At 50.4% G+C, this 60,948-nt stretch overlaps 5 protein-coding genes across 5 annotated transcripts in view; 3 read left to right on the top strand and 2 right to left on the bottom strand.

Annotated features, from left to right (window-relative positions):
* Positions 1-2,779: 2,779 nt before the first annotated feature.
* On the bottom strand, positions 2,780-22,155 carry GOLGA2 (golgin A2). Its single transcript, XM_082008991.1, has 28 exons — positions 22,093-22,155; positions 20,637-20,759; positions 20,168-20,248; positions 16,631-16,765; positions 15,979-16,022; positions 15,767-15,830; positions 15,235-15,294; positions 14,679-14,759; positions 12,848-12,886; positions 12,274-12,336; positions 11,934-12,027; positions 11,159-11,265; positions 10,530-10,588; positions 10,140-10,281; positions 9,015-9,104; positions 8,726-8,833; positions 8,540-8,627; positions 7,678-8,024; positions 6,734-6,847; positions 6,221-6,445; positions 5,841-5,940; positions 5,665-5,753; positions 4,928-5,081; positions 4,722-4,789; positions 4,046-4,148; positions 3,677-3,783; positions 3,302-3,470; positions 2,780-3,196 (listed from the first exon to the last, which is right to left on the bottom strand). Exons 1-28 carry the CDS (start codon positions 22,138-22,140, stop codon positions 2,946-2,948), a joined length of 3,153 nt encoding a protein of 1,050 aa, XP_081865117.1. The 5' UTR covers positions 22,141-22,155; the 3' UTR covers positions 2,780-2,945.
* A 6,507-nt stretch (positions 22,156-28,662) lies between these two features.
* On the bottom strand, positions 28,663-32,924 carry TRUB2 (TruB pseudouridine synthase family member 2; the record flags this gene model as incomplete). Its single annotated transcript, XM_082008948.1, has 8 exons — positions 28,663-29,474; positions 30,227-30,363; positions 30,816-30,888; positions 31,477-31,558; positions 31,870-31,931; positions 32,430-32,504; positions 32,607-32,735; positions 32,828-32,924. 8 exons carry the CDS (start codon positions 32,922-32,924, stop codon positions 29,200-29,202), a joined length of 930 nt encoding a protein of 309 aa, XP_081865074.1. The 3' UTR covers positions 28,663-29,199.
* On the top strand, positions 32,923-38,001 carry COQ4 (coenzyme Q4; the record flags this gene model as incomplete). Its single annotated transcript, XM_082009135.1, has 7 exons — positions 32,923-33,053; positions 33,172-33,350; positions 33,841-33,937; positions 35,645-35,747; positions 36,087-36,216; positions 37,092-37,185; positions 37,787-38,001. The coding sequence occupies 7 exons, from the start codon at positions 32,923-32,925 to the stop codon at positions 37,947-37,949; spliced, it is 897 nt and encodes a 298-aa protein (XP_081865261.1). The 3' UTR covers positions 37,950-38,001.
* Positions 38,002-43,446: 5,445 nt separating this feature from the next.
* On the top strand, positions 43,447-49,467 carry SLC27A4 (solute carrier family 27 member 4; the record flags this gene model as incomplete). The annotated part of the gene is made up of 12 exons (XM_082008868.1): positions 43,447-43,607; positions 44,262-44,656; positions 45,357-45,515; positions 45,884-45,953; positions 46,063-46,154; positions 46,682-46,791; positions 47,219-47,428; positions 47,682-47,808; positions 47,989-48,126; positions 48,289-48,453; positions 48,905-49,051; positions 49,310-49,467. 12 exons carry the CDS (start codon positions 43,447-43,449, stop codon positions 49,465-49,467), a joined length of 1,932 nt encoding a protein of 643 aa, XP_081864994.1.
* An 8,948-nt stretch (positions 49,468-58,415) lies between these two features.
* URM1 (ubiquitin related modifier 1) overlaps positions 58,416-60,948 on the top strand; it is a gene marked incomplete at its 5' end in the record, with an annotated part of 17,345 nt that continues 14,812 nt past the window's right edge. The window contains one exon of the mRNA XM_082008975.1: positions 58,416-58,450. Coding sequence (XP_081865101.1) covers positions 58,416-58,450 — 35 coding nt within the window. The remainder of the gene's footprint in view (positions 58,451-60,948) is intronic.

The raw sequence follows: 60,948 nt of genomic DNA, 5'->3' as shown, positions 1-60,948 counted from the left end.
CAGCCTCGTTTCTCCCCAATTCCTGAACTTAGCCCTGCCACCTCAATGATTGCAATGGATTCCTTAAGCCCCTGTGCAGTGGGGCTCCGGCACTATTTCTGCAGGAAGAAACCAGGAGCATGGGGGTTGCTGACTTACATCACTGTAGTACTGGTGCCTGATTTGGCTCCCAGTGCTCTTGGCTACATCTGGCTATGGTGCTTGTGGAATCTCCCTAGTACCCTAGTAAGGCTTTGATAAGCTAAGTCTTGATCTTCATATAGTGTGGGTTGACTGAATAGACTAGATCTCTAGTGCTCCCTTCCTATGTGTGTTCTAGCTTTGTCTGTCTTGTGTGTTTTAGTGCTGTAACTTCAGCTTTTACATAATCTGAGGCAGTAACTATTGCGTGCCCTGTCCTCTTTTCCCCTCCCTGGAACTGTTCCCTCTATGCCTGGTATATATGAGGTTGTTCTTGAATATTATATTTTTGAAGGCAAAACTATGTGTTTATTAAAGCCTTATTTTGCAAAACTAGAACCCTCTAACCTGCTGGTTGTAAAGTAAGTACCAGCTAGCCTGCCCAGGCAAAATCAACTCCTATCCACTGATGTACAGCCTTGTCCCACAAAGTGTCATCTGTCTAGCGTAACAGCCCTTTCCTGTTGTTTGGTGGTTGTGTTTAAGAAGCATTTTTCTACTTTTCCTCAAATCAGAGCTGGTTCAGTTGCTCCAGCTGAACAGTAGCTCCTGCTTGCGTGTCTGCTCTTAGTTCATCCCAAATGAAGGTGGGGTCAGGGAAACACTCCTAAAGGGAACAGGGGCAATAAAAAAACCCTGACCTAGGGTCTAGATGTGAAGTGCAAGCCAAGAGCAATGTCTCAGGCTTGGCGGCAGACTGTCTACAGGAAAACATTCATGCAAGCACAGTGAAAAGGGCATTGATGCCAAGGCAGGTGTTTCTAGAGCTGGGCCAGCTTTTTTATTATAAAGAATTCATTCTTTTTTTTTTCTGGCCAAATTTCAAGGTGATCTGAACAGAAGAAATACATCTAGTTGGTGCCCATCTGAATAAGTTTATTCAGAAAGCAAATTTGTAACAGGATTAAGTCACCTCTGCAACACACTGCAGACCTTCTTCACTGGTCTTGTCGCCTTTACAGTACTAGAGTAGAACACCCAATAAATATTTGTTCTGTTTATAATAATGCTCTGTATTAAATCACAGCCCTGTTCCCATTAGTTATGGTACAGATTTATGAATAGCCTGAGCAGGCATCAACACTGCAAAAAGCTTAGTCTCTCTTCAAGACACATACAGCATTTTACAGAGATACACTATGTACACAAACCCATGCAGCCAGGAGCTTGGAGCCCCTGTCCCTTGTGCTGTGCTAAGAACAGACAAGCACTACTCGTGCCATTCAAATGGATGGAGTTCAAAAAACAGCTTCCATCTTCCCCTGGTGCATTCAGAGGCAAGCACTAATTGCTCTGTGTTTGATTTTTCCATTTACAACTGAAAGAAGTAAAGTGAACCATTTGGAAAAAAAAAAAGCCACACCACCAACTTAATCGGCTTCTGGTGTCAGAAGAAAAACTCTTATCATGCTGGTTAAAGCTTGACTAGCTTGGACACAGAAGACATGTTGTTTACAACCCAAAAATTGATACTCTGTTCCTGTTCTCACATGTCTCTCACCAGGTTAACGGGGAGGTGGTGTGTGCTGCTGGAGGCACTGGCCCAGGTTCATGTGCTGTGATGGTCAGGTCCCTTAAACCTCCCCTCCAGTTTTCCTTAAAGCTCCATTGCTGAAACCAACCATCTTAAGAACAGGCACTTCTTGCCTGAAAGGCAAATTCAGCTGTAGGATATCTACATGCAGTTCACTTCAATGCTTGCACACACCCAAGGGATTTGCTTTGCTGCTGCTTCAGGGGACACTCTCTTCCCACCATGTTTTGTTTTTTCCTTAAAATTATGGCTACAGTTTCAAGGCAGTGCCAGGTGATACCTCTGTTGCTGATGTGTGCCCCAGGAACTCAAACAGGGCCCACAGCATCTTGGATTCCACCCATCTACTGCACTCCTTACCAAAATGGGAGAAGAGAAAATTTAAGTGATGGAGAACTAGAACCCCTAGAGTCCAGAAATTCAAAACAAAGCATGTTTATTAAGTGGTTTCCTTTTACTTATCTCTCCCATTTTTTTTTTAAATAAATAAAACCTTCAGACACATACAAGTGAAACACACCATCCTTCAAAGTGCAGTTACATTTCCACCCCACTCCCAAGAATCACATAAAGCTTTGTCAAGTAACCAAAAAGCCTCAAAAGGCAACCCTCTGTCCCCTCCCCTAGCGCTGAGAGTAAGTGGGGCCGTAGTGCTGCCCAGCTGGCCAGGAGCCTGTCTCTTTTGGGCTGGTCAAGGCTGGACAGCTGCAAGAGGCAGGCTGCAGAAGAAAGGGGGAAGTTTAAGATACATAGTATGAAATAAAAACAACCTCTTTAAGAGTCCAAAGAGTTTGTTACCGGAATAAGTTAGTTACTTTGGGAGCCCTGCAAGGAAGTAGGCCGATTACAGGCACGAGCGATGGATCAGAACCGCTGCTCAGTCACTGCTGTGAAGCTGGCAGCAATCTGGGATAAGGGATTAAATCATTTTGCCAGAAGTCACAGAATCCCCTTCCCCCCGGCCTGTACCTGGCCCAGGTGAAGTGCCAGCACCAGCTGCCTCCCAGGATTAGTTTGAGTCTGCCTGTACTCCAAGCACACCAAGTAACAGAAAAGAAAGGGAGGATGAGGTCTGATGCTCGAGTTCGTCTGCTGCCATCCCTCTTTCCTGATGTCTTTAAAGTAGGTATCTGTTCGGACCAAGGGCACTGAGCAGAGGTATGGGCACATACAAGTCAGTTAAGTCCTTTCAGGCTCATAGAAAATTGCTGTAAATAAGATTTAGCGCCACTTAAACTACCATGATTTTGACCTCATCGTTCTCATCAGCACGGTAGAAGAAGGGAATGCAGGGGTTTTCCAGCAGGGAGCCCAGCCTCTCCTGGGGGTTCTGGATTTCTCTGAGAAGCTGCATTATTTGCTTTGCTGTGGGGTCCTCTTGGCTTGGCTGAGCAGCTTTACTGTCAGTAGTAGGGGAGAAACCAGACTGATGAACAACAGCCTCTTGTTCCGCTTCATCTGATAAATTCACTTCTCGTAACCCTGTAAGGAACACAGACAAGGCAGGCAGGTGATTCCTCCTGTCATGCACAGCACTGAGACCTCAGGTTACTCCATTTTACAGAACTCGTCCTGGCTGCAGCTTACCTTCTCCATCAGTAGCGTTCAGCTCAATGCGCCTCTCCACTGGAAGTACACTTTCATTCTGCCTTGCTAACAGCTCCGGGTTTTGAGCAGCTGCTACGTACTTGCTGTACCATTCATTTCTTTCCCTGACCAGACGCATCACTAAATCCTGCAGTTCCAGTAGTTTCATCTGCATCAAAGTAAAGGAAAGCCTATGAAACGTGCACATCCCTGTGGCCACAAACACTGCACTACAGTTTGCAGTCCTGCCTCAGTCACAAAATTAGTAACTTTAACTTTAAAGCTAGCTGAAGAACAACAAGTGAAGGCTTGGACTGTGCAAGTATTCCCCATGCCTGCCCTGCTTGGAGTAGTACTATGGAAAAGACTCCTTGCCTTCATCTCTTCCTTATCCTGAGCCAATCTGCTGATGTACTCCTCTTTCTCCTGGTGTCGCTGTTTAAGGATAGCCCTTTGACTCTGGTATAATGCAATATACTCCCCTGGAATAGAAAAAAAGCGTAAGGAGTAAGTGTCGGCACGATTGGGGTACGAGCCTTATGGTAAGCACAGAACTATGTGGCATGAGGATCCAGCAAATCCAACCCTGGACTGGAGATCAAGCCTAGTTAGGCAGCAGTGGGAGACCTGAACTGCTTGGTAGTTGGAGGGCTCCAGCTCCAAAAGCTGCTGGGGACCTTCTGTTCCCCAAATAAATGATGCATTGAGCAGGCTTCAGCTTGTGCTGGTGTTGCCTAAACGTACCAATGGTGTCTGTTTCCCCAGACAGCTGTATGCAGCGATGTTCTAACTCTTCTAGCCGTTCCTTCAGATCAGCTTTCTCACGCATCAGGTCTGTGAAACGGGACTGAACACAAAAATCGTTATCAATCATCTGAACTGCTTCCCGTACAGAGGATACCTATGTTAAAGACAACACCCTCCGTTCACATTGCTCTGAGCCTAGGGAACAAATCTTGCTGCCTTTACAACTTGTCTCCTACTTGATGCTAAAAAGGAACAGAGAGGAGAGAGCTAGAGAAGGTGTAAAAAATCATCTCTGCATTTTGGGGAGCAGAAGTGCCTTTAAACTTCTCATTGCTGGGACAGCACAACTGTGGTCGTGCTTGGCTCCAAGACTGCAGACCACCTGCTTCATCCCAGCACGGTGAAGATACTCAGTCTGGTTTTCAGTTACTTCCTTAGAAAAAGACCACAGATGAGTGTTAGGCCCTTAAACTCACAGTCTTTGGCAGGGGTGGGAGAGGAGTTACTGTTGCAAGCTCTTCTGTGCTGAGACAAGCAGTAATAAGCTTTTTAGGAAGTAGCTTATTATTATGCAATACCTGCTACTTACTCCCCATACAATTTGTCTGTGTGTGCTGGATCAAAGTGTAGCTGAGCAGGGTAGTGGGGCTGAAAGATGAGATCCTTTGCTTACCTGTAGTTTCTCCATGGCTGTTTTCAAAGCCTCGTGAACCTCCACTGGAACAGTATCCATAGTGGAATCTGAAAGGGACAGGTATAATTTACAGTGCCTCCTTGGAGAGGAGGCACTCACAAAACCTGTAGATCTGTTCCACAGAGCCAGCTGGCCAAGGCATGCCTCTGTATTCCCACTGTCCCCAAACTGCACAAAATTTTTACCTCCACCCAGCGTGATGTTATGTTGGTGCTCCTGCCTAAGAGCTGCTATTTGCTGCAAGAGGCTTCTGCACTGCTGCTTCTGAGCAGCCAGCTGCTGCCTCATGTCTTCTCGCTCCTTCTCCACTTGGGACATGGCAGATGTCAAGAAAGCGACCTAAGAATTCCAGGTATATGCATTAGTGCTTCTCCTGCGTGAAGCATGATCAGTTTTGCATCTTGGCACAAAGAGAGTAACAGTTCACTCCATTTTATTTGCGGGTGTGAAACCAAAGTACTAAGTGACTACCCTGGAACTAAACCAGGCAGCAACTACTGCATCATATGCAAGTTAAATACTAGCACTCATGATAGCTGTTTGATCGCAGTATTTTTCAATTATGACTGTACTTACAGAAAAATCTAGTAGATATTTGACACCATTTCCAAACTGCCTTCCAAACTACAGAGAACATCATCACCATAATTAGAGAGCTATTCTGCCAGCTGAGTTGTTTTCACAATTAAAGCCACTGCCAGCCTATCTTGCAAGGATGCTGCAGAAGTCTGGTTTTTTCGCTACTATGCACAAGGAACTGTTACACTTCCCTCATTACTGTGCCTCAGCTAGTAGGGATCACAGCTGATAAACAGCCTACTCCATGCACCCAGTGGAACCTCTCTGCAATTTAACCTGCCTCCTTTTCTAGATGTTTGTTTAGAACTAAACCCAAAGGCTTTTCTACCCGTTAACGACTCACCATTTCTTCATGGCTTTCAAACTTCTCTGGGATCACAAATGAAGATTTTGGGATTTCTTCAGTCATTGCTTCACTTTCAACTCCATCTCCTGTAAAAGGAGGAAGGTGATCAAAGAGGTAATACCCCAGAAAGCCCAGCTCTACCTCCTCCCCGGAGACTGGCTGCAGCTACTCACCATCTAGTCGGTGCAAAATCCTGCCATCCAGGTCTGCAGCTAACTGACTGATCTGGGCCTGCAGCTCTTTGTTTTCCTTAGCTACAGCTTCCAGACTTTCCTGCAAGAGAGAAGCAGAAGATCACTGACACCTGCGCAAGCCTGCAAACAGTCACTACATCTTCACGCAGTAGCACTGCGCGCACACACACACACACACAAAAAAAAGCAGCGCTTCTGCTCCAGACAAGTATCATTCACCTGTATTGCACAGGATGTAATCATAGAACAGCCCAGGTTGGAAGGGACTGCGAAAGATCATCTGGGCCAACCTTTCGCTTAATTAATACTTAAACTAGTTAATCACTTTTCCTCCTCTCTTTCCACTTGCCCCTTTTTACCTTGGTCTGCTGCAGCTCTTTCAGGTGCATTTCCACTGTCACCTTCCCCTGAACCTCCTCATGCTGTAGCCGATCCATAAGCTGTGTCTGAAGCAAGTACTGTTTCTGCAGTTCCTCCTTCTCAGCAGACAGCTGCTGGTATGCCACGGTGTACTGTTGCAGGTGGCTGTAGTACTGGTCCCGCTGCTCCTGCAGACCCTGAGCCTCCTGTGTTTTCAGTTCCAGCTAACATAACAAGATCGAACCATCACATCAAACCACTTCTGCCAGAAAAGCTGATCCCTGTGACATGATCCAAACTGTCAACATTGCCCCAAAGCCACCAACTAGGCAGGCAACCACCATCTGCCCCACATGCTGGTCCCCCACATCAGACAGCAGACGATGGGGGAAGGCTCCCAGCTTGACCATTACAATACCAATTTCCATCCTTCCATCAAAGCTGGGAAAGTTGCCAGCAGTTTGCATAAACTGCTACATACCTGCCCTGCCATCCCACCGGCTGTGGCTTACCGTCTCTTTGAGCTCCCCTATGTTCTCCTGCAGCTGCCCAAGCTTCTTGGCCAGCTCTTTCTTTACGTGTTGCTCTGACTGTAGGGCACTTGTAACCTCCATGTTTTCATTTGTCTGCAAGACAAATACCACCATATAAGGAAATTGCCCCAACCAACATAAATGTAAATTCTCCATAAACCATGTTCATTCCCAATACAAGAGTGCCATTGCTTGTGTTATTTTGGGATGTAACTAAGGGCCATAAATTGACTGTTCAGGACAGTAAATAACTTACAAAAAGGTTCAGAAGATGGGAGAAGAGCAAGGAAAGAGCCAGGCGAATCAGTGCTGGGACAGTGCCAAGAAGAGGCCTGGCACGTCACAGCCTGTCAGCTCCAAAGCAGATGGGTGGTATGAATATCCCAAACAGAGTCACAGACATTCAAAAACGAGGAGAGGAGTTCAGAAAGGACTAAAGAAAAAAATCTGTGGCTAGACCATGTGTCAGTTTGCCAGGGCCCCAAAGGGGAAGCTGTTACATTGAAAGAAGCAAGCAAGAGTAAGGATTCAGCTCCCAGATGGGTAAGAATGACAGCAGCAGGAAAGAAAACTGCTGAGAACTTCTTCCTCATGGGCAAATACAGGGAACAGAAAACAGGTATCTTCAAGGGTAAAAGGGCAGGAGGAATACTCAGGGAAAGAAACAGTCTGGCTGCCAGGGGATGAGAGGGAAAAGGAAACTGCTCTGCACAAAGATACTGGTTTGTCTGCCAGAGCACCTGAGGGAGTAAGGAATCACAGGGAACCTCCTGGCACGGTAATACGTATCACAGAAGATGGAGCATCCATAGCCTCAGAAGCCAAGAGATGGACAATGCTTCTGCCAATTTTTTACATCTGTGCTACAAAAGGATTGCACCAGTGAGAGAAGCAGTGGGAAAAGATGCAGGAACGAGACATACCAGTTTGACAAACCCGTTCTGCAGCTCAGCCAGCTGCTCCTTCAGCTCCCGATTTTGGCTCAGTGCCCTACTAATTGTGGCCTTGTCACTCTGCATGTCCTCCAGGATCTGCTGTCTGTCCACAGACTCCTCGTTGTAGCGCTGCACAGCCTTCTCGAGCTCCAGCAGCCGCTCCTCCTGCTCCCGGTTGAGGTGGCTCAGCTGCTCGTTGTCCCGGACCTGGGCCTGGTACTGCCCATGCAGCTCCTCCTTCTCTTGCTGCAGCCGCTGGATCTCCTCCTGCAAACTCAGCTCAGCTGCTGTGGGCCCTGCTGGTAAGGAAGGCTCAATATCCATGGGCTTAACTGCTGAGGACATGGAATCAAAAGCAGCTCAGTCAAAGGGCTAAATCGCTGTGTTATACACATCACTATCACATACACAAAGCATACCACAGCCCACAGAGCTCTATGACCCAAAAGGTATCACCAGCTGCAGTATCCAGTCCTCACCACAGGGCACTGAGAGGAAGGAAGGAGCAAAACTACCCCAAAAGCAAGCACAGCATCCTGCCGTGTGCTGCAAACTCCTTCACAGCCCTAGCAAGAGCATCCTGCCTTCCCAAACTCCTGGGTCAGAGAGGCTGACAGTACAGTCAGGCAGATACTAAAGAGGTAAACAGTCTGCTGGTCAATTATTTGAAGTAGTTCACTTGCTGTGTGCTAGGATGAAAGGTTTCTTAGGGTCATCAGGCTTTCAGCTGCCTTCGCAGCTTCAGAGCATCAGACCTACTTGCACCTCATGCGCAGAAGTTGCTGCACAGTGGGGACAGAGTTAACCAGCTGGTACTCTGCCGTGTGAAGCCCCACTTTGGAAGCCCTACCTGATTTGCTCAACAGCTCTGTAACACTGGCTTCCAGCTCCCGAATTTGGGCCATATGCTTCTCCTTCTCCTCTGCCATTGTGTGGACCTGTAGGACCACACATGTGAAAGTTAAAACAATGTTCATGGTGCATTTACTCCTACCTGTGTTTGTCAAAACAGCTGCGATACTGCCCCTGATGCTACCTGCTCAGAGAGCTGCTGTACCCGCTGCTGCCAAATGCTCTGCTCCTCCTTCAGTTTCTCTACATACTGATCTCTTTCTGCTTGGAGCTGATGAAGTGACTCTGAGAGCTGTTCAAAACAAAATGAAACACAAAGTAAGTCGTATTGGCTAAATAAATTTGGCAGTGACTGCTTAAGGGATAAAGCTTGACAAAACCAGCGTTAATGTAAAGCTCAGGCTGCATTCTTCTGCCACACAAGTTTCTGTACAGATGTCAAGATTTGGATCATATTTCATACAATCTTTTACCTGAGCAACCTGTGTTTCCAGGCTCGCCTTCTCCTCCAGTACCATCTGCAACTGCTGGTTTGCATCCAGACTCCCTGCCTGATTTGAGAACTGCCAACAAAAATCAAAAAGTTATGGCAAAATGTTAGTATTCAATTTCTCTGTAGCCTTCCCCCTGACAGTAACCTGCCACATGAGCCGTGCTGTAACCTTCTGTAGTTCTTCAAAGTGCTCCAACTCATGGTGAAGTTGAATGAAAAAGAAAGCTTAGATTTTAGCTCTGTAAAACAGGCTGAACTGGGCAGCTCCTCCTTACTAATTTAATATTTGCCTTTTTTTTTTTTTAATTAAGAAAATGTGCTTTGATCAAATCATTTGGCTCAGAAACTGTGCATTTCCAGAGTCTGTATTGTACAGCCAGATCACATGATATAAAAGCTCATGACCTTAAAAGTTGTCAAACATGTCAGGAATTTAAAGCCAATGCCTGGAACATGTCAGTGGACTAAGCAGCAAGGCTGGTTCAGTTGAGACACAGTACTTTTCCCAGAAGAGTAGCAGTTGGCTTTATTTCAAGGGTAACTAAAGCCACTGTCTGGGGCAGGGCGGGGAGAGCAGTTTCTTCTCTCACAGGCTCACCCTAACACCAAGCTTCCACTCTAACTGCTAACAGCTGGCTTCATGCACTCCCTTTCTAACGGGCTTCTCTTAACTTTCCCCAGCTGACCTTCAAGTTGCCATGGTCCAATTCACCACCTTCTGCTAGGGTGGGTACAAACACCACCCCTACTCAATTGGTTTCTCAGTGAGACTGCACAACAACTGAGTAACCAAAATGCTACACAGATACAAGCAGGAAAAGTCACCGTATTTTCACAGTTGGTATGTTCAGTCACCCTCTCATATCGTGTAACATTCTTTTAGCAGACCAGTGTCACAATGTCTTTCAATCTACTGCTCCAACTCCTTAGAATATAGAATTTCTGTTCCTCTCAGGCCTCACTGAAAGCCTTTTACTAAGAGGATATCTTGTGGGATTTTGCACCTGCCTTTAAAAACAAGACTTAAGTCTTGTCCCCACTGTCAGAAGCAGTCTTACAATGATTAGTGTGATCTACCCTCACGTCCCAGAAGTATTATGGTCACCTGTTGAATCATCAGTTCAGCCATTTCCAGTTTCTTATGCAAATCATCCATATCCAATTTCAGAGCTGAGTTCTTGGAAACCAAGGAATGAACCTTCTCTGACAGCTCCGAATTCTGCTGCTTTATTTCCTCACTACTTTTGCTGAAACAAACAAAAAATTAAAGTGTCATCACTATATGTACTATGGGGTTGCTGATGTCCATGTCATAAATTTACAATCCAGTTCTTCACAGCAGTTAGAATCAAGAAACATCTCATCTAGTGACTTTTTTTTTAATTGAATATCCAACCTCCCAAGTAACCTCCTGTGGTCCATGCCCCTCATTATGTTTTGTGGCTCTACTGAGAAGAGTAGTGTTACTCTGCAGTAACAAGCAGAATGGACTTACCTTTGTTTGTACAGTTCCAGTTTCAGGTTGTCTCGCTCCTTCACTAAGTCTTTATTATGCTGGAGAAAAAGGAAATTATTGATTTATCTACAGAATTTAGCCAAACAAGTAAGATGTTAAAAAAAACCTTCATTTCACCTTTAGCAGACCAGCTAAAGTGGAAAAGGTCATAACTTTGGCAAAATCCTCAGGGCAGGTTTGCTTAGAACCTCCTGAATTTGCCAGGAATAAGTCTGCACAGTCTTTTCAAATGTGATGCTACTAACTGAACATGAGGTTATTTCTGCAAACTTCTGGATTAATATCAATACTAACACGTCTCTCTGCTGGACACCCTCATGGGACGAGGTCTCAGCAAGGCTGCTGTTGTGTGGAGCTGGCAAGACTAATGAAGTAAGGTGCCAGATCTGAAGAGAGCATCAGGACTGTATGATTAGTGGTGACAGAAACTTGAATGAAGTTTGCCTTGATCATGGAGAATACAAAGCTTTACAAGGTTAATTAACAACTAACAAGGTTAATTCCTGCCTCTTCTCTAAGCAGGGACTACAGACTTTGCAGTAGTGTAGTGACAAGCAAATAGCTAAAGGCAGAGCTGCTGGTTAAGCATAAACAGAGGTGACTCTTACCTTCTCTGACTGTTTTTGCTGCATAGAGATGGAGGACAAAGTACGTTCTAGCTCTGATACCCTCTGGCGAGATGAATGTAAACGAGCAGCAAGGTTTTCAGCTTCTCCTGAACAAGTCAGAGCAGAGTCAGTTGAGGCTAGATAACAAAGAGCTTTTTGGAACTGGCTGAACAGCACTTTCTACTTTGTCAACAAGCTCTTAAGGCACCACAGAGCTTTGTAAATCAGTAGACCTGGTTCCACTCCTGTTTCTACAGGTGAATCACTAGCAACTCCGGGCAGTAAAGCTCTCTGTAACTACCTTCCTCACTTTTAGAGGGAGATGATGAAACTTCCTTTGTAGAACAATAGACAATATGGTTTTTGGTGGGGGGTTTTTTTCCCCCTAATAGAATAAATTGCTCAAATTTATTTCAGAATGAAAGGCTCGGGTAAAACCTACATTAACATGACAGCTGTGTGGGAGGGAGGAAGGGTGGAGAAAAGGGAACAAAGTTTTAAAAGAATCAGAAGAAAGTCAGAAAGGAACAGTCTGAGGTAGTCATCAGACCCAAACAGGGCTGACAAGGCTTTAGTGATGCACAAAAGAACCTCAACTGCCATGGGATCAACCTGCTCCCATTTGGGGGCAGCTATGATGACAGAAGCAGTGATGGTGCCAAGTATCGCTCATTAAGCAGTCAGGGAGTGCTGTGAGCTGGCTGCCAGCAACTATCATGCCTGTGGCTTGAAATCCACGCTTTAACCAACAGCTTGAGCTGGAGTGCTCAATTACCTGATTTCTGCCGTGCAGCTTGCTGAGTATGTCCAAGGGCTGTCTGCAACTCAGACTTCTCAGAAACCAGAATTCCAATAGTCTGGATATGAACCTTTGGGAAAGGAAAATCAGCTCAGCATGAAACTTCTTTGCTTGTAACTGCAACATCACTTTTGCCACAAAAGGATAATTCAGTAAAGGTAAAGCTCTCTTGCAGTTAAGTACGGCCTGGCTGACTGACTCCCAGATTTCCCGAAGGAATGGACTCGTGGCTTCCAGGATAAAGACTGTGAGTGGTCAGTAATCCAGAAAACAGCAGAAGCCAGGTGATATTACTATAATGGAGGCTCTGTCTTACCTGTAGCTGTTCCCTCAGTGCTGCTTGCTCTTTAGAAAATTTCTGTTCAAACTCCTTCTTTTCCTGTATAAACAAATGATGCCTATTCAGCACAAAAATATAAATAGTTAACTCTTGTTGTTTTATGTCAAACTAAAAAAGCAGTGATTCATTGGTAGTACTTCCAGCATCTAAACGATACCAGTATTTTTAAAGACATACTTCAGTCTTCCATTATTTGAACTACCTCATTATTTATCCATCCTAGAATGGCAATGACAGCACAATCACTCCTAGCATAAACGTGGCAGTGTTTGGAATGCAAGCTCCTGGCAAGGACTTAAACTGTAATCTCCTGCTTCCACTACACTCCTCCAATACTTGAGCATTTAAATACTAGCTTTTGTTAAAATAAGAATGCTACCTGCCAGGCCTAACTCATGAAGTCAAAATATTCAACTTTATGCTACAAAGGAAACTGAATCTAACATAAGACAAGATCACATATGCCTGTGCCACAATCGACTATCCTTTCTACTCCTCAGAGAGACAGATACCTATTTCTGTATCTATCCAAAAACAGGACACACTTTACCTTCTCCAGCTGATTCACTGCTTCTTGGTTCTGTTGTTTCTACGGAAGAAAATCAATGTGCCAGTATTAAGAGAAAATACTCTCATACTGCTGAAACACATTTTTACTTTAATCAAGTAGGACACATGCCCAATTAATGCAAACAGAATTTCCATTATCCTTTCCATAGAAGACTACAAGTTCATGTTAGCTATTAAAAATAGTCGATTTAGGGCTCCCTTCACCAATACGCTTTATATGCCAGAAATGTTTTTCATTGTTCAGTACAGTACCACAGTTCTTCCCAAATACCACTACTGAAACCCACGTATGTTTATATCTGAGCATCCACCAACTTCAGTTAAACTTACATCCCACATCTATGAAATGAATTGTAGTAATCCTGGTGAATCAGGATAATCACCAAAAAATGCTTTTAAAAAACAAAACAAACAAAAACCATAGCCTTTTCCTTTAACTGAGACTTTAGACCCTTATCCCACTTAACAACTGGCCTTTAAGTCATGCAGAGCCGCACTTCTGTTGGCAGGCTTCTGCAAAAGGTGGTACAAGAGAGTGCTGAAGCCAACTGCAAAGCAAAGGGATAATGCTGTCCTAGCCAATTTCAATCTTATGGGTGAAGTGTCCCTTCCAACTTGAGATATTCTATGATTGTAAGTATTTGGAGATTTGTTGACCGTACATAGAGCACCTTTAGAAATGGGGTGAAGGAGACAAAAGAGGCAGCCGTCTGCCCAGGCTCCCACGCAAACTGGGCTGCTGTGTTTGCCATTTGCTCTCGTTGCGCCCCCAGCAGTTTTCTCACAGATGCCTCGTAAGTAACTACATAATTGGTACTTTTTCCCCTTCCCAAAGAGTGGACATTGGCCAAGCTGTTTCTTTACTACTACTACTTCAATGCATTTTGAAACGTGACTACAGATGGAAGGGTGATGAGTTCGAGTTTTTGATTCTAGCAATGCCAGTGCACAACATAACCAGGAAAAGCAAAGGCAAGACCACAGATGTAGCACAGGCCCTACATAGTTCCAGGCAAACAGAAAAGCAGGCAAACAAGAAGAATCTTGGGTAAGCAGGTACCTCTGCAGCCCAGCTAAAAGGCAAAAAGAAACAGAATAGAACAAAAATAGCCCAAAACCAGAAATAAAACAACAAAAGGGGTCATGGGGTACACTGGGAAATGCTGAACTTTGGGAAAAGTGTAGTTTGAGAGAGGAACAAAATGGGGAAAAGTATTTTACACAAGAAAGGCTCTTTTCAGACTGAACCAAGTCCACTTAGCTGCATTTCTTGCAGTGTTAAAGCTGAAGGCTGAAAAGCAGCAGCGGGAATCCATGCAGGCCACAGGACAAAGCAGTTCATTCATCGTGCCAAGAGAAGCTGAGGATATGATCAGAAACCAGCCCCAGACCTATTGCTCCCACTCTGCTGATATATTTAGAACAGCGTCACCACCTGCAGAAAGGAGGTTTTCACACTGCTGCCAGCACCAGAATTCTGTATTTCAGGAACTCAGACCAGGACCAGAAATAGATGTTTTATCAGGATGCCTATCATCCAGGGAAAGCATGACGAGATCAACAGAGCACACTTAAATGGAAACAACAAAACTCTGTTTCTTGTTCCTCAGATGAGCCAATACATTCACAAGTAGCCTTAGACTTTGATCCCTTAACAGGTTTTCCATACAGCCCATTTTGTTCCTTACATAGTGCTGTGTAAGCAGCCTTCCTTGTGGGACTATGAGAGAACCTATAACCTTGCAGACACCCAGAGAGCATGGAGGAGCAGCAAAGACAATGTCAAATTGGTTGGTTGGATTGTTTCTTACCAATTCCTCTATCTTTGTAACGAGCTGTTTGTTAGTTAGATTGCTGGAATCCAGGGCTACTGCCAGCTCCTGGTAACGTGTCTGATGGGCACATGCAGATAGGAGAAAAAGGAAGGAGCAGAAGAGGAGGAGGGGAGGAAAAAAGCAATAATTAAAAAGGACAGAAAAATAAATCATTATCACAGTTTGATATAATCAGATTCTCCAAACAAAACAAAATCTACAGTTTCAACAAAAGCATCTGGGACTTAAACGTATTTTATCCATTTCTGCCAAAGCTTCATTTTGACATAAAAGTGAATCAGATAGTAAGAACTGCAGTTTCATGGAAGCCAGATTATCCCCTGTCCCAACTGGAAACACCTCCAATACCTGCCTCCTACTGTTGGTCACAACTACCCGATTACAGCACAAGACAACACTAGGCAGCAAGATATGTGAACTGTGCATTCAGGTAGGTCTCATTAACACTGCTGTAAGCACAGAGTCCCAGTAAGGGATCAACAGTAGCAAATAAGAAAAAAAAAAAAAAAAAAAAAGACTGAGAACAACTTACTTCCATTTCCTTAATATTTGTAGAAGAAACAGCACTTTCCCCATTCACATACGACGTAGACTAGAAGCAAACCAATCAAGTAAGTCAGTTTTATTCCCCAAGGCAACAAATCACTATTAAGTAAGAACTGACTATCATAATAATACTTCTTATAGCACCTTTCACTTCAAAGTACCACAGACAGGCACAGAAAACATACTTTTCTGGCTAAGGATAGATGCAGACTCCCCCTGTGACAAGCTGATGTGAATTATGCAGATTGCCTTCAGATTCTTTTCCACTAAATCAAGAATACATCTTCCCATGAATACATGCTGTTCATTCATCCCACTCTGCTTTTCTTTTTACTGCTGAAATTTTACATTCCTAAACCAGGAGGTTTTGCTTCTCAACGCTTAAATATCTTACTGTTTAGTAGGATAACTGCAGACACCTCTGAGGTTGAAGAGTGTTTTCTTGAGCTGACTGCTTAAAGCTCCACATCAAACATCAAGAGAATTAATAGGACAAATGGATCAAAATGAGGCCGTACCTGAGAAACCAGGCCATTGAGTTGTTCAGACAACTGGCGGAGACTTTCTGTTGATGAGAAAGACCTGGGAACAAAGAAAGACCTTGCTACAAAAAGTTATTCCAGAGGACTACCCCAACCAGAACAGCACTAGGGAAGAATAAAACCTTCATTTGTTGGACACTTTGGGATCATGTTGCAGAGCTGTTTGATAAACAAACACGGACACTCACCTGTTCTCATCCAAAGCATTTTTATGATCCTCAGCTTCATGAATCTGTGGATTGAAACACAAAAATTTACAAGCCTGTAAAAGAAGATGAGAGTTACATCTGTGAATGTGTCACTAAGACTTGATTACATCTGGGCTCAGGTTCCACAGCACCTGTAATTACTGCTTCCCAAAGATGAACTTAAAACCACTCAGTCCTGGCTTACACATCATTTCTGAGTGGTGTGAGCCCAAGTTTCTTGGAATGGAGAAATTTAAGTGTTACAGGCTTCATGTTTGCTGTTACTATTTATCAGTATAATCAACACTTTGCTTTGCTGGGAAAAACTTCAGCTGAATCTTTAAGTAGTGAAAGGAAATGCAGATTGACTGGAGACCTTCTGTCTTATTAAGGGCACTTTCTGCTAATGAAATAGGAGAGAAGGGGAAGGAAAACAGCAGCTTTGGGAGACGCAGGGGCATGTGCATGCTTGTACTTTCTCTGCTCTCACAGACGGATGATGACTTGATGGAGAGTGGAGAATGTAGTATTTTTAACAGGAGAAAATCTGCACTAGTCATGTCATATTTATGAAGATCATCTTTCTCAGAAAAAATGTAGTATCGCTATCCAATATTCAATGGCTCGATGGCAATATTAATGATTCACAAACCTGTGTCAGCTGCATGCTCCCAGGAGCAGGCAGAACAGAACCACAACTAGGTAGACTGTTGCTGTTAGATAGCACAGGGACATCGGTAGCAAGCGGTTCAGCGTTACGAGTGGCAACATCACTGTCAAAGTATGCCTGTCACAAAACACATCACAGGAATTACAGCCTTCATGCAAAATGAATGAAAACACGCATGAACACATCACCTTGTGATCTGCCTGTGAAAACTAGACAGATGTAAAAGATCATTTAGAAACATGTGGAAGGGAACCTGTGTTCTCCCCAGAGCGAACAGGTGACTGCATCAGCCCACAAACACTGTCCCAGACCTGTGCCGTCTCAGAGCCAGTCTGAAGAACTGGTGTCCCATCATCAAACTCTCTTCTTTAACATGGGGCAATAATGTCACCCAACTCGAAGTTCACACACTAGATTTACTGCGAAGGATTCACCAAAAAGCAAGCGAGGGCAAAGCCAGATGGTAGTCACTCTGCTTTGAAAAGCAGTACCTTCAAGATGTGTCTGGGGAAAACACGGATCACTGTATGCAAATTAAGATGGAAAACAATAGGTTAGTGACTACTTGAAAACTGGGTTAGCCAAACTCAAATGTTCTATCTAAAACTCAGTGAAGTTTGTGGCATGCCATGGACCACAAGTTTAGAAACAGGACAGTTATGAACAGGCCAAACTCAGTGGGACTGGGAGCAGGTGCCTGTGGCCCTGCTGGAGTTATGAATCCCATGACTAGAAGAATCTAAATAGAAAAGAGAAGGGCCAAAAAATTATTTCTGGACAGCAATGCATGTTCTCATCCAGCCTTCATGGGAGGATGAATAGCATCTGATGACCCCTCTACCAAGCCACAGTGAACTGGACAATTGCATCTATCTTGTACAGCATCAGAGAGCCATAAAGGCGAGAGCAGTGTTCTAGTGTTTTATGGCAATTTGTTTTATTTCATCATCCACCTGCAGTAAGTCATCGTTTAACAACCCTATGAAGCAAATGAGACCATCTTTCAACATTCAACCCCACCGATACATTTCAGCTCTCTGCTATTCCATCTGAAAGAGTTCCCCCTACTTCAGTCACTTCCTGCTTGGCACTTCACAGGAAACAAGAAATCTCTCTCCTGGCATTCTCTGTTTACCTGCTCAGCACTTCATTCATGAAGCAAGCAGCAAGAAGAATACAGGAACAGTGAAGACAGATTTAATGAAAGCAATAAGCTGGAAGACTGCAGGGGGAAACAAATAGAATTTTATCCATTTCTTTTTAGCAGGACAGATATTTGCAGTCTCAAGGAGCAATGTATGTTCAGTGCTTTTAGGAAGGTCAGGAATTCCCTTACTTCCTCCAGCTGCAGGTTACCTCCCCTTTAACAGTTCAGACATTCATCAATATAGAACATCAGATGGACAGGCAGGACGAATATCACCAGTACCTCTCAAAAATGTTTCCTTAATTGTTTCTGATCAGGACATTCTTTTTGCTTAATGCTTCAAGATGCAAAAACCAGTAACGTGCCTTAACCATAAGAACTCTTTCCTTCTTCCTCCACTATAAGCAGTTTTGAAATAAATAAAAAAACTCAAAAATTATTTGAACAGATGAATTTGTTGGAAACAGAGTTAGGAGCAAGACACTTCTCTGGAAGTTATGCATTGTGAGGTTCTAAGAACGTAGAATAAGAAGTTAGTCATTCTGCTCAGCTTAGCATATAGTGGGGTCCATTTGCTTTCACACAAAGGCTCCTGTTTTGTTGGGTTTTCTGTGTTTCACAGCCAAGAAAGCTGAAGTGGGTGAGATGGGAGGGGGCTGCCTCACAGGAACACACCAATGGCAGCAGTAGCTCAGACGCTAACGATCAGTTTTTCTGCCCTATTAGCACCAAGGGAGTTTGTGAACGGCATTTTCCTGACTCAGGATTTTTACAAGACAGCAACTGGAAAGAAAAGTCTTTCTTTCGTTACATATTGCAATTAGTTTTCAAATTATTCCTAAAACTCCAGATACAATCCACAAATTCTGTAACAACCAATCGGATAAAAATGTATCTCTCGATGCTAAGCAAGCAGAGAAACAAAAATTGGGAAAACAAGAATGAATAGAAGTAATAAATTCTCCATTTTCAGAACAGGATTAAAACTGTAGATACAGGCAGGTCTTCACTGCAAGACCAAATGCCACCTCAGCAACAGCCATGGACTACCCATCTTCATCCTACCCTCCAAAGTGAATCAAGTCTTCTCTGAGATCTAACTTACACTGAACTTACAAGTATTAAATTAATATAGTCCCCAGGACAAGAGTGAAACTTCAATCAAAACATGCTTTCTGATGCTAGACAGGCACAGCCAGCACCCAAAGCCTGCAGTAAAGTCCTCATGTCACTCAAGTTCTACTGATACGCAACATACACACGTAAGGTCCAGGTGGAGGAACCTTCTGCTGTTCACTCTCTGTGTTGGACACAACACCTGCTGTATTATCACACCCAAAAAAAGGAGAAAAGGGATACAAAGGCAATTCAGAGTGAACTCCATTCCATCTTGCAGGTTTCACTGCATCTACCCCTGGTGATTACTGTAGTTGTATTTACTGCTGGAGACACATGGATATGCAGTAAATACAATAATGAGTTATTTTATGACAACAAGATTGAAACAATGGTAGGGAAATAAGCTACCAAAATGATGCAAGTGAAAATAAAAAGCCAAGCTCTGGTACAACAAAATGGGAAGAAAATTCTGGGCTACAAAATTTGACTTCCCTGAGTTTCTATCACAATTTGAGCCTTATTTAAATAAACTGACGGTCTGAAATACATTTTTTAAAAAGGGTGTTTGTTTACATTTGCTCCTGAACACATTTTTATTGCTTACTGGCATACTTCCTGCCCTCTCCTCTTCAGAAGCTTGGAAACATGAAGATGCTAAAGCCTGTAAATGCTTGAAGTATCTGACTTCCTGCCTAAACATATTTAAACCCATGATACTTGCCAGACTGTACATCACCTGTGCAAGTTTCATCGCCTGTCATAAAATGGGTTGGCTGGAATAACTAGACAGCTTACTCAGGACAGCTGCTTGCTTGGAGATGAGCAGAAATATGCCCTTCAGAAACGAGGCTCTAGGAAATAAAGCAATGACACGCAGAAGAGGAGAAATACAGACTAGGAAAACTACCTCCTCCTAGCGCAGTCTTCCTCAGCAGTTAAGTTAGTTTATTGCCTCACCCCAGATTCCTGGTTTTCCTCAAAGCTCAGCTGTCTCAAGGAAGAATTTTTTACAAGGTTTGCTTCTTCACATGTTAAGTTTGACACAAACCAGAAGAAAACAAGCACTTACAAGCAATGGAAACGCATGGTAACAAATAGCTCCACGTTAATAAAAACAGCAACAAAACTCAAGCAACTGACAGTGGACATGTCAGGACAAGGCTCCATCCGAAAAATCGAGGTCAGTGTAAAGAGAACCCGAAGCATGCAATAGGGAGAGCGAGTCGCTGCGAGACACACAAGCACTGCCTCACCTTCCTCTTGTCCAATGAGGGTATGGCTACCCCATTGGAGCGGTTAAGGTCTGACACCAGCACCTTCAGAATGTTCTGAATCTAAAGGAGGCGAAAGAAAAGGGGAAAGAGAAATGGCTCAGAAAAGGACAGAGAGAAAACGTCAATCAAAGGTAGCCAAAGAAACCAGCATCCTCCAGCTCATTAGGAGCACGCACCTCAAAACAGCAGCTCTGGACACACCCAGGGTTGCACGACAGCATGGTATGATCAGGCAACACTTCGGCACATACCCTGACTCTAGCGTGCACCTTCCGGTAGAGGTAGTTGCTGACTATTGCACACTTCGTACACTGGCAACACAGGCATCTACACCATTCATACATTACATCACACTGGCATAACCATTGCCCGGCTCTAATCATGTGGTTCAGAAAACCAAAGAACAAGGAGGTAGCAAATGATTTGGGAGAAAGAATGAGACACTCACGTTCTCTGGAGGCTGCCGGTCATCGTTGGTGGGAGTCTCAGGTCTACTGCCTTCTTTAGTTTTGCGTTTTTTCTTAGTTCCTGCAGTTGCTCCAGGGCTATTCTTCTGCTGATATTCCTTCAGCTATGAAAAAAGAATAATAATCTGAAGTCCAAACAGAATATGCCTTCTTTGAGTATAATGTCCAAAAAAGAAAGCCCAAACAAACAAACTCCACTGGGTAAAAAGACAGATCAAGTGTAAGGGCAAGAGAACTTCTCTTCAATGAATCTGCCCCTCTGGGGGGAAAAAAAAAAAAAGAAAACAAGTCCCGAGAAGCCTAAAGTAAGAACTAATGGGATGGGTTTATGACAAGAGGCTGAGAGTTGTAAATGTTCAACTTTTGGATACAGCTAATGATGTTCTTGGGAAACAATGCCATACTCCATACTGCAACTAAAAGAAGATTAAAAGAAATATTTGTTTGGGTTTTTTTTAAGGCTATAACTAAGAGTAGTAAGGAAAAATTAATAAAAGGCAATTAATCCTGAAGACAAAGTGAAAAAACAGTGCCTCATAGTAAGATCGTCCACTCTGTGAAAGATTTTAAGAAGGAAAATAACAGTCGCCACAGACAGATAACACATTAATACAGATACTGTAGTAGCTGTGAACTAAGGGGAGACGCAATCTGCAATGGATTTTTTAAATCATCTCTATTTTGCCCAGGAAAAGCTAATCTGATAAACTGTAACTTGAATCCTGCTAGGTCTTCCGGCATTTTTATGTACATTCTTGAACACCTGAGCCCCAAAACCAAGTGACTCCCAGGCAGTTACATAAATCACCCGCTCCCACCAGCTCCCCGCCATCTCAGGCAAAACACCCCCGTCCCCCGCTGCGCCAGTCCCCGGGCGGGCAGGGTCGCGCTCCGTTCTCACGGTGGGGGGCAAAAATAAAGAAGGAAAAGGATCCCATTATTCGTAGGATTTCAAAATGGAAGCCTGAACTGCTCCAGGACACTTTCCCATTCCTATGACTTTGACACAGAAGCGCATCCCGCCGGGACGGACGGGGCCGAGCCGCCCCAGGGGGGGAAATCAAGGGGGGAAAAATGGAAAAAGGGGAAAAAACATTGAAAATTTAAAAAAATGGAGGGGGAGGGAACAACCATCACAGCAGGCAGAACGCACAGCACCGCAGCAGCCCAGGCCCGGCCTCTCCCCGCCCGGCGGCGGTCGCCAGCGGGATAGGCCCGGCCGCAGCGCCGGACACCCGTGGACGCCCGGCCGCCCCCACCGCAGCCCGGCCCGCAGCGAACGGGGGGGTGGCGGCGGGCGGACCTGGCCCGCGCCCCCCCGGGGGAAGGCCCGGTTCGGTTCGGTTCGGCCCGGCCGGGCGGCGCCGATCCGCCCGCGGCTCGTGGAAACCCGGCCGCCGCCTGCCCGGCCCGGCCCGACCCTCGCCGGCCCCTCACCTTCTTCTTGGCCGCCGCCAGCCTGCTCTGCCTGCTGCCGTCCGCCATGTCCGCCCCGCGCCCGGGCCACGTCAGCCGCGGCGGGGAGCGGCGGAGGCGGCCGCCAGGCTCCGCCCCGGCCCGGCCTGTGCTCCCGCCGGGGCGGCCCGGCCCCCGCCGAGCCCAGCGGCCGCTCCGCGCCCCGCAGCTCTGCCTCGGTGCCGTCCGCCCGGTGTGACACCCCGCGCTGCCCCGCTCCTCCTGCGTGACACCCCGCGCTGGCCCGCTCCGCCCCGCTCCGCGCTCCTGTATTGACTCAATTGCCCAGAGTAAACACTGGCTAGAAACCAGCCTGGGGAGCTGGGCAGGCTTCCCTCATCCTTTGTAGGACACGTCCTACAAATCCACATAGCTTTCTATTTCGTGTGTGTCGCTTTGATGTCTGAGCTTTGCCTTTGAAGTCGCGGTTAGCGCAGGTGGTTGGGTTTTGCTGGTGTGTGATCCCATTCCCAAGTCCTTTGACCTTCCAAGTGTGGCAACAGCAGAGTTTGGCTCCTGTGCTCAGCCCAGGGAATCGGACACGGCTGCCGCCAGCGCCTGGCACTGCACAGGGACACGTTTACCTTTGCTAGCCAGGCCAGGAGAGCTGCAGGAAGGAGGCTCCTTCTGCGCCGGTCCAAGAAGCTGTATTGGATTTGAGTGGCAAAGTTGTGGTAGCAGGGGTTGGGGCCTTCGAAGGGTACGGCTGCACATCCAGGAGCTGTACCAGCCCATCAGCGAGCGCTTCCTCCAGCCAGCCGGGACGTGAGGGGCAGCCGGCAGCTCGGGCGGTGGCAACTTTTCCCCCTACAAAAATAATAACCCTGTGAGTGACCCCGCGAGCCCTCAGAGCTCTCCCTGAGACCCCATCCCGGCTGCAGCCCCAGGGTTGAGGTGGCCAAGGGGCTTTGAAGGTGCAGGGCATCATCACCTCGGCTGCGGTAATTGGGATAATTATGGCCTGCCCCACCTAAACGCCACTTGCAGCTTCACGCGGGGAAGTCTGCTCGCCAGCGCTGACCGGCCGCAGGAGCCACGGCCGGGCCCTGTCGGGGGAAACTACCCGCCCCAGCATGCCCTGCGCCGGCGCCGGCGCGACTACAATTCCCCGTGTGCCCCGCGGTGCAGCCCGTTCCGGTCGGCGGAAGGCAGCAGCCGTGGCTGAGGGTGTCCCGTCGAGCGCGGGGCACAGGCTGCCCCGCCGCTCGCCCGCGCCGTCACGGCCTTTGCCGAGGAGGTAGGAGCCGGTTCCCCGCTGCCCCCTCCCCTTCCTCGCTGCGCCGCGGGCCGTAGCCCCGCTGAGGCGGCTCGGCCTGACCTGACCTGACCTGGCCCGGCCCCGCCGCGGGGGTGTCTGGCCTCTGACGCGGCGCCCTTCTGCTTTGCCAGGACCCCCGGTGGCGGCCGGCGGAGCGGCACTGCCGGCTTCAAGTCACCGGTAAGTCCCCGCCCGGGTTGGGGGGGAGACGGCGCGGCCCGGCCAGGCCCGGCGGGAAGGCGGGAAGTGTTTTTTCCTGGAGGGTGAAGTTGCTCGTTGCCTGAGTAACTGCCGGCCTCGCAGTTCAGCATTGCGTCGTCCTGGGAGCTTCTCTTAAAAGCCAAATTGTGATTTTTTAAAAATTTATTTATTTATTTATTTATTTTCACTTTATGCTGTCAATCTACGAAATGCTATAGAATATGATATGGAGCAGGCTGGTTGTTGCATAAACGGATAAATATTTTACCTGAGCTTATTTCCTGGCCCTCCACTCCCCCCCACCCCGGAGATATTTTTTCCTTTCTTTTTTCTTCCTTTTTTTATCCAGTGACACATAGTGTATTTTCTGATCGGTGCACTCCAGCACTGTAGCATCATATCCAGTGCTGAGTTAGTGAGTGTTAAATGTGTTCTGTGCTCTACAGATCCCATCTCCAAGGTCCTGCCGACCTAATGGAGCCAACAAAGAAGCCCTGCAGTATGAAATCGAAGAGCTGAAACAGAAAGACCTTGCGCTAGACCGAGAAATTGCACAATTATTGTCTGAGTATGTCCTTGGCAACCTGAATGTTCAATGTGATGCCTCAGTTATTTTTGTTTTTAAAATTAAATATGGTCCAGGAATTACTGCTAGAAGCTGACCTCTTATGATGCCCCTTTTATCATGGTGTTATACAATGTTGATTACAGTGTTGTTTTGAGTTATGGGATCTGTTAAAGATAAGAGGGAATTCTTTCTGATTTATTTGGTAAAGCAAAACAAGTTTTACTAGGAACTTGGATAAGAAGCTTACCTCAGATGTTGGTGAGGTAATTACATGTAAATAGGGAGCAAATAATTTTAACCATCATGATACTACAACATGTCATGCTACTAGAAAAGCCTGTTCATTTGAGAATTAAAATTGAGATCATGACTTGTATAACCTGCCAAACTTAGTCCCAGATAAAACTGTTTCCTTTTTTTGTTCGATCTTGATCAAGTGTTCACTTGTTCTGTGTCTGAGGTGAGTGGATTAAACCTTTGTCTTTAAGAAGCAGAGGTGTTTTCAGGGCAAGAACACTGTCATGATGGGCGTGAGGTCCGGGGTAGTGCAACTGTTTTATTGTGGTTTCTTATGACACACTGTGGCAGCTGCTTATTAGCAACTGTTTTGAGATAAAATTGCTGCTTGATTTTTTTTTTTTTTTTTTTTAAAAAGAGAGGGAGTCTCTGTGGGTTATTTGTTGCAAAAGAGTGATATTTTCTAAGATAATGTGTAGTGCATATGATGGAAATGGTAGAACAACAAAGACTGTTCCAAAAGCTTTTCTGTTTTATCCTCAAGGATAAACAGACTTTTTTTTTTGCCTAGCTACAGATTAGAGATATGTATAAATTGAATTCACCACAACCTATTCCTATTTCTATTTGATTCTAAGAATTCATGTGGATTGTTTTGGGTTTTTTGATAAGTCTTGATGTGGCAAAAAAAATCAAAATGAGGATATGCTCATTTGTAGCTTTCATGTTTGTAACTTGCAACAACTGTACTTGCTGCCTTCAGATTCTGCTTTAGGTGTGCCAGGTTTGGGCATCTCAAATATCCTTGCTGTGTTTGGTGGGTAGTGGCAGCACTCACTGTGCAGCAGCAGCAATCCTGCTGTGTCATTTTTCACCTTTCTGGCTTTCTTGTTACAGAGGCTACAGCCTGGAGGAATTGGAGAAGCACATCTCTCTGCTCCATGAGTATAATGATATTAAAGATGCTGGACAGATGCTGCTAGGCAAGCTGGGTAAGGAAGAGGAAGACTATTAAAGAACTTCTTAATCAATGTTTTCATACAGAGAGAGAAGCCACTACACCATAAAGGCAGAGCTTGTTTTAAGGATTCTTCAATTCTAGGCTTGTATTACCCAATCACTTATGCAAGCACAAATGCTTCTGTCGTTATTTTCTTGGGATGTTTTTAGAACTGAACATATGAAATAATTGTCATTTACCAGTATTTTAGTCTGTGTTAGGGATTACCAAAATTTGTTAAGTCTTACTAATTTTTGCCAGTTTTGTTCTTCATATGCTCAAAAAAAGTGAGACAAGCAGGCGACATAGCTGCAAAACCTTAGATTGGTTTCTTAGCTATGGGAGGTTCTGTGGGATAGTTAGGGGCCGCTGAGAGGAAAACACAACTTTTCTGACTGATCTGATCTTTGTTTAATGAGAGCAATGGTACTTTTTTTCCTTTCTAGCTGTTATCCGAGGTGTTACTACAAAGCAGCTCTACCCTGAATACGATCTGGAGCTTAGCGACTAGCATTGAACCTGAATTTTGCCACGTCCTACAAAAATGACTGTTACTGGGCCATTACATTTTGGTGTCATACTGGTTTAGAGCTGATACAAGGTGGCCTTTGAAGTATGTATGTAGAATTGCAACAGCGTGGGTTAACAGCCTTATTTCGAAGAAGCTTTGGAACATGGAAGTTGTTGGATGTATCAACTGTTTCCTGCTTGTGGGAAAGGGGTGTGGGACTTTGGATAATTTTGTCTACTACCTGATCAACAGTTTGTTTTTGTTTTTGTTTTTTTATTGGAAAGGTTTTAATTCAGGTTGATGTTAAGACTCTTCCCATCAAGCTTTTGCTTCTCTACAACACCCAGGGACTTTGGATATGCTGGTCTGTAGGTGGAAGCAGCAACTACTGAATGGATAGAGGAAGTGCGGGCATACAAATGTGCAATGTAATAGCTGCTTTGAAAGAAAAGAAAAAAAACTCAGAAATGGGGAGGGAAGAAGGCTAAAGCTATGGTGGTTTGGGGGGGTTTGTTTTGTTTTCTGATCAAATCTGTGTAAGTCTGGGTGTTCTGCATTTTTGTACTTAACTGCTCTGGTATCTAGAGGTTTTGTATCTTTTCTGTAGTAAATGGGAAAATGTGAAGTTGTGTTGAAGTGTCCAGTCTGAATAAAGCAGCTATCACATTTCTCAGTAATTCACTTTCAGAGCCTATAAAACATGGCGTGAACCTGGGAACAAGTTCTTAAACTATATTCTGAGATAACTATAACATCTATTATTCAAATATTTTTCTGAGGACTCTTAATGCAGGCAGTGTGGCAGCACTACCCAGTAATGGGTAGGTGGAGAATTACCTTTAGTCTCTTCTAAATGCATAGTCACTGTGAAAGTGAGCGGTGTCCTAAACACAAAATTATGTTGAGAGCATGAGTGTTTCAATGTCAGGTGTTAGGATTGAGGGTGACTGCACAGACTAAATTTGGCTGCTTCGTGCAGTTCTAAGTGATAAAGTGCTCTGTGGATCCATTCTCACTTTTTCACTCAAGCTTGATGTCCTTCTGTCCATTCCTACTTTTAAGACCTTCTTGCCAATAAGTTTCCCCCCTGGTCTCCAGTCAGGCCCGTGCTGCAGTGTGCTTATTTCCAAATTTGAATCAAATTAATCTGTCTTTGTAGTGCTTGGAAAACTAGAAAACAGGTCACAAGGCTGCTGCTGAGGACAGAGAATTCTTTCTGTGCTCTTGGTTCTGGACCTGGCACAGAAGCATCACTAATAAGTATCTTGTTTTGCCACAAAAGCTCTGGGGAGGGGTCTAAAGCGGCAGGACAGACAACATACCTCTATTCTGTGATTCAATGAAGCAAGCCTCTGCTGATGTGCAGCTGTGCTTCTCTGGAGGGTGTTAACTGTGGCCATGTAAGAATGGACTCTGGTGAGTATGGTTACAGGTATATCCTCCCCATCATAAACCTCTCTTGCCAAGTGTGGGGAGAACTCCTGTGTTTTGGAGTAGTTTTAAGGGGAAGAAAAAAGTTGCAAGAAGGCTAGAACCAGGAATCGCTAACCTTGTTCTCAAAAAGCCACGTTGCTGTTTCGGCTGCTATTTTCTGTGTGGAAGAGCTGGTTTGGTTGGAACACTCCAGGCTAAAACTTCTGTCTGGCAATGGCACACGCAACTGGAAATCATTTTTGCAATGGGAAGTATGTACACAAATTCTTTCACTTTGTGTTAGGTGTAAGCCATGGAGGATGAACTGTACTCCATTACCACAGTTACTGAAGGTTATTTAAGGGCTGAGAAGTCTGTGTGTTCCTCCCCTCCTTGTAGGAGGCACTAGGATTAAAGCTTGCAGCTGTAGCTGTGCAAGCCTTCTGCGCAGCTCCTGAACTTGCGCTTCCACGCTGATGGGTTTACACTTCAGTTAACACAAACACAGTTGGCTGTAGAAGGTGCCTTGACCCCAGTCCCTTGTCCACGGAGAATGAACACACGCAGAACCAACCAGCCAAGGCAAGAGCAAACTGCCCTCAGGGAGTCCCTGCGGCTCTGCAGCCTGCACCGTAACCTGCCGTGTGGTGGCAGCTCTGCTCCGCTGCTGTTCTGGCAGCTCTGTGTGGAGCAGGGAAACCCAGAACAACTGAAAGGTTCCAGCAGGGTCTAAGCTAATGACTCCTGGGGTGCTTCAGGACAGGATTGGGTGCTCTCACTTGGGCACTTCATCATGGCCCCTCTTACCGCTCATCCCAGAGCTGCTTTCTTGTTTCTTAATGGCTATCATCTGGAGGATGAAATATGCTGTGTTCAAATCCAGAAGAGGAATAGAACAAGTCTCCTCTTCTGCTTTCTATAAGTAAATCTGCAAACTTGCTAGCTAAGTGTGTATCTGGAAAAATAGTGAGTGCAATAATGGTAAGTGTAACTTCGTATTTTTAATTTAAATTTAGAAAGTGTATTTCTGCTAAGTCAGACACAGCTATAAAGAGCTAATGGAGAACAAATGGTATTAGAGAGCTTACAGTTTCCCTGGAGGGCAGTATATGCCGTCTGTGCAAAGCTGCTGCAGAGCAGGATGCCGCATACTCCTGAACACCCACTCTTGGTGCCTCAGAAGGACAAAAAAAGGAAGAAAAAAAAGGCAGCATGGTCTTTTAATGAGTCAGTGTATGCCAGTGAGTACCAAGCCAAGAACCAGCCTCTTCCCCTTTAGGTCACTTTCAATTTTATTTCTTGTGTATCTTGCACATCAATCCCTACTACAAGCCCCTTTCCTCATCACATGCACCTACTCTGGATATAACCATTTCCTTGTATTGCTTTGTGTAAGCTGTGATTCCTCCTGCACATCCCTCTTTTAGTCTGATTTTAAGCTCTTACGTGTCCGAAAGCAGGGCTAATGGAAAGAACATACTCTAGGACAGCAGAGGGAAAATAAAATCCGTACAGTAGGTAAGCTATGCTGCCAGTTGCAAGGAACAAACAAATCCATTTAATCAAGGGAAATACAGCTCTGTAAGATGCTGTCTATATTTCCTGCTGCTAAACAATTTGGGGATGGGTTTTTATATCCCTTAGCAACCTAATGTTCCCAAAGTCAACAGGAATTTTGGCACCGCTAACTCCTGTTAATGAACCATTTGTGATGCTTTAAAAAAAAAAAAATACAGCCTGTCACTGAAAAAAATGCCTCTCTGATTAAAGTCATCTCAAGGAAAGGGTGGAAGTGAACTGCAATTAACCTCTTTCCTTTTTGTGTCCATCATGCTGTCAGCATGTGGCTGCATTATTGTGCTACAGAGATTGCTTGTGGACCTTCCCTCCATAGCACACACTCAGCTGTCTGCAGCGTGGGCCATCTCCGCATCCATCTTATGAAGGTGGACGAGTGTTTTCTCTAACTCGGTTTTCACTTTAGGCTCACAGTCCCAAATTGCATTCTGTATACTCTGCAGGTTCCACTGGGTTCTTAGGAGAGCATCATCCAGTGTGAAAACACCATCGCGTATTCTTCGCACTTGTGTGCACACAGCAGATGATTTCAGCTCCAGACCAATCTCGTGAACTATTTTTCGGAGGTACTGCTGAGTCTCATGCAAGCAATGGATTTCTAGAAGGACAGAGAGATTCCTTCAGAAGCAGCAAAGTGTTGATACAAATTCAGACCTTGTCTGTAAATCCAGACATCACCCACAGTTATGCTGAAAGAACCGGTTTGGTAGAAGAGACTATTTAAGATACAGCATGGGTGGATTATGATTTTCTGGAATACTGCAGGGTGTCCTAGCCCCTCCCAAAGTGAATGTTTTAGAAAACAAACTCTTAGATACAGGAGAGTTATTTAGAAATGTAGGTATTTCAAAGTGGGTGAGAAAAGGTACCTTTTTTAATAAGACAAATAATTTGTGAGGAGACTGGCTGCAGGAAAGCAAACCACACTTCAAAAAAAAAAACAAGACACTGACCTGCATTTCACTGAAGCACTGGGATAAGGAAGAATTTTGCCCCATAAGTATTCACTATGCAAATTGTCTTGCTTCAGTCTAAGATTTGGAACTGGCAGGGGAAAAACCTGTGAGCTAAGTGCACAGCTGGCTTGATTGATACAGCAGCTTCAGTATTGTGAGGGTTCCAGATCTTGCCCTACCAAATAATCTTTCCATCGCACTAAAGAGGAGATGCTTTAGTGACCCTGGGAACTACAAAACATTAAATTTTCTGCAGAGATTACCAGTTACGTGTTGATACAAAGTTCCCACTAACTCATTTTGCATTAAATCATGAATAAGAAACTGAAGTTTACCAACTTATTTGCCGTAATACATACTCAGGCTTCCCCAGTATGTTTTGTACCAGTCCTACCTAGCTGGAATTCTGGAATTGTGAACTGGAGGCATCGGATTGCTGTGATTATCGGCGGGCTTTTTCCCATGGGACGAATCAACCCTTTGACAGCCAGCTCATATGCCTCTTGTGTTTTCATGTCAATGTTAGAATGCCTGGAAAAAGAAAAAAGGGAGCAGCCACTTAGTACTTCTCTTCAATGAGACTCAAAATATCTCCATGCCCAATAAATCAGAGAGGCAATTTTATTCTTAAAACTGCCTATGTGTTGAGCCTTTGCATACATTTTAATGTGTGTTTTAATATGTGTACTGTCAGCAGTGTAGCTGGGGAGGGAGGTACTTGGTCATGTCTACAGGATATTTTTGTAGGCCCTAACATAGCTAATAGGTCCTAACATAGCTGGAGATTTCAGGATACCAAAAGGACACTTAACTGCAACGTCTCACCAGAGTACAGGGCACTCAGAGTAACTTCTCTCTGTCCCTGCCTAGCACTCTAACCCTTAAAGACTTTGATTATGGCAAACAAAATCATCTCATTTGTTTTAAAGACCAGCAAATGGCAGTTGGATCAGGTCAGCTGCATCTCCCCATTGGGTACGTACATCAGCAGGGCCCTATGATTTGTTCCTTGAATGACAGCGAGAATCCGTTCCAGCTTCTCCCTTGTGATATGATCTGTGAATATTAACATAGAAACAAAGCCTCAATTAGCCATCCAGAAACTGGAAAGCGACAGCAGTATGAAATGTGCCATCAGGGTATTACTGTCCCTTTGACAGGCAGTCACATCGAAATGGGCTGATGAGAACCGCCGAGAGGTCGCTTTAGCAGAGCAGACTCACTTCTCGCTGTACCGTGATAACGCGCAGAGCAGCACAGCGCTGGGCTACAACGGGAAGAATCACTTTGCCTAATTGATTTCGGGATGTTGGCTCCAGTTTCTCTTATTGGATGTTTGAAGAGTTTCATTCAATGAGAGCTTCTAACTGCTATCTCTAGGTATGACTTACGGAGAAATCTGGGTCCCACCCAACCCAGCAGCAACCGCTGCGATCGGGACGTATGCTGGCTTTGTATAGATTGTGGTTGTAGCTAGCACAGGACTGCACGTGGGCTGCATGTAAAAATAACGACTAGAAAGCATTTCAGGTGTACCTTTTGTCTTTGTGCAATTTACCTGGTTAAATGCTTTACAGTTAGCATGCTGTTTGTTTGGTGTTCTGGTTTGGTTTTTTTTAAAAACACATCAATTCAGTTTCTTACCAAATGTTGTCTTCTCTACTAGCTTCCCTGTGTCTGAGAAGTCATCAGTGGCTTTACCAAACAGCCCACCGACAGTGTAAACCTTGAAGAAGGGCAAAGAATGCAATTTATCAAAGAAATACTCCAAGCAATTGAGTAGCAATATTCTGCCATGCAGCTGCTAGGAAGTGCTGATGTTGCACAGAAGGACAGCAGCATCTTCTCATACGGCCAGCACGTGTGGATGCTCACGTGAAGGCTGAATTCTGGACCCTGAAAAGCTCTTGAAAGCATTGGTGGGTTTAAGACTCAAAAGCAGAAACACCGTCACAAGGCCAGTCCGGGGCACCGGGGCAGGAATCAAGTGTGCCGCTGCACTCAGACGTTCTGAGGCCGTTCAGAGCCATCACCTACCTTGGTCAGGTGGCAGTTGTACAGATCAGTGAGTAGCTTGTTCCCGTGGCCTATGCCAAGTACTGAAACACAGAAGATGGGGAGCGCGTTGTTCAGCCACATGGAAAGTTACTTACGTGCGTTTACACAGCTCTGCACTCTCATGCTACTTCCCCCCTGCCCCAGACAGGGCTGTATCTCCTTAAAAGTCATGTCTGAGCAATGCAATTAGACCCCCAAATTACTGCCTGTCATTAGAACTATAAGGTACTTGGATTTTCCCAGAACTTTCCACCTGGGTACTTCAGGGCAAATGCGTAGCAATGCCGGCGGCAGTGAAGCCAATTCAAGCAGTGGAACGGAGACGGGGGGGGTTATGTGGCAGATCACTAACGGTGTCACGGGCAAGCCGTGTGCTGGGGCTAAGGGGTCGCTCCCGCCTCCCGGCCTTGCCAGCCTCCTGCGGGACCGTTTCTTCTGTGTTTTTGCACTTATGCTCCCGGCGGGCTGCTGCTGCTTTCTGTGGAAACCCGTCACCTCGCAGCCAGCGGGACGCGGTGCCGCTCCGGGACGAGACCCACCGAAGACTCCCGAGGCCTTCACGTCCAGCCGGTGACCCGCTCCGATCTTCAGCCGCCTGAAGCGGGGCCCTCGGACTGCAACGGAGACAGCGTCGGGGCCGGTCCGCGGCGCCCGCCCGGGGCTCCACCACCCCGGGGGGCTCTCCCCGCCCGCCGAGCCCCCGCGGCGGCCCTTACCGAGGGGATGGTCGGCCAGCACCGGCACCCGCGCGGCCACCAGCCCCGTCGCCCCGCCGTCGCCCCCGCCCGGGGCCGGTAGGAAGCGGACGTGCTGCCGCGGGGCGCGCCCCGGTGCCGCGTTCAGCTCTGCGGGAGAAGCGGGGGAGCGGTCAGGGGCGGCCGGCAGCTCCCCCCCGGCGGAGGGTGTGCCCCCGCCGCCGCCCTCCCGCCCCGCTCACCGCGCAGCAGTCGCGTCTCCACCGCCTCACGGACGCGGCCCCACGCCACCCCCGGCGGCTTGTACACGGCGAAGAGGCCGCGCGGCACGGCCGCCATGTCGCGCTGCCCGCCCCGCCCCGCCGGGCGCTTCCGGGGCAGGCGGCGAGGAGAGGGGGGGGCGATGCTGCTGCTGCTGCGGCGGGCGGGGGTCCCGCTGCTGCGGGCCGGCCCTGGGTCCCCAGGCAAGTGCCCTTCCCCCGTCGGCAGCCCCCAGGGCGTCCGGGCGGTGCCCGCCCCGTTGCCGTGCCCGCGGGCGCTGGGGACCCGCCGGGCCGGTGCCTCACCCCCTGCTCCCCGCAGGCAGAGCCCGCCTGAGCCGCGCCGAGCCGCGGGCCCGGGATGGAGGCAGCGGGGAGGAGGAGAAGGAGGAGGAGGAAGGGTGCTACCAGCTGTACCCCGGGCACATCCCCACCAGCCCGCTGCAGAAAGCGCTGCTGGCGGCCGGCTCGGCGTTTATGGCTCTCTCTGACCCCTACAGACACGGTAAGCCGAGTCAGGGGGCTCGTTCCACCCACGGACCTTATTAACGTCCAGCAAATCCTGCCCTGTGTCTCCTGGGAGTTTCTCAGGAGACTTTATTTCTTCTCGTGTTGGGTGAGACGTTTAGTAATGGGGCAAGTGCAGGGCTTAGGCCTGGCCCAGGGCAGGAGGCTGTGGAAGAGAAGGGTTGAGGAAGCTCCAAACGCCTCCCAGTGATCTCCTGCTGACCCCCTGCCATGATGCCACCCAGTCCCATGTCACTTCTCCTTGGTCCCCGAGACCTCATGCCTGCACCTGCATCCCTCCCTGTGGGTGACACTAGGCCAGAGCAGCCCCGAGGCTGAAGATTCATGGTTCATGGGGTTCCTGCTTTGCCACAGGCTTCCTGCCTGCTCCTGGCCAAGGGGTTCGTTGCCCCGTTTCTTCACCTGCCAACCGAGGACAGCTGGGTGTTGCGAAAACCTCTCTTGGGTCACTCTGTTCTCTCTTTCAGACATGGTGGCAGTCCTTGGGGAGACCACGGGCTGCCTTGCCCTGCCCAACCTGCGAGACAAGATGAAGCACCACCCTGAAGGCTACCGCATCCTCCAGTGCGTCCCTCCACATCCCTCCCTCCCTCGCCGTGTGGTTCGTGGTGGGCAGGGAGACACAAGGCCAAGCACGTTCCTTGGGCCCCGTGAAGGGAGAGCCCTGTGCTCCCCAACTTGAAAGCAGCACAAGCATTTTGTTAGCTCTAACACTCCAGGTTGTTAATTTTATTTATTTTTAACAATAAGAGCCCCGTGGCAAGTCTAAGGGCAAGAGCACAGCAGGTGCTAGGCCCAGCCCTATTTCAAGCGCTGCTGACTGTCTGTTCTGCTTCGCTGCCGGAGCTGGTAGGTGCCCACGCAAGGACATGCAGCAGCAGGCGCAGGGGAGAAATCCATGGACATGGTGGGTTTTCATCGCTGAGCAGTGATTAAAAACCACCACGTCTATGGATTTCTCCCCTGCGCCTGCTGTTGCCATCTTCTTGCGTTGGAGACTTCGTTTCTTCTGGGCTGCCTCCTCTTAGACACCTCTGTATTTTCTTTCCCAGTGCCCACAGCATCTCCCCAAGCTGTGAAATGAGGCCACACTCTTGTCTTCCTTGTTAAGACTTGATCGCTTTTGCTTCCATGTCTGCAGGGACTTGTTGAGCGCAGCAAGGCAGAGGACCAGGAGGGACTTAATGAGTCTCTTATTAACCAAGATCTTACTGTCTATTTGCTTGCCTTCTCCCTGCTCCTCGTTATGTGTCACACTGGCGTATTGTTTGGGTTGTACCACAAAGGGTCTGGGGAAAAGCTGCTTTTTGTTGTATGTTTGTGCAGAGCAGCCTGATCCTGGCTCCCGATGCTGAGCTGGTAAAGCACATGGAGCACCAGGATGGGGCTGAGACCCAGAGGAACTGCCCAGAGAGAGGGGACAGCAAAAGCACCAAGGGTTGGGGAGAAATGTCCCCACCTGCTCCTTGCCCCATGCTGTTGTAGGTATTTGGAGCAGTCCAATTTCTGCACACAAGTCTTTTCTTTTTTTTTCATCCTCCAAGCTGCTGAGGTCCCTTTGACACCAAATACACAAGGAAGTATCTGCAGCCAGGGTGAAGCTGGTGCCAGTCCTGCTTATCTCCCTGGCACCTCCGCTCCAGGAGCTGAGCAGCTCCTGGATCCACTGCAGGGCTTTTATCATGGGAAGAACTTATCCTATGCATGGGAATAAAAGAGGTTTTTTTTAGTTCCAGGGCTGTGGGGAACGCGTTTGCCAGCAACTTGGAGAGGAGATCTTGCTGTGCGTGGCTGCCACGTGGCTGGTGGGGAAAGCCTGAGCAGGAGAGAAGTTAAACCTGCATTTAGAACAAATTCCCTCCCCTCTTTAGGGGTGTTCCTTTGAAACTCTGTCTGCTTTGCAGGGACACTAAAGAGCTCTGCTGCCCTGGGGACAGCTTTTGCTGGGGGCTGTGCCCAGCCAGCAGCCCGCGTGGCAGCTTTTTGTGCAGAGGACACCGGTGTTTTTCCAATCAGAGTTTTACAGGGATGCAAGATGAGAGCTGTTTTATTGCCAAGGCTTCAGGTAGATCCTTTAAACAAGTTGCATCTCAGCCTCAGCAACAGAAATAAGGACGGTGCTATCCCTACGGCAAGAAGTCAGGATCTGTGCAAGGAAAATGCCCGGGAAGGGCAGAGGCAGGGGATGGGGCTTTCCAGGGGCTCCTTTTCTCCAGGACCCCGCACTGTGGGTTTCACTGGGAGACTCACTGACCTGTGTTTTGCTTTCAGGGAACGGCCTCGCATCCGTCTCTCCACCTTGGACATGGCCAGGCTGCAGGGGCTGCCGGACGGCACGCTGGGCCGAGAGTACATCCGGTTCTTGGAGGACAACGTGAGTGTGGGGCTTTGCAGGGTGCGAACGGCTGTAATTGATCCTTGTGCCGGGAGCACGGATGTGCTTTAGAAGGAGATTGGAGCCATGGAGGAATCTGTGGGGAATCCTCTGGGAGTGAGAGGTTCAGGGGAGGCGGGATGAGATGCTGGGTGTTGGATGATTTGTCACCAGTGCTGCAGGGTCCTTGGTTTCCATCTCTATAAATGATGTTGACCCCCATTATTGGTGGCTGGGAAATGGGCTGGTGGAGGGGACCACGTATTGCTGTGCATTAAAGAACGAGGCCAGAAGCTTGAGGTTTGGAGGGGCATGAATTTGGCCTCTCTGGATTTGCAGAAGGTTTCTCCAGACACCCGGATGCCGCCTAAGTTTGTTGATGATGAAGAGCTGGCGTACGTGATCCAGCGGTACCGAGAAGTCCACGACCTGATGCACACCCTCCTGGGCATGCCAACCAACATGCTCGGTGAGCAGCAGCGGGCTCAGAGGGCTGCGTGGCCAAACCCCACTGATGGCGCGTGGCTGCCTCTCCCAGGAATGGAGCGGGCTGGGCCGGTCAGACTCCACGATCCTCAGCCTGGGGAGATGTGCGGGGAGGGTTTGCATCATCACTGTCCCGCACCGCTGGCTCTGTGGTGACCAAGAGGTTGTGGGATGTCACCTTTCCCTTGCTGGCAGATGCTCTGGCCCAGCCCTGGGTGCAGGCAGCTGCTGGGCAAGTGGGTGGGTGTTTGCTGCCTGGCACTGAGGGAGAGGTGTTTCACAAGCTCTGTGCAAAGGCAGAAGTGGGGGATTCCTGGTTGCTCCTTATCTGTGCATCCCTGTGTCCTTTGCCCTCGTTTTGTGTCTGACTCAATAGCAAGTCGCAAGTCGAGCCTTGCTGGTGAGCCTGCGGGAACCGGCATGTCAGGTCTCCTACACAGGCTTTGGCTGAGCCCTGGTGGCATTTGTAAAAGGTCTGCCCCTTGCTGAGTGACAGGGAGAGCTGTGCGGGCATCAGGCTTCAGCAAGTGCGTTGCTAAACATCTGCAGGGCCCCAGCCTGTCGAGGAGGTGTTTCCCAAGCTCATGGGACACCGACTGCAGGGTGCTGCTCCCCCGGGGACCCCGGGCCGTCCCTCTTGGGTGTGTGGTGCACAACGAGGCTCGTCCTGGCACAGGATGAGGACACAGCCAGGCTTGGGAGGCACTCCCAAGTCCTGCTGCGGAGGCGGAGGGGATGGGTGCATAGGCATCCTCGGGAAGGGGCAGGTTGTGCAGCCTGCGTTGCAGGACCACATGGCCCTGGCGAGCCCTCGACCCGGGCGCCCTGCCCACTCACAGCCTCTCTGCTCCCTCCCAGGCGAGGTCGTGGTGAAGTGGTTCGAAGCCATCCAGACGGGGTTGCCCATGTGTGTCCTGGGAGCAGCGTTCGGCCCCATCCATCTCAGCGCACGGTAGGCGCCGGCCGATGAGGAGGGAATCCCTGCCCTGGGGACGCACCAGCCTGGGTGATGCTTTCTGGTGTCCTCTGGGGACAAAGAGGGGACACTGCTAGTTTGCAGGGGGAAGTGAAACGGGGATCCCTCGTGTGAACCGTCTGTTTTGCCCCCATGGCCCAGGGAAGTGGTGATGGCGGGAGCACAGCTTTGCCTGACCACTGAAGCAGAACCTAATGTTTGATCTGCTTCCAGCGCTGACTTTCCCATGCCAGGCAGGGGGAGCGAAGCCCAGGCCTGGCTGCCCTTGACTGGGCACGTGTTAAGAGCCATCAGGACCCTTACCATGCTGGCGGCCATTCCCTGCCCAGCACATCTGTTTTGGTGGCCCAGTTTGAGGAGTGCAGAACCTGAGGTCTGGTATTAGGTTTGCTGCTGACTGTAACTTTCCTGGCACACCATCCTCTTCTGTGCCTCAGTTTCCCCTGTGAGATAAGCAGGGGGGATGCTAGAAGGGTGGAGGGGTACATGGGTTTGGCATCTGCCTGCAATGGGGAGTTGGAAATAAAAAATGAAACGTGGAAATCAAACCTGTCACCTCCTGTATCGTTTTTTCCAGAAAGCTGCAGGTCCTGGCCACCGAGCTGGTCCCCTGGGCGATTCGGAGTGGGCGCAATGCCAGCTGTATCCTGAACATCTACTACGAGCAGCGCTGGGAGCAGCCAGTGGAGTCCCTGCGAGAGGAGATTGGCATCTTCCCTCCCCCGGCTGTTCGGGTGTGAGAGCTCAAGTATGGGGAGGGGACGGGGGAACCCCGCTGGCAGGCAGCAGCCGTCCCCGCCACGCTCCATCTCCTCCTGCCTGGGAGCGCAGTGTGGCTCTGCTACCAGCCGCCACCAACCCAGGGACTGAGTTTTCTCTTGCCAAGAACAGTTACCCTCTTGTTGGTAGAGGCCAAGTGGCACCTCCCTGTGCTGTGGTATTGCTGTTTGGGATGCAGTGGAGGGACGGCAAGTCCCACTGTGCCTTTGCCAGCTGGGTCTGGCTCCTGGCTCCAGTACTGATGCTCCGAAATGCTGGGATGGAGAGGGAGCAGAGCTGGTTTACAACACACCAGAGCAAACTTGGCCTTCTGCAGCTCTAGGGCTGTATAAGTAAATCCCTCCTCCTACCCTCCCTGGGACGATCAAGGCTTAAAATCTTGGTGCCGCCCTGGACTGGAGCTAAACCAGTGATTTACAGTGCAGCCCAAGGGCAGGTTTCATGTGTGCAACAGTGAAATCCCGTCTTGTACTGGTGCCTAACTGGTCTCCTGATGGGTCATATGGGATGTGCCTCATGCCTTGGGGACCAGGCGGCGCGCAATTGCATGCCTATGGAAGCAGACAGGGAAATACCTTTGGATATTATGCCTGCTGGATTGGCTGTTTGAGAGCTGGTCCTAGGCTGCCGTGCTCTCTGTAGTCCCTCGCCACCAAAAATGCTGAAATCTGCGTGGCTGCCCTGGGTTTTCAATAGGAATTGTCCCCTCCTTGGGCAACAAAATGACGTGATTGGGAATAAGAGGCTGAATCCTGGGAGCACAGAAACAGCGGCTGCTTGTGCTGCATCTGGGAGCTGATTGCTGTCTGGGTTAATTAAACAGAGCTCCAGACTGTCAGTGGCTGGAGAGCAGAGCTGTCGGATGTGAGGGCAGAGAGTCACCAGGCCAGGGGCTCTTTGTACGTGTGCGTTTGCTGTTGAAATTCCTTCTTGCTTAATAAAATCCATGGTGGAGCTTGTGATTCATTACCCCTCTCCTTCCGCCCCATCTCCCCTTCTGAGGAAGAGATCTGACCTGAAACCTTCACCACTTTTTGGCTCCAGCGGGGTCTGCTGTTGTCTGCCTGTGGTGGTAGGTGATGGCAGGGCACGCGCGTGGTCACACGTCCCTGGGGACCAGGGCACAAAGCAGGCTGGGGGGCCACATCTTTCCAGCTGGGATTTGGGGATGCTGGGCTGTCCGGTGGCTCCTTGTGGTCGTTGTTGCAGGAAGGCTCAGACAGAGGAGGATTGGGGTGGGGGCCAAGGCTGGGGGCTTCCTGATGTGATCCTGGTTCCTAGGGGAGGGAGGGGGTCCTTTGGTGGCCCCGGGGGGCAGTTGTGGAGCCGGGGGACATGTCTTTGCTCTACTGTGAGCTTCACTGGCCCTGTCCTAGTCTCCTCCAGGATGCTAGAATGGACAGGCAAGAGCAGGGGCTGACAGTGAGGATGGGGGTCAGAGTTGCTCCATCCCAGGAGGCTGAGCAGGGGCATAACTCTTGGATTTTGGGCTACATTCAAGAGCAGACACCAGGGCAGAGGGACTGGCTTCCTTCCAGCTTCCCCTGACTCCCCACATTCAACTTCTACCTCTACCCCGTCCCCCACCAGCCAGACTTCGGATTTTTCTTCCAAACTGGGAGGAATCCTATAAATATATCTTTCAGCTGCCATAAATAACACAGAGTGGCGGTTGTCCTATTGCACTGGTCAAGATGAAAGAAACGTTTGGCCCTAAAATGACCTAGAAATGTGCTTTTCTGCATCGGAAATGTGTTTGAGCTTTGGGGCGGTTAAACAGAAGGGAAGCAAGGATTCGCCATGTCCGGAACCCATGAGCAGCTGTCAAAGAAATGTGGGAAATGATGGTCGTGAGGGAGGGTTTCGCTGCACTTTGGGTTATTTAGCATGGCCATGCAGCGCTGGGGCTGCCGGCGGCGGTTGTGCCTCCTTCACGCAGCCGTGTGTTGCTTGGTGGGTTGGTGCCAGCGCTACAGGAATGGCACGTAATGTAATTTTAAACTGCATCTGCTCAGCGAGATCGCTTACCGGCCACTGCGGCTCCTGTTCGCTGTCGCTTGTCGAGCCTGTGTGAGTAAAGCAGTGGCAGCAGAGACAAACCATGCGAAAATGCATTTTTTGGGGGGACTTATTCACTGCGGGCAAGTGGCAGCTCCACCACCACCACCACCAGTCTGTGCCCGTACCTGTGCTGCTGGGGCCGTTTTGGGGATGCGATGACAACGGCTACCGAAGGAGGTGATACTGCTGCCGATCTGCCGACGGACCCGCGGGTCCCAGCATATCCGTTAACCCTCGGGAGGGCCGCGTCCTGGAGCTCCTTTCCCCTCGTGGGGTCTGTCTCCGGTACACGGGCCGCACCCGGCTCCGCTCCGAAAACGGGGCTCCCCCCTCGCCGGCCGCGGTCTCAGCCGGGGTCCGGCGCCGCGGCAGCGGCTGCTCCTCCAGGATCCGTTGCGGTCGCGGATCCCCGAGAACGACCGCAGCGCCCCGGCGGCAAAAATGCGACTCTGGTGGGACTCGAACCCACAACCTTTGAATGACTCCCGTCAACACGCGCTAGAAGTCCAATGCGCTATCCATTGCGCCACAGAGCCCTCGTTCTGCCGCGCCGCCCTCACCGCCTCTTGCCGCCGCGCCGCCCCGCGCCCCGCCCCGCGCCCCTCGCCCCGCCGCTGCTCGGGACCGCACCCGCCGCCACGGGGCCGGGCCGCGGGCGCCGGGCGGGACTACAACTCCCGGCGGGCCGCGCTGCGCGCCCCGCCCCATGCCGCAGCGGCGGGCGGGCCCGCTCCCGCTCCCGGCCCCGCTCCTGGTGCAGGTGGCCGGGCCGCAGCGGACGCGCCGGAGCCCGGTAAGAGCGCGGTGCTGTCCTCCCCCTCCGTGACCTCCCGGCGCCGCTCTGCCCTGCCGCGGCGGCCACGCTGTCTTCCCGCAGGCGGGCGGCCAGGCAGGGCTGCCGCGGCCCACGGTCTCCTCGTGAGGTGCCGCGGCCCTGCGGGCGGTACCGGGGTCCCTCATCCTCCCGGTCTCATCATGAGGCACTGCGCGGCGGTACCGGGGGCCCCTCAGCCCCACGGTCTCCTCATGGAGTGCCGCGGGGGTCCTTCTCAGCGGGCTGCGGGACTCCCCCCGCCGATTCCGGCTCTCCCCAGGCGGTTCCCGGGCCTGGCCGGGGTTACGGGACGAGGGTCTCATGGGCCTCCCGGTCCATCTGCCCCCACAGAGGAGGATGGGGCTGCGCTGTGCGACCTCCCGGCTGGAGACGAGCCCGCCGGCCCCGGGGAAGGACGGGGAGGGCGAGACGGGGGGACCCCCATTTCGCCCTCCCCGTCCTTCCCCGGGGCCGGCGGGCTCATTGCCATCACCCTGCCCAGGGCCGAGTGGGGGGACGGTGCCTCCCCAGCTGGTGCTGCTGGAGAGATGCCTCTGGGATCTCCCGGCCCCTGGAGCTTGACCGTTAGTGCTGGGGCTACGTGGAGCCCGGTGACCTGCCCATCATCCCCCCCTGCGACCGGCTCCCCAGCTCTCCTCGGGTCTCTGTGTCCCTGGGTGATGGATCCCTGCGGTTTGCCTTCGTGCCTGCTGGCAGTGGAGCTACAGGCAGGTCTTAATTGTCTCTGTGCTGATGCAGCTAGACAAGACCTGAATCCTTAACGGCAGGGCTGGAGGTCTCTGGCAGTAATGCACCGGTTATCTCTCGGTAATGCACCGGTTATCTCTTGGTGGGAGGCACCGGCCATGCCGGTGTGAGGCAGAGATGTGAGCAGAGGATAACAGGGGCCTGTCTGGGCCCGTCTTGCCCTCAAGTGGGAGATTAAGCATCTTGCTGCCCACACAGAGCATGGCTCCCCCACTGCTGGCTCTCCACGTCTGTTTGTTTGATGTGAGTGTGTAATCAAGGGCTTGGGTTTTGGCTGAGGCATAGCAGTTTGATTGTGATCTAAGAGCTGTCCTGTTTAACTGTGAAGAGGGACTCCTAGATAAAAATGCAGCAGGTCCTGCCTTGCTAAAAGGCCAAGGAACTGTGTTGTGGGACCTCAGGTCTGGGAGGTGTTTGGTGGAGAGAGCTGAGACCACTGGCACAAGCAGGGATCTCTGGGCAGGGGCTGCAGGCAGAGAGATGTCCCTAGGCCCCCACCTGGGAGCAGCACCTTGCGCTCTGGTGCATCCCTGCCTGCTGCTGGTGGCACGGCTCGGAGGTGAGACCGTGTGGCACTGCCTCGGCTCCCACCCTGCCAGCATCTCATATGAAACCTGCAGAGGCTCCCTGGGTCTCGGAGAGCTGCACGCAGCAGAGGGAAAGCTGCAAGCATGGCTTCTGACCCTGCCAGCTGTGGGCACTCAGCACTGCCAGCTTTGGAGCAGTGAATCCACCTTCAAAAGGGAAAGGGAAATGATGTGAATGTTTTCCTTCCTCTTCATCATGCATCCATATGAGGAAGGACCAGTTTTATCTAGGAGCTTTCAAGCTGCAGTGGTCACATCACTGTCACTTTCCTCTGCGTGATGCTGCCACCCAAAAAGAGCCTTTGCTAGATCACGGTCCCCTGCAAGTCTTGGAGCCACATCTAGGGTGTGTTTTGGATGGGGACAGAGGTACTGTTTTTGGGGAACGAGCACCAGACACTGAGTCACTGTGTGCCGGGCATGGGGTGGGGGTCTGGGTGCTCCTGGAAGCTGGCATGCCCACTCCAGCCTGGCCAGGACATGCCTGTGCCTGGCCTCATCCCCAACCTGCTCTGGCAGTGTCTCCAGCAGAGCCAGGCCAGGAAACTGCTCACTGACACGAGGGTTTGCAAACACAAGCAGAGCTCAGTGGACTGAGTTTCCTGTCCCTGTTCCTGTCTGAGCTGTGTCAGGGAGCATGTGAAGCTGTGCTCTCCCACCAGCCGTGCTGGCTGTCCCGGAGACAGGCATGCAGGAGAGCTGGTGCTGGGAGACTGGGAGACCTGTGCTATGGGGATGGAGGGATCCTTGGGGTAGCGAGGAATTTGAAGCTGGTCTTTATTAGGGTGGAGGTGAGGAGCTGAGCCAGCCCTGCCTGGCATCGCCCTGGTGCCTGCCAAACATCTGTACAAGGTCTCCTGCTGTGACTCTGTGCCCACATCTGTGAAGTGACTTTATCTTGCATCTCATGCCGCGGGGGCTCAGCCATGCCCCTGGCTGGTGTGCAGGATGTGGCTCCCCAGGTGGGAATGGCTGGGCTCTTGGCTGGCACTGAGCAGTGCTGTGCCGGTGGCTTAATTGGAGGCCGTCTCCAAGGTCCGGTAAAGTTACAACTGTGGGAGCTCTGGGCTGCTGGGTTACATCCTTGCTGCCAGGAGGAGTGGTCACTCAGGGACCACATCCAGGAAATTGGGGGCTGCTAATGCTCCCCCCACCCATGGGTTCATTATCGCCGAGTCCAGCGTGCGTCAGTTGATGGCCGTGGTTTCTCTCTCTCCGCAGGCCACGATGCTGCGTCTGGCTGCTTTTGCAGCGCTGCTGCTGTTCTTCAGGGTCAATCTGGAGCTGTCCTGGGCCCAAGCCATCCCTGCTCTCTTCATCTTCTACCTGGGATCCGGCGGATGGGACTTCTTCCTCATATTCATCAAGACAATACGAAGGGACGTCACGTAGGTGTCCTGGCTGGGATGGCCCAGCCTTCCCCCCAGCCCACTGCTCTGCCCCGGTGTACATGTGAGTGCAGCCCCCAGCTCTTTGCACAGCCCTGGGTTTCTGCTGGCGCCTGGGCCGGCTGGAAGGAGATCTCCCTCTGCTGCGCTCGGGCGACTCCACACTCTCAGGCAAAGTTTTCACAGGAAAGATAGATTACAGCTGAGCTTGAAGTCTAGTGACTGTCCTTGTACTTCACCCTGTCCCTAAAGCTGCTGGCCTGGCACCAGGTGCCTGTGCAGGCTCAGTTCTGAGTTGGTACCAGGCTCTGCGAGCTCCTGGCAAGGATTTGCGGGGAGGGAGCTGTAGCACCTCTTGGAGAGCACCTGAGGCTCAAAGATGCCCCTTTGACTGGAGACATCCCTGTCTGCAGCCTTCCAAAACACATCTCTCCCTGGCCTCCATCAGTTCCTGGCTATAAGTATATTTGCAGAAGATCTCTGCCTATGTCCACATGGCTCAGGGGAGCACTCAGAGCTGCTGCTGACCTAGAGCAGGGCCTGAAGCAGTGCTGGGCTATTGCAGCTCCTAGCATGGTCTTCATACTGCGCTGGTGGAAGTGGCTTTGCAGGGGTCACTGAGCAGCTGCCCTTTTGCTCCCCTTCCTTTGGCAGCACGGGGCTGGTCCTGTTGCGGGTGAAGTGGCAGGTATGGAGGCACGTGAGGGAGAAGAACACAATCGCCAAGATCTTCCAGAAGACTGCGAGCAAGTATCCAGAGAAGACAGCTCTGATCTTCCAAGGAACAGGCGAGAGCTGGACCTTCCGGCAGCTGGATGAGTACTCCAACCGGGTGGCCAATTTTTTTCACGGCCAAGGCTTCCGCTCTGGTGACGTGGTGGCTCTTTTCATGGAGTCCCGCAATCAGTACGTGGGACTGTGGCTTGGCTTGGCCAAGATTGGGGTGGAGACCGCCCTTGTGAACTCCCACCTGCGCATGGAGGCCTTGCTGCACTGCATCACCATCTCCAGCTCCAAGGCTGTGGTTTTTGGGGTGGAGATGATGGAAGGTGAGGGGCAGGCAGATGCGTCAAGGGTGCTTTGGACTGGAGGCGGGTGTGTCTAGTCTATGGATTTAGTGTTCCTTTCCTGCCCACCACAGAGCAGGAATCTGGAAGACAGTGGACGGTTGAATTATTTAGGAATTGGATCTGTTTGGGTTTTGGTTTTTTTTCTTCTTGGTCCCTTTGGACACTGGGCAGGATCTGGAGTTCAGTGCTGTCTGGCTTCCGAGCAGGCCAGCCTGAGTGTGAAGATCCTTCCTTGTGCCTGTTGGGTCCCTCCCCTGCATGGAGCCCTGGGCTTGGCTAGGCCTGCCCCGCTGCACGGGACGAGCCTCCCCTTGCTCTTCATGGCTGCTAGCCGCATCCCTGCAGCACCTCAGCTCCAGCTCCTCATGTGTTTCAGCCCACGCCTCTGAGGTTGATGGTGTCAACAGACCTCTTGGCACCAAAGAGGTTTTGGCTGGGAAGAGGTGGAGAACAGGATCTTCTAGTCCCTGAAGAGGCTTGGGCTGTGGCCCCAGCATCTGATAATCATGGGAATGATATCTGCCTGGGATGGTTGTCAGCCCTTTGGGAACTCTGCCAAGGATAGCGAGGGTACTGATACCTGGGGCAGTGTTTTCCTGAGACTGCATGGGAGGGCAGGGGGTCTCTGTGCTGGAACCACCCTGTGGTTTTTTTCCATCTCCTCTCTTTACTTTCTTAGCAATGCAGGAAGTGCAGACCTCCCTGGAAAAATCTATCCATCTCTTCTGGTCTGGGGAAGAAAGCCCCAAGTTCACTCTTCCTGGTGCAAAACACCTGGATCCCCTCCTGCAGATGGCCCAACGGAACCAGCTAACCCCCCCTGATAAGGGCTTTCTTGGTATGTGGTCAGTTCTTGGGGGCCAAACTCATGGTGGTGTTTTTGCGGGTCAGCCAGTTACAACACTGGCAAGAACATCTGCTTGGGATGCCGATGGCAGATGTCTGCCACAGGGTCTGGGGTGTTTGGGATGGGTATTACTCCAGTGTCTGAAGCCCAGCCCTGTGTGGAGCAGTATCCTGTTGTGCCCTCCGTGTGTCCAACAGACCTGATCTGCCCAGGGTGAACCTAGCATATTCTTGATGCTGTCACATAACGTTTTGGCCCAAGTGGCACGCACAGAGTATATAAATTTGACTTATCCCCCTCTCCCAGTTCCGCTAGCTCCTAGATTGGGTATGTGACCTTGTCTCCTCATTGCTTTCCAGATAAACTCTTCTACATCTACACCTCTGGAACGACGGGACTGCCCAAGGCTGCTATTGTGGTGAACTGCCGGTAAGGCCATGGGCAGGGGCTCGGGGAGGGACGGGGCTGAGCTGTGCCCTGTCCTAGCACAGTGCCCCTAGCACTGCTGCCGACATGTCCCTTCACCCTCCCGCCCCAGGTACTTCCGCATGTCCAGCTTAGTTTTTTACGGTTTTCGCATGAGGCCTGACGATGTGATGTACGACTGCCTCCCACTCTACCACGCTGCAGGTAACATGTGCCGTACGGAGCCCTGCGTGCCGGGACTGTCTTATCCCCTCAGCCAAGTCCAGGGCCCAAGGCTGGAGGCTGGTGCAGCAGCGATCTCCATGTTGAGGAGGAGCTGGCTGCTGCTGGCACTGTCTGACAGAGGCTTTCCTCTTTCCCTGGGAGCTAGGAATTGGTCTGGCTGACCTTTGGAGTGGGGAGTGTGCATGTGGGGTGTCATCCCAGCTCCTAGCCTGGATTTGGAATAGCTGCACCTTATTACTGCTCCATGTGGAAAGTCAGGGGGAAGGGGAAGCGGTGTCTGCCTGTCTGGCTGAGACATCCTGGGATGTCGAGGTACAAAGTTCTGCCCCAGATCTTGCTGCCACGTGTCTTCTCCCTGGTCTGTGGTCCTGGGGACTTCGGCTAGGTGAACACGGGTCTGCTGTGAGCTAGCACATGGCCTCCACCTTGCCCTGCCAGGCCTCTCCCAAACGGGCTGGGCTGGAGGCGTCTGGGGACTGAGGGCTCCCCTGGCTGCCTCTCCGCAGGGAACATCGTGGGGGTCGGGCAGTGCCTGCTGCAGGGCATGACGATTGTCATCCGCAAGAAGTTCTCAGCCTCACACTTTTGGGAGGACTGCGTGAAATACAACTGCACGGTGAGGCTGTGAGGCAAGGGGCCAGGCGGGACTGGGGAGTGGAGCCTGGGGATCTGTGCCATGCTCGGGACAGTGCAGCCACTGGAAGAGGGGGAGGCCTGGACTGGTTTTGCCTGTCCATCTCAAACCACCTTCCAAGGTGGTGGGGCTGTGTCTTTCCCACCTGGGCTGGTAACTCTATGTGTCCAAACCCTTTCCATGCTCCAGCATTAGCCAGGAGGTCTCGGATAGCTTTCACAGACTGGAGGAGTGGGTTAACCGGGGAGGGATAGGCACTGGACAAGCAGGACTCCTGGGTTTTCCTGTGGCCTCTTTAGGGGACTTGGGACTCGTTGTGCCATTCCTACCTGCCCTGAAGAAACTCCAAACACCGCGGAGCCTGGCGGGGGGTGGTCCTAGTGAGTCTTTCCTCTCCATCCCCTCCCAGATTGTGCAGTACATTGGGGAGATCTGCCGCTACCTGCTGAACCAGCCGTACCAGGAGGTGGAGCAGCAGCACCGGGTGCGCATGGCGCTGGGCAATGGGCTGCGTGCCTCCATCTGGCGGGAGTTCATGGCCCGCTTCGGCATCGCCCAGGTGGCTGAGTTCTATGGGGCCACAGAATGCAACTGCAGCCTGGGAAACTTCGACAACAACGTAAGGCCCCACCACCCTCCCCATGTCCCAGAGGGTACGTGCTGGCCTGGGCAGGGCTGGAAACCCAGACAGGCTGTTTGCTCCTGGTTTCTTGCTCCAGGAGGCTTGGCAGCGGTTGCCATCTGCCCAGAGGGTTTTGGCGGCTGTTGTGCAGTGCCAGCTCTCTGGTATCCTGGATGTGCCTGGGCAGCAGGCTCACAGGGCCAGGAGAGATGTCCCTGCTACCCACAGCTCTGAGCTCTTTCTGTCCTAGGTTGGGTCATGTGGCTTCAACAGCAGGATCCTGCCAGGTGTGTACCCCATCGGCCTGGTGAGGGTGGATGAAGACACTATGGAGCTGATCCGGGGGCCAGATGGTGTCTGTATCCGCTGCAAACCAGGTGAGAGCAACCACAAGGATAAGTCTCCTCAGCTCTATGCGAGTCTTTCTTGATACTTCAAGATAATTTACCTAAGTTTGATCCTCTGCTCCGTTAAACCCCACCAACCCCATTAGATACCCTTTTTGCGTGTGTGGGGGTGGTTGCTTCACCCCTTCATCCCCTTTTTTCTCCCTGCAGGGGAGCCAGGGCAGCTGGTGGGCCGCATTGTCAAGAGCAACCCCTTGCAGCACTTTGACGGCTACCTGAATCAGTCGGCCACCAACAAGAAAATAGCCAGGGATGTGTTTACAAAAGGGGACGCTGCTTATCTCACAGGTGAGGCAAGCAGGGCCCTTCCGTCTGCTGAGAGCAGAGGAGAAGGGTACCTGGGTGAGTGTGGGGGCTGTCCCAGGCTAGTGGCACTGCCCTGAGATGCTCCAGAGTTGCTTCTAGCCCCTCTGACACCTCATTTTTTGCCTATTCCTCACTTTCCTGTAGGGGATGTCCTGGTGATGGACAAATACGGCTACATGTACTTCCGGGACCGCACCGGGGACACGTTCCGCTGGAAGGGGGAGAACGTCTCCACCACAGAGGTGGAGGGGACGCTGAGCCGCATCCTGAACCTGACAGACGTGGTGGTTTACGGGGTGGAGATCCCAGGTAGCTGAGAGGGAAGAGGATGATCAGGGGAGGCAGGCAGGCCTCTGGCACTTGAATGTGAGCGTGTCCTGCATGTCCAGATCGATATGTCCTTTTGCAAGAGGCTGCACCGAGGCTCCCCATGCGTGAGCTGGGAAGAGGCCACTGGGGATGTGCCTAGAGGGAACCAGAGGGTTCCCTTCCTCTCTCAAACTTCGGTCTGATTCTGGCTGGTTAGGAAAGACCCTGCGTCCTTTCTGGACAGGCTGCAAGTGCCTCCTCTGGGAGGAGGTGACCATGACCACAGGGTGTCGCTGGTAGCCTTAGCCACAGGGTGGTGACACAGCTGGACACATCAGCGCTTCAGTACAAAGTGGGTTCTGTGCCAGAGGCCTTGCTGGTGTGGGACAGAAGGAGATGATGCTACAGGGACAGCGTTTCTGAGTGCTCTCCCTTGTTCTCTGCCTCTTAGGGATTGAAGGGAAGGCAGGAATGGCAGCCATCGCTGACCCGGAAAACTCCTGTGACCTAGAAGGCTTTGCCAGCGAGCTGAAAAAGGCTTTGCCGCTGTACGCACGGCCCGTCTTCCTGCGATTCCTGCACGAAGTCTCCAAGACAAGTGAGCTGTGGCATGCACACTCGCACTGGGCACGGAGCTGGGAGGGAAGACCTGGTTACGGAGGCTGATCTGCAGTAGGGTCAGGATGGAGCCCCTCTGCCCCATAGAGACCTTCTGCCCCACAGAGCCCCATGCCAGCTCCTCTGGTGGTTTGGAGGCATGGGGATGCAAGGCTGGATCTGGGGCAGCACAAGTGTGGTGGGGATGGGAGCATGTGCAGCCGGTGACCTCTCGTTCCTCCTTTTCTCCTTGCTCCAGGCACTTACAAGTTCCAGAAGATGGAGCTGCGGAAGCAGGGCTTCGACCCCACGGTGGTGAAGGACAGGTTGTACTTCCTGGACTCCAGGCAAGGCCACTACCTGCCGCTGGACCAGGCAGCGTTCGGCAGGATCCAGTCAGGACAGCAGAAGCTGTAACTGGTGGGGCTTAAGCAAGGCACCTCCCTAAATCCTGCTGGGGAGAGGGGGGCAAGGCAAGCGCTGGGGAAGAAAAGGTTCAAGGAGCGATACAAAGGCATGATAGAGATTTTATTTGACGAGATTTACAGATAATGGTTTGAGGGGAATGCAGAGCGGACTGAGGGGAGGGGAATGGTTGCATACCAAAGCGTAGACTCATTATGGCTTTATTTTTTACTTGGTACAGCGGTGGTGGTCCCTTGCAATGGGAGGGGCAGGGCCCTGGCCAGTTGAGGAGGAGTGGGGTACCCCTGCCGTTTCACTTTGCTTTTCCTGTCTTTCCCCCCTTTTCCTGCCTGCAGCAACCCTTCCTTGTGAAGGCCATGAAGGGACCAGTGCTGGGCTCTTTCCTCACTCCTCCACCAAGCAGCCAGCTCCTCCCTGGCACAGGGCCCCGCTGGCAGAGGGAAGCTGGGTGCCAGGCGCAACCCCTGCTCCCTGCGTGGCCCTGCTGGTGTCGTGTTTCTGCTGTGAATCAGGGGAGCAGGGTAGCGCTGGGCTTGGGAGAGGGACAGGGATGTGTTTCTGCCATGCCTTGCTCTCTCCTGGGGATGACATTTCTATTTTTCACAATCACACGCACATTATATTATATATATATAAAAAATACACCCTGACTTTTTTTTGTTCCCCAATCTTAATTTATTGTCTGTACTTTTGAATGTGTCCCGGGTTTGTGCAGTAGGTGGAGGAGCAGCCCAGACCTGTCCTCTCTTGGAGAGCTCTTTTCTCTAGCATGGAGATGGGGATGCTCATCTGGGACTGATTCTCCTCTTCCAAGTGTGGGTGCAGCCATGTATGTCCTTGTGGCCTTGCTCCATGGTGAAGGACATGAGCGAACCCTGCTATCTCGTGGACACTTCTCTGGGTCTCTTACTTCCACCTTTTGTGGATGCAGCCTTGTTTTGTGCACCTTATTCCTTACAGAAAGCAGGTGGGAGAGTAGGTGTGAAGGGCCTGGTTTGCCTTTGCTTAAATGTACTCAGCACCACGGAGCAGCTCTCGGGGCTTTTCTGCTGCAATGTCTGTGCACTGAACGTGGGAGACAACTTGCCTAGGGGAGAGAAGATCCTCCGGAGGGTTGTCTCCGTGAGAGCCTGACTTCACGTACTCTGCATCCCTTCCTGCAAGAGCCTTCACCATCTCCACCACAGGAGACGGGCTCCAAAATGAAATGTCCGTGTTAAACACCTGACTTGCACTATGTGAATTTCTCCACGTTGTGTCTGATGTGAAAGCCTTAACAGCAATGTCTGATTCCCGTGCTTGGAGACCATGCAGAAACATCTTTTCCAGAGAAAACTCTGGGTTGGGGGTTATTCTTCTCTTTTTTTCTTTTTTATTTGTTTTTATGCTTTTAGCAGGGTTACTCCTTAAAATGACGTCTGTCTTTTGTGAGGGCAGAGTGTGTATGCTCTTCTAGCTGTGCTTCCACACCAACATACCTGCCTGCCCCAGTCTGTCCTGTCCTCATAATTAAATACGAGTATGGGCTATGCTGGAGTTTCCTACCTCTTCCTTGTGCAGTCCTGCTCTGTGAGGGGAGGTGGGGGACTGTGCTGGTTTGGGAACTGGGAACTGCCACTCCAGAGCATGACTTCCCTGTATGGACTTTAGCTTATCTTGGTGTGGGGGAAGCAAGCCCCTTGCTGGTGCATTTGATGTCTGTGTGAAAACGACCTGTTGATGAGATCCTCCCCAGACCCCTCCACCGACTCCCCACCTCTCTCTTTCTCTTGGTCCTGTTCTTGGCATTGCCATCCCATTTGGTGCTGGCCCAGTTCTCCCTGTTTATCCTGGCACATCTGTCTCCTCCACTCCTCTCTTGTTCCGTCTTCCCTCTTCCTGCTGCTTCTCTCCATGTTTGGCAATGCTTAACCTCCCAGCTCATTTCTGCCCTTGCAGACAAGTTTTTTGGTACCAGTTCCCCTTCTCTCACTGCCAGGACCATCTTTTAGATTCTCTGCATCCAACCCTGGGGACAGGAGAAACCGGCTCCTTCACGGTACACAAGTACCATGGAGAAATTTCTTGCATGAGCCTGGGTGAAGTGTGTTGCCTGGTGAGATGAACCATGGGAAAAGTGCTGGAAATTTGCATCCATTATATACCGGATGCATCTTCGGGCATGTTCAAATCGATGGCTTCTCTAGCATTTTGAACTAAAATTAAAGCTTTTAGCTTATTCAGTCGCCTGGACACAGTGACTCTGGGCAAGGCCGAGCTCAGAGCTGCATCTGGCCACCTCTGCAGCCAGCTCCAGGTGGGGCCAGGCGAGGACGGGAGGAACGTGGGGTGGCGGAGCAGCACGGTCCAACACTGCCGCTGGAAGGGCGCAGCTCCCGGGACAGCCTCTGTCCCAAAGCAGCCCCCCAGCTCGGTGGAAAACAGCCCTCATCCCCACAGCCCGCAGTGCCTGCAGGATTCAGCCTTCAAGTGAGGTGGCTTTACCTGTGGGGGGCCATATTTAGGAGCCCGAGGGTGTCCCCCAGGCTTGGGTGGGCTGGTGCAGGGTGTGCAGCGATGGCTGCCGCCTCTGCAGATGCACCGGTCCCGCTTTTGGATGCTGTTCCTCCCGCAGCCGCCGGTGGAGGGCGGACTGGGCTCGGCAGACGTCTCGCCTCAGGGCAGGAGGGGGCTCTTTAGGGGCTCCTCTGGGGTCTCACAGCTCCCCCCCGCCGGGGGTTCAGAGCCCTGGGAAGTGGTGGGGGGCTCCGGGTGCCGGGAGCAGGGGGGTTACCCAGGCAGGAGACTGGTCAGACCCTGTCTGAGGTGGAGAGGAAATTTCGGGTACAGACCAGCGTGAGGCCAGCGGCAATCCCAGGTGTTCCCCTCCATGCGGGCTCCTGACCAGGCCCTGTGCCTGGCAGGGACTTCGGCAGCACTGAGGTCACCCCGTTGTGCCAGGCGGGTGGTGGGCAGCGACCTGAACCTCCCAGCCTCACCCAGCCCTCTGCTAAAGGGAATGGGTGAAAGCTTGGCCTCCCCAAAGCCTCTGGGGGCCGTTTTCTTGAGATGGATGGTGTGAAGTGGTACGGGAGGAGATGAGAGTGCTGCCTCTCCTTCGGGAAGAGACAGCCGTGCTGCCCTGCACACAATGCCGCCCTGAAGGAAGAGAGGCTGCAGGGCAAGGCTCAGCGCTGTGTTTCCGTCTGCCTGAGAGCAGGTTAGGTTAAAAAAGCCAAGAAAATTCCGCATTCGTGGCACTGCCTGTTAAACGCAGATGCAAATAGCATCGGAATTTTATGGAAGTGTGGCTGTTATTTACTTGCAAGTAAGCCCATCCAAGTGGAGACTTGCTTGTATTGCTGGGTTTTGGAGATGGATGGGGATTATATGCACAGCCGAGGCCCGTGCAAGGAGCAGGATTTAGCCCTTGCTAGTGCCGACATAACCAAGGGGCTTGGATCTGGCTGGAGCATAGCAGGGAGCTCGCCCCGAGCCCTGTGCTCCCAGCCGGCCATGAGCGGGAGGAGGGCCATAGTTGCATGATTGCAGGCAAGAGGAGCAGGATGGGCCCCCCCCAAGGTGAGGGCTCCTGTTCTGGGGAGATGAGGGGTGCTGAACGACTGGGAGACAGCTCAGCACACCACACGGGGGGCACTGATGCACAGGCCTTCGATAGAGGGGACCTGCAGAGCTCAGCGGTACCATGGAGCGCGGTGCTGTGCCGGGCGGCTGGGGCGTGCGCATACCACGTACGCAGCCTCCGTGCGGGATTTCCCAGGGAGCGGGGACACCCATGAAGGTGTGTTTGTAGCGGTGAGTTACGCTGTAAGCAGCCACCCCACCTGGCCATGCTGATGGCACTGCGGTGTTGGGAGGGTTAAAAGTAGTGGCTCTGGTCCCTGCTGGAGATCTGGTGCCTGGGGACAATTCACCGTTTGGGCTGTGTTTGTCCTGACTGAAGAGGATTGTGTCGCACTTGGCAATGCTTTGAGACTCCCTGCAAAACCCAGCTACACCAGTTAGAGTTCTTCCGTTGGCTGTCAGCTTTGGGTTGAAAGCGCGGGGCCTTTTTAAAGTCCCTCTGGAAAAACGAAGCTTTGGTGCAAGTGTCCCTGAAAAGCTCTCAGCCCAGGAATACAAGTGCAAGTGTGGTTTCTGAGCCTGGGATCAATGCTGGGTCAAAATCCCTCCAGCACTTGGGTGTTTGGAAAGAAGCAGCCAGTGCTTAATCTTATTCTGATTTTGTAAAATTTATTTTTTATGTGGGTGTTTTTAAGGAAGAAGCTAATTGAATCCTCTTTCTATGATTAGAGGCACCTTGTGAGACTTACTCTCTCCTTTGATCAATAAGCTAAAGTCTGGCTCAACAGCTGCATCTAGATAAAAGTACTATATAAAAAGTATGAGGTATTGTTCTTTTTTAATTAAAATACTTAAAAAGCTGTTTGCATGAGGTTAAGAAAACATTAAAATCCTTTCCTGGGTTATTATTAGCCTATTAATTTAAGCAAAGCCAAAGAGCTTTACAAACCAAATGTACTTTTCACCATGGAGATGACTGCTTCTCCCAGACTCTGCATCCCAGTGACAATAATATTAAGAAAAATAAGGCTGCAACTTTCTTTCTGATCAGCATCTCGTTCCACCTCCAGGTCCAGTTCAGCCAAGCCACGCTTGGTGTGCAAAACTGCAGCGTATTTTAGCCTAAATGCAGGCAGGGACTTTGCAAACTGCTCAGGAGCTTTCTGAGTAAAATGAATTTCTGCTGCTGAGAAAGTCTATGACAATCTTTAACGCCACATCCCTCCAGCCTCCTCCTGCCACTCTTGGCGTGCTGGAGTCTTCCCAAACAATGACAGCCGCCCGCGCCTCCGCACGCTGGCGAGCTGGCTTTGCCTTTAAGTGGTGACAGGGAAATATTCTGGACTAAAGAAAGGGCCTATCCTTTGGTGAACTCTTTAGAAATGGAAATACGCGATTCCGAGTGGTTCCAATGTACCCAGGAGCAGGGGCAGTGATGGCTTCTCCCCCACCAGTTTGAAGGGGCTGTGTTGCAGGGGATTCCACCAAAATGATAGTCTGCAGAAAGCACTTGTGCCTTGTCGTCCTGCGTGTGGAGGAAAGGGATGGCAGCCTTCCTCCTTAAAGCAGAAAGGCCTCGCTAAGGAAGCAAAACCAAGTCTTTAGAGCTGTTTGCTGCTTAGCTCCTGAACGGAATGGGATGGCTGGGCTGGGCAGCAGGGTGAGGCTCAGGGAGCAGCGGATGGGTCCTGCTCTGCCTTTTTCTGTGGCAAATCCCACCTTCCAAAATAACCCGGGGTTTGACCCTCTTTTCTCCTGGTTAATTAAAAATCCCTCCCATAGGCACAAATGATGCCAGGCCAGGCTCTGGGAGAGCTTTGGGCAGTTGGGGTCATGCAGTCCAGGCTGGCAACCCCGGGAAGGGCAGGCGATGGCAACTTTGTCTGAGTCCAGGATATCCCCTGGCTTGGGAGTGGGGTCGTTGCCCAGACCTCCCCAGATCCCTTGCCAAATGATCCCAGGCTTGTGAAGCGGAATATGACCCTTACCATACCACATCCCCCTCCTCAGTATGGCCCTGCCTTCCTCTAGCCCCGTCCTTGAGGGTGCTGAGCAGCCCTCCCTGGGGACGCCAGCATCTCGTCAGGCTGAGCAGGAGCTGGGGTCTGATCCTGCCCTGGAGGTGACACCTCCCACAACCCCGCACGGGGCCCACAACACCCCCAGCGCTGTGCCGACAGGGCCGAGGAAGCGAGGGCGGCGAGAGCCTCCATCCTGGCCTCCGGCCATCCAAGTGGCCTCCGGCTTGGCCGCAGGAAGAGGCTAACAGCGGCGAGTGAGCCACCTCCTCGGCTTTGAGTATCACTTTCAGCTATTCTGAAGGTTAAACGCCTGTTTAGAGCTGCCTATTGAAGGTAGAGCCGGGGGTGCAGCATTGTTCGGACGCCCTCCCGCTTTGTCTGGACGCTTTCAGGGATGCCCTGAATGGGAAGCGGCCGCCCCAGCCCAGCACCCCGGCAGAAGGGCTCCTGGGGGAGAGGCGCTTCCTCCCGCCCTAATGACATTCAGGCCTCCATCGGTTCAGCTCCCGCTTTCTTTCTGCTGCAGTTTAACCCGGGCACAGAGGCCGGGCTCCATCTTACTGATCTCTGCTTGACACTCAATTACCACATGAATGGGAGAGAAAGGCTGCAAAAGGCTTTAACTCCCACTGACCCTCCTTCCCCTCTGCCTGCTTCCCGCTCTCCCTGTCCTACCCCCTCGCCTTTCTCCGGCAGAGAGAGTTCAAAACTGAGATGGGGAAATCAAACAAAGCCCCGCGTAAGGAAACCCATTGTCACCGCCTCCGCCATGGCTCCCCTTTCCCCAGCTATTGTTCCCCTTGAAGTTTGACTTGCTGTGTGGAAGGATGCGAGCAGCTGTTTGCATATTCCCCTGATGTTTTATTGAAAAATAATTGAATCATCAGTTCGGGGTTCTCTGATAAAATGTTTCCTCATAGCACTGGGGCCCGCTGTATTCATAAACTACGTTTCCTTGTAAAATGTGATGGCAACCTAAACTGTTTCCTCTATAAACTCTCGGCGGAGGGATGGAGGCATGCCCCTTCTGCACTCAAGGGGAGAGAAGAAGCTTGCAAACGGCAGGAAAAAAAAAAAAGCCAGGACTGAGACAAAAGAAATTAAACCCTCTTTATTGCCAGGCTCTATTTCCAACCTGTTCTTTTGTTTGGCACAGTCGAATTTGTGGGAGGGGAAACGCAGGTGCAGCCAGAGCACCCTGGTCGGCTGCCTCTTGCCCCGCATAACCGGGGTGAGCACCACAGCTACCTGGGGATGCCTGGTCCTGCCCAGTGCCCTTCCACACTTGGGATCGAGTGAGAGACCTGCAGTGGAAAATTGGGTGTAAAAAGAGAAGTTTAGCTTAAGGAAAGCACAGTGACACATTCCTGGGGTTGAACAAGAAGTCAGCGTGTTACAGCGAACTGAACCTGGAGTTCAAGGCAGGAGCCTTGTCTTTATCTATAGTTCTGCTTTATGTACCTGTTTATCACATACCCTCGATGGTTACAGCACTTCAGAAATAACAATGTCAGCATTACACTTTCTCAAGGAGATTACATGCTTGCTTTCCCTGTCCCCAACCATATGCTGGAGAATTTGTGATGCTCTGATTTCAGCACCCAGCACAGAGATGGGACTTGCTCCTCTCCCAAGCACATGATGTCCGTAAAAACATCTCCCGTATCTCATGTGCTCGCTGACTGTATTTCCAGGACAATTGTTAACAGTAGCCAGCTTTGAATGCTTGAATAAGCCAAACTGGTATTTATGATTACTGTTCTCTTTCTTTTTAATTTGTTTTTTTCTTTTCTGGGGAAGTACTAACACTAAATCTGTAATATTTTGTTGTATTTCTATAACTCGGGAGTCAAGATTCTTTTAGGAGCCAATTCTCCTATTATTTGGCCTCATAAATGATTTCTGGAAGCACAAAGAATAGGTCAAATAAAACCATAGCTGCAAATGCTGATCTCGAGTCCAGATAACCAGATCCTCTGTGTATACAGAGTGCTTCAGTCATTTCTGAAGTGCATAGAAGTAAGATTTTTGTCTAAGGCTTCTTTCCTCAGCTGGTTTTCTATAAAATTGGTACAACATCCTGGGCCGTATCTCTGAGATACTCAAAAGCCTCAGGACTTAGAGATATTTAAAATCCAGATGGAATTTTTGGATGAAGACCACGGTCAACAGCTTCACGTCTCTGCCATCACGTAGCCCTGACAGTGTTCATCTGCACTGGGGACCAGCCTTTGCTGGGGCCCAGCCCGGAGAATGATCTCCTCCGAGAACAAAAGGCCATTACAAACACCACCACCTTCTGCTCTCGGGGTTAGGCATACTCTGACCCCCGTTAGCATAAACGAAGAGCAATCTGTCTGCGTAAATTTATGCCCCTTACACATAATGCATAATGTATATGCATATATATTACAATTCTATGTGCATGTGTGCATGCGTACATGTATTTTTTAAATCCAAATCCTCTACTGAGTGGAGGGAGGGTTAAGGGCTGCAGTTTTTCCACCAGTGCTGCCCAGTACAGCTCCATGCTGTGGGGGAGAAGAGTCTGCACCGTTGCACAGCCCAGCTGTCACCGCCATGGTTACATCCCGCCCATGTACATCCTTCTCCCTCTGGGGACAGTAGAAGAAAACAAACAGGCGACAGATGTGAGCCGCGTTGTTTAAGGCGGTGCTGGAAGGTGCCCGGTGCCGCGGAGACGCGCTCGCTAGGAGAGGCTGCCCTGAGCAGAAGGGGATGCTGAACTGCTGCCTTCTGTGACGTGCAGAAGCACATCTTCCATGGTGGTGACAGGAGCAGTCGTTAATCTCACCCGACCTGGCTATGTCTGCTTCCCCACTAAAAATTCAAATTAACTGCAAGGCAGCAGGTTGGCTTCGCCACTGGGAAACGTCTGCTGCAGCTCCTTGCCTTTGCACAGCTGAAGCATTCTCAACATGTAAAAAAGGGTTCTGTGCATAGCAAGATGTGCATTCAATGCAGAATGAGGTATTTTGAAATAACCTCGCCTGGCGTAAGAGCCTAGCGCACACCTCTGGAGGAACGGGCCGCCCTTCCAGCAGCCCTGAGGAGAGCGCGCGCCCGCCCGTCGAGCCCCAGCACTGCGGAAGCTCCGCTCAGGGCTCTCCCTAGGCCAAGCCAACCCATCCGCCCACCCCAACGCTGCCGCGAGCTGCGGACGGCCCCGAGGAGCGCGGCGCGGCCCTCCGGGGCCCTGTGCGGCCACGGCCGCCGGGCCCGGGGCCGCCCCTCCGTCCCCCCGTTGCCGGGCAACGTGTCGCGGCCGGAAGCCGGCGCGGAACTTCCGGCGCGGCCCGCGCGCGCCTTCCCCTCCCTCCCGCCGCCGCTAAGATGGCGGCGCCCGTGTCGCTGCAGGTGGAGTTCGGGTGAGCGCGGGCGGGCGGCGGCGGGGCCTGGGGGCCGCAGCGCGGGTCGGGGACCCGGGCGGAGGGTAGGACCGGGCCGGGCCCCTCAGTGAGGCGGCCGCAGCTCTGAGGCGGAGCGGCTGTTGCGCGCGGCGTGGGCGGGCCGCTCCGAGCTCCTCTGGGCCCGGGTGCAGCCGCTGTCACGGGGCTTCGGGGCTGCGGCCCCGGGTGGCGGATGTGGCCGCCTCCGAGGAAGCAGGCCGTGGTGTCAGGCATCACCGGGGCGGTTTCCCGCAGCGCTGGCCAGGCAGCGCGGTGCTGGGCCCGGCTGCCGCCGCCCCGCCTCGCCCGCCTCCGCCGAGGCGCCGGCGTGGCCTCGCTTGCCTCCCTGTGTGAACGTCTGGTATCCCTCCTTTCCTTTCTCCCCTTTTAACCTTTTCTTTTTAAATTATTAAAATTATTTATAAAAACCTTCCACTTGTTTTTCGGCTTTTTTTCTCTGTACGTATATATATGTGTGTGTGTGTTTATGTGTGTGTACGTGTGCACTCGCTTTGCTTTGTGTTTCAGTTATTTCAGTTCAGTGTAAACTGATTCCATTATTCTAAAATAGTCGGGTTCTCGCTTCATAGCATTTTGGTTTTCAGGTCTTTGTTGCTGTAGTGTCTGCATTGCTAACACTGGTGCTGGGAAGCTAAAGTGTTTGCAGTGGAAGTCTGTGCATATTTGTGGAAATACTTGTATTATTTTGTTAAAGCCTCCTTTTAGCAGAAGCTAAAAGGCTACTATTTATTTGCTTTTTCCCACCCTTTCATGAACACAGAAATGCCATAACCCTTTAAATACCCTCCTCCTTAAGAATCCTTTCCTCAGTCTTTCCCACTTCCAGCTGCAGTAAGTCTCCTGATTTTCCCAGAGAGTGAGATGCATTTTTGCTTCCCTTGGAAATGCATAAATGAGCTCTCTATGTACAAATCACAGCTGAGTTCCCCACAGCTAGTGCTTTACAGAAGGACCTTATCTTGCAATCTACATTTCCCGCTGTAACAAAGCGTGACCTTGTTTTCATTACATAAAAAAAATGTTTTTCATATAATTGCTGTGACTTGTTCTCTTGCATGAATCTCAGCTCATGTTAATAATCGCTGCTTCAATTTTCAGATAACTATTTTTTTGTGAGCTGGTGGAAGAACACCAACAGAGTGCTCTTTAGGAGGGTTGCTGCATATAAGTAATGCTGCTGAGGGCATAACAAGGGTTCTGTTGTGCTCTTCCATTGCAGAGCCAAGAAAACCTAGTGTGGCATTTTTAGATATTGAATTTAAAGGAACTTGGTAACGTCTGGATGTATCTTTGTTGACATTTAGGTGGGGATTATTTATTTTAAATACTTCTCTTTATTGTGTTGGTTTCCAAGGGATGCGAGGCACCAGTAAGTTTCCAGAAAGTAACTTCATAAGAAATTTTTTCTAACGTAATCTACATCTAAGCTGGAAGAACATTTTGCCACAATTATATGCCCTTTGAAAACAAGTTGTTCATTTTTCTACCTCAGTTGAGTATCAAGTGAGTTGAGTTTTTTAAGAGTTTCTTGATTGTTAAAACTTTGGCCACCCTGTTCAGTCTGGAGTCAAGAGCTCACACCATCTGCTTCTGTGTCCTGTATCCTAAAGTAGCATTCATGTTTGTCATTCATGTCCCTACTCACATGATAAAGTTTTATAATCTTCTAAGACGCAGTTTGGCCTGTGGCCTCACAACATCAGGAAAACTGACTGATGTTTATAAAGCTCAAGATTTTCACAGTTGTTCTTTTTCCTAAAAAGAAATATAGGTGAGGAGCTTGCTGAGGCTTGTAAGTTGCAGTTACAAAAATTAATTATTTTTTCTAAGAGCCTAGGGAGATTAGCTACCTGGACCCAATTTAAATCCCATTTTTTTAAGGTGTGAGGACCAGCTCCTGTGCTTGCCAATCTCTGCATATTTTGCTCATAGTTGGTCTCTTGTGCTTGCAGAGGCCATCACTTAGTTATCTGAGGCTAGTCCCTCAGTACATTCTGAATATCAAAAGAGAGGTGTTATTCAGGCTGTTCAGTGGAGGAAGGTTGTGTATTTATTTATTTATTTTTACTTGTCACCATTGTCACTTGCTCTGCTTGCTTCTCCCAGTCAAGTCCCTCCCGAGAGGGAACACTTTGTAGTAAGTAGATCATGAAAGCATTGCTGGCTCAAAGACTGCTGGCTCTGCAGCTGACTTCCTGTGTAACCTCGTGTGAGTCATTTCCTCTCTCTGTTCACAAGTAGAAACTGGAGTAATATTTATTCCAGAAGGATGCTACGATTTTTCATGTTTTGTGAAATGGCTTGAGACTGCTGGCTAAAAGGTGTTAGGGATGTTTGATGTAGCGTGGTGGCTGTAATATTGTTTGACTTGAAGCAATGCTGATAGCTGAAGGGAGAGGGAAGGCATTAGGCTAGAGGCTGCACGGCGGTTTGTAAGCGCATTGGGATGGGAGCCA

The sequence above is a fragment of the Phaethon aethereus genome, assembly GCF_964289735.1.
Source record: "Phaethon aethereus genome assembly, chromosome: 20".
Lineage (NCBI taxonomy): Eukaryota > Metazoa > Chordata > Aves > Phaethontiformes > Phaethontidae > Phaethon > Phaethon aethereus.
The sequence above is the reverse complement of the archived record's forward strand: the minus strand, read 5'-3'. Positions and strand labels throughout refer to the sequence as shown.

What these genes read in the sequence shown, in the direction of transcription:
- GOLGA2 (XM_082008991.1), bottom strand. Translation starts at nt 22,140, where the DNA reads ATGGCGGACGGCAGCAGGCAGAGCAGGCTGGCGGCGGCCAAGAAGAAG. An exon ending in TTACAAAGATAGAGGAATTG is followed by an intron (nt 12,887 to 14,678) that starts GTAAGAAACAAT and finishes TTTCTTCCGTAG; the next exon opens with AAACAACAGAACCAAGAAGC. An exon ending in CTGAACTGATGATTCAACAG is followed by an intron (nt 9,105 to 10,139) that starts GTGACCATAATA and finishes TTTTGTTGGCAG; the next exon opens with TTCTCAAATCAGGCAGGGAG.